The 64,707-nt window shown below is 32.8% G+C and overlaps 9 protein-coding genes, 2 long non-coding RNA genes and 2 pseudogenes across 14 annotated transcripts; 9 read left to right on the top strand and 4 right to left on the bottom strand.

The window, feature by feature from the left end:
* The first annotated feature begins 8,073 nt into the window (after nt 1–8,073).
* On the top strand, nt 8,074–11,107 carry LOC146940016 (protein FAR1-RELATED SEQUENCE 5-like). The gene is made up of 3 exons (XM_085749839.1): nt 8,074–8,280; nt 8,408–10,702; nt 10,792–11,107. The coding sequence occupies exons 1-3, from the start codon at nt 8,074–8,076 to the stop codon at nt 10,804–10,806; spliced, it is 2,517 nt and encodes an 838-aa protein (XP_085605965.1). The 3' UTR covers nt 10,807–11,107.
* A 7,724-nt stretch (nt 11,108–18,831) lies between these two features.
* LOC146940015 (uncharacterized) lies at nt 18,832–21,174 on the bottom strand. Of its 2 annotated transcripts, none has more exons than XR_015031869.1 (2): nt 20,470–21,174; nt 18,832–20,335 (listed from the first exon to the last, which is right to left on the bottom strand). It is a non-coding gene; the product is annotated as an uncharacterized LOC146940015 (long non-coding RNA). The 2 variants fall into 2 exon arrangements; XR_015031868.1 differs by having other exon boundaries at nt 21,011–21,174.
* A 264-nt stretch (nt 21,175–21,438) lies between these two features.
* On the bottom strand, nt 21,439–22,378 carry LOC146940014 (uncharacterized; annotated as a pseudogene).
* Nucleotides 22,379–29,512: 7,134 nt separating this feature from the next.
* Nucleotides 29,513–30,252, bottom strand: LOC146940013 (uncharacterized). Its single transcript, XR_015031867.1, has 2 exons — nt 30,063–30,252; nt 29,513–29,901 (listed from the first exon to the last, which is right to left on the bottom strand). It is a non-coding gene; the product is annotated as an uncharacterized LOC146940013 (long non-coding RNA).
* Nucleotides 30,253–31,701: 1,449 nt separating this feature from the next.
* LOC146940012 (peroxidase P7-like) lies at nt 31,702–33,710 on the top strand. Its single transcript, XM_085753590.1, has 4 exons — nt 31,702–31,982; nt 32,076–32,267; nt 32,800–32,965; nt 33,109–33,710. The coding sequence occupies exons 1-4, from the start codon at nt 31,770–31,772 to the stop codon at nt 33,495–33,497; spliced, it is 960 nt and encodes a 319-aa protein (XP_085609716.1). The 5' UTR covers nt 31,702–31,769; the 3' UTR covers nt 33,498–33,710.
* Nucleotides 33,711–35,016: 1,306 nt separating this feature from the next.
* LOC146940011 (peroxidase P7-like) lies at nt 35,017–37,114 on the top strand. Its single transcript, XM_085753591.1, has 4 exons — nt 35,017–35,249; nt 35,349–35,540; nt 36,013–36,178; nt 36,319–37,114. Exons 1-4 carry the CDS (start codon nt 35,037–35,039, stop codon nt 36,702–36,704), a joined length of 957 nt encoding a protein of 318 aa, XP_085609717.1. The 5' UTR covers nt 35,017–35,036; the 3' UTR covers nt 36,705–37,114.
* Nucleotides 36,918–37,843, bottom strand: LOC146940010 (uncharacterized). Its single transcript, XM_085753592.1, has 4 exons — nt 37,571–37,843; nt 37,426–37,483; nt 37,291–37,344; nt 36,918–37,220 (listed from the first exon to the last, which is right to left on the bottom strand). Exons 1-4 carry the CDS (start codon nt 37,681–37,683, stop codon nt 37,095–37,097), a joined length of 351 nt encoding a protein of 116 aa, XP_085609718.1. The 5' UTR covers nt 37,684–37,843; the 3' UTR covers nt 36,918–37,094.
* A 4,495-nt stretch (nt 37,844–42,338) lies between these two features.
* LOC146940009 (uncharacterized) lies at nt 42,339–43,098 on the top strand. The gene is made up of 3 exons (XM_085753589.1): nt 42,339–42,440; nt 42,524–42,617; nt 42,726–43,098. The coding sequence occupies exons 1-3, from the start codon at nt 42,392–42,394 to the stop codon at nt 42,877–42,879; spliced, it is 297 nt and encodes a 98-aa protein (XP_085609715.1). The 5' UTR covers nt 42,339–42,391; the 3' UTR covers nt 42,880–43,098.
* Nucleotides 43,099–44,670: 1,572 nt separating this feature from the next.
* On the top strand, nt 44,671–46,649 carry LOC146940008 (BTB/POZ domain-containing protein). Of its 2 annotated transcripts, none has more exons than XM_085753587.1 (3): nt 44,671–45,315; nt 45,430–45,606; nt 46,032–46,649. In XM_085753587.1, the coding sequence occupies exons 1-3, from the start codon at nt 45,286–45,288 to the stop codon at nt 46,491–46,493; spliced, it is 669 nt and encodes a 222-aa protein (XP_085609713.1). In that variant the 5' UTR covers nt 44,671–45,285; the 3' UTR covers nt 46,494–46,649. The 2 variants fall into 2 exon arrangements, with proteins under 2 accessions (XP_085609713.1, XP_085609712.1); XM_085753586.1 differs by having other exon boundaries at nt 44,901–45,320.
* A 1,854-nt stretch (nt 46,650–48,503) lies between these two features.
* On the top strand, nt 48,504–52,367 carry LOC146940007 (uncharacterized; annotated as a pseudogene). Its single transcript, XR_015030013.1, has 6 exons — nt 48,504–48,511; nt 48,625–49,343; nt 49,494–49,516; nt 49,737–50,012; nt 50,115–50,882; nt 51,590–52,367. The product of XR_015030013.1 is annotated as an uncharacterized LOC146940007 (transcript).
* A 987-nt stretch (nt 52,368–53,354) lies between these two features.
* On the top strand, nt 53,355–56,176 carry LOC146940006 (elongation factor Tu, mitochondrial-like). The gene is made up of 9 exons (XM_085753585.1): nt 53,355–53,533; nt 54,251–54,326; nt 54,417–54,509; nt 54,594–54,752; nt 54,867–54,950; nt 55,030–55,095; nt 55,193–55,255; nt 55,365–55,560; nt 55,807–56,176. The coding sequence occupies exons 1-9, from the start codon at nt 53,400–53,402 to the stop codon at nt 55,875–55,877; spliced, it is 942 nt and encodes a 313-aa protein (XP_085609711.1). The 5' UTR covers nt 53,355–53,399; the 3' UTR covers nt 55,878–56,176.
* A 214-nt stretch (nt 56,177–56,390) lies between these two features.
* On the top strand, nt 56,391–57,360 carry LOC146940005 (uncharacterized). Its single transcript, XM_085753588.1, has one exon. The coding sequence runs from the start codon at nt 56,507–56,509 to the stop codon at nt 57,233–57,235; it is 729 nt and encodes a 242-aa protein (XP_085609714.1). The 5' UTR covers nt 56,391–56,506; the 3' UTR covers nt 57,236–57,360.
* Nucleotides 57,361–59,116: 1,756 nt separating this feature from the next.
* On the top strand, nt 59,117–62,139 carry LOC146940004 (ARM repeat superfamily protein). Its single transcript, XM_085753584.1, has 6 exons — nt 59,117–59,199; nt 59,307–59,373; nt 59,826–59,936; nt 60,049–60,147; nt 61,019–61,144; nt 61,821–62,139. The coding sequence occupies exons 1-6, from the start codon at nt 59,170–59,172 to the stop codon at nt 61,964–61,966; spliced, it is 579 nt and encodes a 192-aa protein (XP_085609710.1). The 5' UTR covers nt 59,117–59,169; the 3' UTR covers nt 61,967–62,139.
* Nucleotides 62,140–64,707: the final 2,568 nt, after the last annotated feature.

Raw genomic sequence — 64,707 nt, 5'->3', positions numbered from 1 at the left:
TCCTTTTTCACTCATTATATGTTGCATTTGATTATTTTCCTCATGATCTTTTGGCTTTACCACCAGGTTTGTTGTTGATGTCAATGACACAAAGTAAGCTATTTTCTACGTTTTTTTTAACCATGTTATTCAAGTGTTCTAATCTTATTGTATAATCTTTAATTTCACAGGCTGGGAGTAGTTAAAAACAAAGGTACGCATACCATTGTGGATGATTTCTCTAATATGCTAATTGATGAGAAGGTATTGGTTGTTCCTCTTAAATTGACCATATGGTTAGGTTATGTAATTATCTATACTTATCCTCTTTCATTTGTATTGCTCAGTTTATTCTCTTATATGAATATAATGTTGTTTAAGAAATTAAGAAATTTCTTAGTTGTTTCAAGTGTTTATTTCTAATATTTTTCTCTATGATTCTAAGAACTCCAACTCAATACACATGAAGGCCACAAAGGAAATAAATAGGAAATCAAAGTAGAATGCATTTAGATTTGTACCAAAATAATCTCATGGTCAAGTAATGTAATTTCCTACTTCTTATGAATTGAATTGAGCGATGACAACTTATGTTAGTCTTAACATAATTCGTTGCAAGTGGATTTATCATGTAACATAATTTTCTACTTATTCTGAAGTTAATTGAGTGATGACAACTTATATTAGTCTAACATAAATCGTTACATGCAGATTTCTTTATTTATATATATTGCGCCTTCTACAAGAGGAATCACATTTTGTATTTTTTTAAAAATTGGCAAAGATGTATTTAAAGAACTCCGATCCAAGCACAAGATGTTCCCAAATAATAGTGACGACAACTTATATTAATCTAACATAAATTTTTGCATGTGGATTTCTCTCTCTCTCTCTCTCTCTCTCTCTCTCTCTCTCTCTCTATATATATATATATATATATATATATATATATATATATATATATTGACTACTCACAAGTTGTTTTTTAATCATCAAATATATTTTAAAAAACTCAAATCCAAACACAAGATGTGCTCGATTAAGAGATAAAGATATACAAAAATATACTCTAGCAGGAAAAATAAAAAAACCCATATAATCAAAATAAGAAAGCTACTAAGTAACAAAAATAGGGAGATGGTGTGACGACAAAAAAAAAAACAGCCGAATAAAATGACTGAGAATATATTGACTTTTTTTACATTCCTAATTTTAATTATATGACATAGGTAATTGAACAATTGTAGTTTTTTTCTTTTTGGAAATTTTCAGGTGTGAATCACATATTCTATTATAAAAAAGAAAGATGTCAAACCACATTTGATTATAAGTTAAGTTTTTGAATAACAAAGCCAGTCATAAGCATAGTTCATATGATCCGAGAGAAAGACAAAGAAAAATTGACAAAGTTGCCTCACGGTGGAGTGGCTGTCGTCCGAGAATACGTTAGTCATGCTATTATTGGCCATTGAACAATACATTCATTATATGCAACTTCTTGGAAGCTTCATTTTTTCTCTGGGGAATTAGTCACTTTAGTCCCTGAATGGGAGAGGATTCGTCACTTTAGTCCCTGAATGAAGAGAAATTGTAAAACAGTCCCTGCATGGTCAATTTCAGGGACTAAAGTGACTAACGGAGTCTACATTCAGGGACTAAATTGACTAACGAAGTTTGCATTCAGGGACTAAATTGACTAACAAAGTCTACATTCAGGGACTATTTTGCAATTTATCTGCATTCAGGGACTAAAGTGACGAATCCCTTCCGATTCAGGGACTAAAGTGACTAATTCCCCTTTTTTCTCTATTGATGTTATGGTGTAACAAATTTGTGAAACTAATGTTTTAATTTGTCACAAGTGAATCTAAACTTATTTCACAAGACCGGTCCTAATATTTTTTTCTTCAAGGGAGACTGATCCTAATATATGTGACTATCTTTTATGTTTGGTCATGTATGTATTGGTAAAATATTTCTGAAACAACTATTATCGCAAAACTCAAACTATTTTTTTTTCTTGCAAGCTTCATTTTTTCTCTATTGATGTTAATAGGTAACTCCATGAAGTCCATCACATTTATTTTCATATATTATTTTTCAATGTAAATGACCACCGCACGGGTAAACGGTCTAGTATGTTCAAAATAATGCTATCATTACCGGTTAATGATTCGTCATATGAATCACATGGTGAGAAACTTAGTTGATTATCCACCTTTAAAGGCAAAAAATATGTGATGAAATTAATTAAGCTAATGTAAACAAAAACAAAAAATTAAGCAAGTTGTTGCGTAACATCGAGGGCAATTACCTTAATCGACATTAACCCACTCCAAGTCCAACCCGTAAGACAGCTATAATGGTCCATATATAACCTATGTTTGTGTCCTAGAAATGGACACGAAGAAAGAGACTGAAAATTGACTATAATCTAAGAGTACAAGACAAACTTTGGATACACTCTTTAATTTGCCCCCACCTTTTACATTGGCTTAGAGGTCATCTACAATAATTCACATTTTAGCATTTACTCATGAATGATGATTCCCCTAAGAAAACACACATGTCAATGGTTTGTAATTTTGTATTGAATGCCTTAAAAATGCGTCTTACTAGTAACAGTCTCCTTCACTGCCAGGAGTTTTGGTTGTACATAAATAAATTCACTTCTAATCGGAATTCATTATATTGATATTGATTTATTTACTTCTATGTGTAGACGAAGTGACAAACACCGTTTATTTTACGGTTTATTTTAAATGACAATTACGACTTATATAATAGTATCATGAGTTTTTATTAAATCTCTGTATAAAAACTATTTTACATTTGTAATGCATCTTAATCTATTAAATTAATCCGATTAAATTAATGCCCATCTTTTTTTTAAAACATATATTCATATGCGTAATGCATCTTTCTCCCTTTCCCTTAACAAAGTCGGAATTGGAGCTTGTATTTGAGACGCATGAGGAAGCTTTGTTATAGCCAAAACTGAATGGCTCACCCCCATAATCGATGGTGACATGGGTGAAGCCTTATGCCTTCTATCTGCAATGCAATGGATGAAATAACTCAACCTGGTGAACATGGATTTCAAAACGGACTCTAAAGTTGTGGCAGATAGCATATATGGGAAGGACGGTGTCTCTGATTTCATAGCAATAATCAATGATTGTAGGAAATTGATTTAACGAATTGTGATGTGAAGTTCATTAGAAAACAAGTCAATGGTGTTGCCCATAGTCTAGCTAGGGAAGCACCACATAATGCTAATTTCTAGATTTATCTTAACACTCCTCGTTGTTTTTCTACTTTGATCAATAATGAAAGCTATAAGCTTATTTCCTTCACACAAAAAATGCGTAATGTAGAGACCTCAGAGTTGGATAAAATCACTTATTGCTCAAGAGTTTTAACACAACTTGTATTTAAGGATTGGATTATTTTTTTTTAGCACAATTTTAGGACCGAATTTAAAGCCAAAATTGCCAATTAAGTTGAAAGAATTGATGCTTGAACTAACTCATTCAAGTGATATATTGATGCCACTTTCTAATTTCTAATAACAATTTAACCATCCACATCAACACTAATTTTCCCTCAGTAAATAGAATACATGTACATGTACTAATAACTAATCAAAAGAGTCAAATCAAAAAGGCTGTACTAGTACATGTTTTTGTATATCCCATTTCATTTGCTGCCAATCATATATATTGGATGCGTGTGAATACTGTTAGCTTCTTGGCATTAATTGGTAAGCAAATCAAATCACCATTTTTAAGAAACGTTGTACTAATTTAATTAGTAGACTTATAAACAACAACTAACTGTCAATCATGGGTGTCCTGGTGACATCAAATTGAGCAGCATCTTCAACTTGAATCGTAAGATGTGAGGTCACAACAATTAGAGATAAGAAATATGAAGTAGACACACTTGTTTTGGCGGTGAAATAATCACAAGTATAACCTTTGACATTTAGAATTCTAATCATTCTATTGGTCCCCTAACTATGAGAGAGATTGAATCCTGCAAGTCAGGGCACAGTGTTGGAATAAAAAGAGCTCATATTCATTGAGAAGGATTGTGAGGAATGGTCCGAATCTTAATGGTCCTAAGGTCACACATGCGACTAATTTAAATCGAGTCGGGCTAACAAATATTTTAAATGTATTGTTTAGGAGAAATTTTTTGTCTTAAAAATATAAGTTAAACAATCGACAAGATAATAAATACACATATTTTAAATAAAAGTTTAAATGGAAAATTACATTTACATGTACTAATAAATACACATTTTTTAAGACAATATTTATATATAAATAGAAAATCTTAACAACTGTCTTTAAGAACTTATTTAAAGATTCAAAAGTCCTCGTGAACTTAGCTCAGTTGGTAGGGACAATGCATAATATATGCAAGGTCCGGGGTTCAAACCCCAACCACCACCAAAAAAAAGATTCAAAAGAAAAATCAGCAATAAGGCTCCATTATCAAAAGAAAAATCAGCAATAAGGCTCCATTATCAAGTTGTGGAATTTGAATGGTGAAAAACAAAGGATTTTCAAACACAATATCGTAGAGGGAGGTTTCATACAACCACCAAGAAGCCAAAATGATATGTGGGACGAGATGGTACAAGGGATTATAAAAGTATCAAAAAAAATATGTTGGAAGAATCAAGAGGTTTTGGACCTAAAGGTAAAAAAAATATGTGATGGAACGAAAGTGTTCAAAGTAGTTAAAATAAAAAATATATATTTTAAGGCTTCATCTAGGCTTATAATTTTTAAAAATGGGAAAATTATAAGAAAGTTAAGGAAAAGACTAAAAAGGTGGTGAACGAAGTAAGAACTCAAGTTTTATTTTTATTTTTTATGGTTGTACCAATCCTTAGGCATCAATAAGGTAGAAAAATCTTCCCTCAAAAAAAAAAAAATAAGGTAGAAAAATCTATAGACAAAGAAAAGATTGATAGATTAGAGACTAAGAAAAGAAACTGAAAATAATGATAATCAATTTAGTTTTACGCTTTGGACGGTGATAAGGGAAGTGATATACCGACGTCTGAACGAGCGATATCAGGTGGACAAAAAAGACTTGTACTTAGTTTTTTATTGATATAGAGAAGGCATGTGATAGAGTTAAGTGAGATTTTATGAAAACCCCCCAAAAAATGGATTAAGATTGTCTATATTCGAGGATATGTTTGATGGAGTCTAATAATATACTTTTACAACGACAAATACGAAATTACTGGTTAAGAAAGTAAGCGAATATGATAAAATAAATTATTGGTTTATCCTTATAAAATTCAATTACAATTTAAAAATTGAAATCTAGAAAAATTTGAATATAACTAAAAAACTTTAAGAAGAATTTGACATTAAATTAAAAAATAATGATAATTAATTTATTGGAATCTAAAAAATTGAAAATAAAAATATTATTAAAAATAAAAAATAAAATATTAATTTAATTTTGTAATAAAATAAATAATTCTAGTCATCTTCAATGATTCATATCTAATGAAAATTGAAAATAAAAATATTATCCGATTTTTTTTAAAGAATATTATCCGATTTATATAATATAGCTATTTATTTCTCATAATTTATTTTTAAAAAATGGAAAATTTTATTTATTAGTGTCAATGATACATATCTAATGTCAAAAATGGTTATGTCAGATTTTGCTTACCTCTTTCTTTAAAATCCAAAAGGTTAACACCAAAAAAATACATAAATTAATATATTTAAACCTAAAACTGTAATAGATAATAGTATCATGTTTCTTTATCATATGTGAATCAAACAAACGATATACTCCCTCCGTCTCACAGTAATTGTCTCTTTACAATTTTTTCTTTTTCTCAAAATAATTGTCACTTTAGAATACCAATGCAACATTTATTATTTTTTTCCATTAATATACCCTTATTTATTGAATTTCATCCAACTTAACTACTCCACTAACTACAATTAATAAGGGTGTTTTAGTAAATGATACTAATTTTACCATCAAAATCAACCAAATTAATCATTTTCTTAATAACCGTGCACAAACCTTAAACAACTATAATTTAGAGACGGATGGAGTAGTAAGTATCTATTAAGACAATATCTCATTCATAACTTACTCTTTATTCTACCATCATGTTATGATATCCACCAATTAGAGACATTTCTAGCTCCACTAGAATCATTCTTGCATATCAATTGGTCCATAAGTTATGATATCCACCAATTAGAGACATTTCTAGCTCCACTAGAATCATTCTTGCATATCAATTGGTCCATAAATTGTATACTATGCACCAACTGCAACACTTCAAATCGTGTCCTCCCATTCCCAATGGTCAACTCTTTTGTTCAATTAAACTGAGGATTTGAGATTGCAATTAAACAATATAAAGGGATAAAATAAATTAGCCGAACAGCAGCTAAATTCATTCAAATGGTTATTAGAAGTATATTCGAGTCATTCGACGTATTTGGACTAGAGCTTGTCCAGGCACATTAATTTGATTTCTTCCCCTTCCACTCAATTACTTCCGGAGAAAATAATATTTGGGACAGTCTTTTTAGTTTGCGGAGGCTAAAAATAGCCACAAATAGTTTGAAGAGAACAAAAAATCGAATTTTTTGTCACTAAAATAGCCACAAATTATTTTACGGGAATTTTCAATTAAGTCGACATTTGAAGAAAGGAAGATCTACTCTTTGAGGAATCTCCATTTCTTCTATTATTTTCAGTATGCCACGTCTTTCAAATTTTATTGGGGAATTAGTCACTTTAGTCCCTGAATGGGGAACGATTCGTCAATTTAGTCCCTGAATGCAGATAAATTGCAAAATAGTCCCTGAATGTAGACTTTGTTAGTCAATTTAGTCCTTGAATGCAGACTCCGTTAGTCAATTTAGTCCCTGAATGTAGACTTCGTTAGTCACTTTAGTCCCTGAAATTGACCATGCAGGGACTGTTTTGCATATTATCTGCATTCAGGGACTAAATTGACGAATTGTTCCCCATTCAGGGACTAAAGTGACTAATTCCCCATTTTATTTAGTAACATCCTCAACACATCGTTCATTCTTTCGGATGCACAAGCTAGTTGTGTACTCATCTATCATATTACACATGTCAAGTTGGGTCCCATTTAGAATGGACAAATGCAATACTTGTGCACACAACACAAGTTGTGCATTTACCTGCAGCAGCAGGTTTTGGTGGGGTCAGGTGACCTGCTAAAAATAAATAATTAATAAAAAAAAACATATTATATTAGGAAATATTGGTTTTATTGTTTTTTCTGTATACACCCCCAAAACTTGAACATTGAGAGTAGTAATTTCACACCAACACATCAGCAAATTAGTTTCTCACATTTGTTATTTGTTTTTTTTTTTACGGTTCCTTCTTGATTCTCTTGTCCTTCATCTTGTTCTTCATTTCTTCATAGTATCCATCATTTCTTCAACCTACCCATTAACGTAAAATTTTCACTCACCATCAACCAACCTACCCATCAACAATATTGTTCAATATCAGTTCATTTTTCCATTGAAGTTTGGAGATTGGATATATGTTTGGTTTGTAGATCTGGATTCATTGAAGGTGTTGGTAGAATTCTGAAATCTTTAAACTTGAAGGTATGTATAAGCTTGGTAGATATGATGAAGTATGTTTGTTGAATACTAGTACTAGTTTTTATACCAGAAATGCATTTTGAACAAGATGGTCACCATTGAAGTTGTTGTTCTTGTGTGTTCTTCATTTTCGAATTGTAGATTTACTTTTATGCAGTAATGCACGGTCGTGCGGATTAAACACACGGTCGTGTGTAAACTCACTGGAAACTAGTAGGATCTGTACTGAAGCAAACACACGACCGTGTAGATTTGTGGCACGGTCGTGTGTGAGTTAATGTCATTGAATAAGTTTTTGTAGATTTACTTTTATGCAGTAATGCACGGTCGTGCGGACTGAACACACGGTCGTGTGTAAACTCACTGGAAATAGTAGGATCTGTACTGAAGCAAACACACGACCGTGTAGATTTGTGGCACGGTCGTGTGTGAGTTAATGTCATTGAATAAGTTTTTTTTTTCTTCTACTACTATACCCAACCTAGTTTTCCTGCCGTTGGCTATAAAAGTGATTGTGTCTAATTCAATTTATGTATGCATTAGGAACTTCAAAATGGATATGAGTGAAATTCTTGAAATTTTTCAAGTTTCAAATGTGAGCAACATAACGGGGGAAGGCAATGTAGGTGTGGAAGGTCCAGAGGTATGTTCAAGTGATTACATTGTTGTCTAAAATATTATAGAAGTTGCATATATTAGCGAAAACCGTACGGTAATTACGCTTGTAGGTTTTGCAATTACTGAGCTATTTAGCATGTTATATTCTACAGGACTTGGACAGTGGCTCTTCTTCGGAAAGTGTCGTGCGTTCCTCGGATGATGATATGGAAGACACGTACAATTCGACGTATGGGTGTAGTTTTGATGATGAATTTGCGGTTGATTGCATGACTGACCTTGAGAAAATTAATTTCAAGGAATTAAGTTATGATGACTTTATGATGTACCATTTTTCGGATCGTCTAGTTGCATTCAAGTTTTACAATAGGTACGGTTGTGTGCACGGATTTGCCGGTAGAAGATCCCGTGTTGTTAAGAACAAGCATGGCGATGCTATTCAACAAACATTTGTTTGTCATAGAGAAGGTTTTCGGGATGCAAGGAATGACAATAATCCATCTAGAAAAAGAGAGCAGAAGCCAGCTAGTAGGTGTGGGTGTATGGCAAGAATTCAAGTTCACGTTGACTACGGTAGTGAACGGTGGTACATAAAAATGTTTGACGATGTTCATAATCACTCATTTTTGGATAATAAGTATGAGGGGATGCTACCTGCACATAGAAAGATGAGTGATTATGACAAATACCAAATGAAAGCAATGAGGAAAGCTGGCATTCCTACGTCACGTATCTATGGTATTTTTGCTTCACAAGCTGGTGGATTCAGACATCTAGGATATTCAAGAAGGACCATGTACAATGAGCAATTCAAGGATAGGGAGACGAAGAGTTCTGATGCAGAGGAAGCAATTGAATTTCTGAAGGGGTTGTCTAGTACGGACGATATGATGTACTGGAAGCACACTGTTAAGGAAGATGGATCACTTCAACATTTATTTTGGTGCGATGGTGTTAGCCGAATGGACTACACGGTGTTTGGAGATGTTTTGGCTTTTGATGCTACTTATAAAAAAATTAAATATAACACACCGTTGGTTATTTTTTCTGGAGTAAATCATCACAATCAAAGTGTAATATTCGGCAGTGCAATTGTTAGTGATGAAACCGAGGAAACTTACGTGTGGCTCTTGCAACAATTTCTTGAGGCAATGGACGGAAAGGCACCTGTGTCGGTTATAACTGACGGAGATTTATCCATGAGAAATGCTATTAGAACAGTATTTCCAAATGCTCATCATCGTTTGTGTGCCTGGCACTTGGCAAGAAATGCTGCAAGCAATATCAAAAATCCACAATTTGTCCCGAAGTTCAAACGATGTATGTTCGGTGATATTGATATCGAAGAGTTTGAAAGTAGGTGGGAGAATTTGGTCGGTGAATTTGGGTTAGAAAATAACAAGTGGATTCATGAGCTGTATGAGAAGCGGAATCAATGGTCAACTGCCCACATTCGGGGTACATTCTATGCTGGTTTTAGAACAACCTCAAGATGTGAAGGTCTTCATTCTGAATTTGGAAAATATGTTAGTGTGTTGTCAAATCTGGTGGATTTTTTAAATCATTTTATCCGGTGGCTCAATTATGTGAGATACAGAGAAATAGAGGCGGATTATGCATCTTCCTTTGGTGAAATCATTTTGCAAACTCAACTTAAATGTTTAGAGAAGTCAGCTGCAAAAATCTACACAAGGTCAGTTTTCAAGATTTTTAGGCCTGTATTGGAGAGAGCTTGTCGTTGTAAAATCGAAGAAACTGTGTGCAATGGTTCGATTTATAATTATAATGTTTTCAAATACCCGAGACATGACATTCATTGGACAGTTTCATATTGCCAAGAACAATTAAAATTTGAATGCTCGTGCAAGAGATTGGAGACATTTGGTATTCCTTGTGAACATGTCGTAGGTGTTTTAGTGCATATGAACATAAGAAAATTGCCGGAAACTGTTGTGATGGAACGATGGACCAAAAGTGCTAAAGATGCAATCAATGCACAAAATGCTAATAGTTCAAGTCACCGGGATCCTGCTTTTGTAACTACGTATGTTATGTTTGTGGAGCGTTGCAAGAGGATGGCAAACGCCGTGTTAAAGTGTGGCAATCCAGATTATATACACAAAACCATTGAAATGGTTGAAAAACACACCGAGACATTGGAATCATTCAACATGGGTCAAGTTGATGAGGTGTTTGGTGTGGGTCCAGCGACGGGGAGAAGTTTAGGTAATCCTCAGCGGCGTAGGAAAAGAGGCGGAGCAGCAGCCGATTCTTCAACTCGAAATGCAAATGCGAACAAAAAACGGAACACGCCTAAATGTGGAGTATGTGGAGGAAAGGGTCACAACCGCGTGTCATGTCGGTTCCGTCACGGAGCAACTATAGACTCAGAAACTGATTATGAACAGGAATTTTATGATGACAATGACGATTGGAACGTTCCTATGGTATGTATGAAGTTGTTATTGTATTATCTTAGAAATGTCCATATTCTTATCAAAGTTTTAAACTAATTAAATATTTTTTGACAATGTAGGAGGACTTGAATTAAGTGTGATAAGTGATGGAGGAGATTGAACTTTGAACAATGTTGTTAAAGTGGAGATGTTCGTGGATCGAAGAATTTGGTTGTTTTATGTAGTTTGTTAAAACCGTGTTTGTATGTTTGTGTGTGCTGAGACTTCAGGTTTAGAATTTGTATTAAATTTAAAGTTATGCGTTGTGTGTTTTGTTGTTTGAGTTTCCTGAAACTCAAAAGTAGTTATCTTGAAGTTATGAATATTCTGTATGTGGCTTGGTATGTACTGAGACCAAAACTTAACAATTTGAATTAACTGTTTGTTTTACGATTACTTCGATGTCAATATTATGTCGATGTTTTTAAGCATTATAAATCTACAAATATGGAACATCATCTTATAATAATTAAGCAGTACCAGCATTTGCATAACAAAATCAGGAAAATGTGCGGAAAAAATTGAAAAAGGTGCATAAAAAGAAAGTAAAAAATGGTTTTTTTTTAATATGGGAACCCACACGACCGTGTGTGCAGTTGGCACGGTCGTGCATACACTCACTGGTTGTTTCATTAATTTTGTAATGGCAGGTGCGCACGACCGCGCACACATTTGACACGGTCGTGTGTGACAGTCTGATAGTATGTAGTGTGTCTGCATTAAACACACGACCGTGTGTGAATTTGGCACGGTCGTGTGTGACAATCTGGTATTTGAGCATGTCTATATTGAACTTTTTTTGGACTAACAAGTGCACATATCCAATTGAACCAACCATCATTAAAATTAAATATTTAGACAACATACGAGAGTATCCATCATGGATGTCTACGAGGTAAATAAGTTAAGAGCTAAATAAATTACAACAAATTACAACAACATGATAATTTTTCAAAGAAGTTCAGAGCTAAATAAGGTACAATAGGTGCAAGTCGATTATTGTGGACCGGCTGGAGGATATCGCATGTTGAGTTGTTGCATCTGTGCTGCAACCATTTGTCTGATGAGTGTAACCTCCTCATAAGTCCTGTCAGCCTTATCCTCCATCCTTCGACGCCAATCATCGTCATTTTCCCTTCCTTCCATAGGTTGTTGCCCCTCACCCATTTCTTCATCTTGCGCAGGCTGCCCTGGAGGTACCTGTTGATCTACAACATTATAAAGCCAGTTTGCAAGATTTGTTGTGTCAGTTCTCAATGGATCCGGCAACAAAATTGAATCTTCGTCGGATACCAACAATCTAAAATTCTTGCCTTCACCATCTATGTCCCTAACCATATGTATAGTTTTACAAAAATCAATATCAATGGTGTATTTCCCCTCAATGCCAATTTCATCAGTTGCCAATTTCGCTCCCAACTTCCAACCGATGAAACTAATCAATCCCCCCGCCATCATCTTACCTTTGGATTGAGCCGCCACATATGCCAAATGGTTAAGAAGGTAGTAGCCAGTGTTTACAGCACGGTTGTTAACCATAGCCCATAGAATGAATAGCTCATCAGCCCTCACCGTTGCCGTTTCTGGCCTACCGAATATGGTGCAGGCCATAACTCTATGTAAATAGCGGAAAACAGGGTTTTGGATCATACTAGCCTTGGCAGTTCTAGATTCAAAATGGCCCCGCCCAGTTATTTGTGACCAAAACTCGTGTTGGTCATAATTTTGAGGCCTATTAACGCGGTTACGAGAGACATGAATGAGCCCCGCGCTTGCGAAACCCATTTTGTCACAGAATTGAGAAAGTGACATGTTGTACTCTACGTTACCGAAGCTAAATGAAACGGTGGAATTTTCTCTATCCGGAACAAAACAAATGGTACTCATAAATTCAAGTGTAGATGTTACAAAGGTGTAATGCGGTTCTCCTACAAAATCAGCCCAACCTATGTTATTAAGGAGTGTCATAACATTGGATTTTATCCCGAATGCCTCTAAAGCACGTGGATCGGGATACCTATTCACACAAATTTCTCTGTTGGAAAGCATGTTGTACCTTTCCCTTTCAGATTCGGAGGTCAGAATAATTCCCCTCTCATTACGTATACCCTTTTTCTTGGTGCCGTAAGAAGTGCCACCAACATCAACTCCCTTTCCCTTTCCCTTAGAAGCCATTTTTCAACACTTTTGTTCCTGTCGCAAAGTAAAAAACCAGTTATAAATCAATCTTAAAGAGAAACCACTACCACATTACCACTACCACATTTAGTAACAACAATCAAAAGGGTCCTTATATTTTGATTAGGGTTAGGGTTATGATTAAATTTATATAGAAACACAAACACAAGATTCATAACCAAATACAACCACCAAATAGTAGTATTCAAAGCTTGATCAACTAGTGCACCATCTAATTCATCATCAAAATCCATCATGTTAATGTCCAACTGCTGTGTAGTTTCTGTTTCACATCCAATGGGTTCACACCATTGCCAATATCCACATCTTTTTTCTGGCTCCTCGTGCTTGCAACGGTAAAACAACCGATTAGGATTCTCCACAGTCATTGCGACCTTAATCGCAGCTACATTGTGACAGAAGCAATACTTCTTAGCATATCTGATCCAACCTCCTTTTTTGCTTGATGAGGCCTTTGATACATTCATGGTTCACTGATAAAATCACATTATCACTTATCAGCATAACAAACCAACTCAATTTCAACTTATAGGTTTCAAAACAACTTAAATTAATTACAAAACCCCATGACCAAATTTTAGGTTTCAAAACAACTTAAATTAATTACCAACTCAAAAAATAATTCAATTTCACAAATTATAAAACAACACAATTTCAAAAAAATAATTCAATTTCAAAAAAATAATTAAATTAAAGAACTTCATGACCAAACCGACCCCAAACCCCACGTTCATTACAAAACAACACAATAGTCAAAATCCCAATTCAAAATCCAAATTATAAAACAAGAACATACAAATTGAAGAAGAAGATAGAAACAGTGAAGAAGAAGTTCGAAGAGTTTGAAAATCCCAATTACAAAACCATAATCAAAGGAATTGAAAATCCTAAAGGAATTGAAAGGAAATTAAAGGGAAAATCCTAATCAAAGGGACCATAATCAAAATCGAAATTATAAGGAAATCCTAAAGGAATTGAAGATAGAAACGGTGATGAAACAAGGTAAATGAAACATACCGATGTGAAGCAAAAGTTTGGATGAAGAGAAGAAAATTGTGAACCTCGCGTGGAAGATGGTGAAGCTCGCGTGCCAGATGAATTTTATGGAAGATGGTAGCTCAAAAACGTAACTGAAATGGAAGGATTGAGAGATCTGCAATTCTTATATCAACCACTAATGACAACCCTTCTCATCTGTTTGGATTGGAAAGTCATTAGGAATGGAAAGAAATTTCTCTAAAAGAGTGAAACAAAATCATTAAATACTTGTTTGGTAGTACCAAAAGTTAGATGGAAATAAGATTTATATGGTATGTTTGTTTATAAAAATTGTTTGGTTGAATAGAAATTGGATAGAAGTAATTATATTTATATACTAAAAATATTAATATTCCCACTAATCAAACCCTTTTATCGACTAAACAACCTTAAAACTACAACCCTAATGACGACTATAAACCTAATGACAACATTCTTTGAACTAAACTAATACAAAAATCTCATCACGACTGATCAAATTCATAACTCTTGCCCTAACTGAAAGAATCTTGGGGTCAAAGCACTTGAATGGACGTTCCCTGAGTAATCAAACCCTTTTATCGACTAAACAACCTTAAAACTACAACCCTAATGACGACTATAAACCTAACGACAACATTCTTTGAACTAAACTAATACAAAAATCTCATCACGACTGATCAAACTCACAACTCTTGCCCCAACTGAAAGAATCTTGCGGTCAAAGCACTTGAATGGACGTTCCCTGACTAATCAAACCCCTTTATCGACTAAACAAGCTTACAACCACAACCCTAATGACGACTATAAACCTAATGACAACATTCTTTGAACTAAACTAATACAAAAATCTCATCACGACTGATCAAATTCATAACTCTTGCCCTAACTGAAAGAATCTTGGGGTCAAAGCACTTGAATGGACGTTCCCTGAGTAATCAAACCCTTTTATCGACTAAACAACCTTAAAACTACAACCCTAATGACGACTATAAACCTAATGACAACATTCTTTGAACTAAACTAATACAAAAATCTCATCACGACTGATCAAATTCATAACTCTTGCCCTAACTGAAAGAATCTTGGGGTCAAAGCACTTGAATGGACGTTCCCTGAGTAATCAAACCCTTTTATCGACTAAACAACCTTAAAACTACAACCCTAATGACGACTATAAACCTAATGACAACATTCTTTGAACTAAACTAATACAAAAATCTCATCACGACTGATCAAACTCACAACTCTTGCCCCAACTGAAAGAATCTTGCGGTCAAAGCACTTGAATGGACGTTCCCTGACTAATCAAACCCTTTTATCGACTAAACAAGCTTACAACCACAACCCTAATGACGACTATAAACCTAATGACAACATTCTTTGAACTAAACTAATACAAAAATCTCATCACGACTGATCAAATTCATAACTCTTGCCCTAACTGAAAGAATCTTGGGGTCAAAGCACTTGAATGGACGTTCCCTGAGTAATCAAACCCTTTTATCGACTAAACAACCTTAAAACTACAACCCTAATGACGACTATAAACCTAATGACAACATTCTTTGAACTAAACTAATACAAAAATCTCATCACGACTGATCAAATTCATAACTCTTGCCCTAACTGAAAGAATCTTGGGGTCAAAGCACTTGAATGGACGTTCCCTATGTAATCAAACCCTTTTATCGACTAAACAACCTTAAAACTACAACCCTAATGACGACTATAAACCTAATGACAACATTCTTTGAACTAAACTAATACAAAAATCTCATCACGACTGATCAAATTCATAACTCTTGCCCTAACTGAAAGAATCTTGGGGTCAAAGCACTTGAATGGACGTTCCCTGAGTAATCAAACCCTTTTATCGACTAAACAACCTTAAAACTACAACCCTAATGACGACTATAAACCTAACGACAACATTCTTTGAACTAAACTAATACAAAAATCTCATCACGACTGATCAAACTCACAACTCTTGCCCCAACTGAAAGAATCTTGCGGTCAAAGCACTTGAATGGACGTTCCCTGACTAATCAAACCCTTTTATCGACTAAACAAGCTTACAACCACAACCCTAATGACGACTATAAACCTAATGACAACATTCTTTGAACTAAACTAATACAAAAATCTCATCACGACTGATCAAATTCATAACTCTTGCCCTAACTGAAAGAATCTTGGGGTCAAAGCACTTGAATGGACGTTCCCTGAGTAATCAAACCCTTTTATCGACTAAACAACCTTAAAACTACAACCCTAATGACGACTATAAACCTAATGACAACATTCTTTGAACTAAACTAATACAAAAATCTCATCACGACTGATCAAATTCATAACTCTTGCCCTAACTGAAAGAATCTTGGGGTCAAAGCACTTGAATGGACGTTCCCTGAGTAATCAAACCCTTTTATCGACTAAACAACCTTAAAACTACAACCCTAATGACGACTATAAACCTAATGACAACATTCTTTGAACTAAACTAATACAAAAATCTCATCACGACTGATCAAACTCACAACTCTTGCCCCAACTGAAAGAATCTTGCGGTCAAAGCACTTGAATGGACGTTCCCTGAGTAATCAAACCCTTTTATCGACTAAACAAGCTTACAACCACAACCCTAATGACGACTATAAACCTAATGACAACATTCTTTGAACTAAACTAATACAAAAATCTCATCACGACTGATCAAATTCATAACTCTTGCCCTAACTGAAAGAATCTTGGGGTCAAAGCACTTGAATGGACGTTCCCTATGTAATCAAACCCTTTTATCGACTAAACAACCTTAAAACTACAACCCTAATGACGACTATAAACCTAATGACAACATTCTTTGAACTAAACTAATACAAAAATCTCATCACGACTGATCAAACTCACAACTCTTGCCCCAACTGAAAGAATCTTGCGGTCAAAGCACTTGAATGGACGTTCCCTGACTAATCAAACTCTTTTATCGACTAAACAAGCTTACAACCACAACCCTAGTGACAACATTCTTCAACCTAACCTAATACAAATATTCCCCTTTCGAATGATCAAACTCACAACTCTTGCCCTAACTAAAAGAATCTTAAGTACTTGAATGAACGTTCACTTATTATTCAAACTCTTTATTGACTGATTAAGCTCACAACTCTCACCCCAATGACAAGATTCTTTGACCTAACCTACTTCAAAGATTTCAAAACTACTAATCAAACTCACACCTCCTACCCTAACTGAAAGAATTTTTGAGTCAAAGTACTTCGATGAACGTTAACTGACTAATCAAACTCATGTTATCGACTAACCAAACTTACAACTCTAACCCTAATGGCAACTATAACCCTATTGACAACATTCTTGGACCTAAACTTATACAAAGGTTTCATGACGAATGATCAAACTCACAACTCTTACCCTAACCGAAAGAATCTTGGAGTCAAAGTACTTGGATGAGCGTTCGCTGACTAATAGTCTTCGACCTAAACTGCTCTAATAGTTAGATCAAGAGGTCACAACGACTATTCAAACCCACAACTCTTACCCTAACAACAAGAATCTTATACGGAAAGTACTTGGATAAATGTTGATTGATTAATCAAGATATTCATTACGTGGTTTGTGTTTAATTAATTTTATCGTTATTGTTATAAAACTAATTTATAAATTCAATATACATAACAAATTACAACTATTTTTTAAACAAATTGAAATGAAAATAACACAATAATACATTAGTTAAATAAACTCAAGAATAAAAAATGCAAAAACAAATTCTTAAAAATACAAAAACTCAAACTTGCTAATGAATAAATGTTTTGCGTATTTTAATGTCCATTTACCTTTACCCATTCAACAATAAAATACGCAAAACATTAAAAATACGCAAAACAATAAATGGACATTAAAATACGCAAAACATTTATTCATTAGCAAGTTTGAGTTTTTGCATTTTTTAATGGACAAATGCAATACTTGTGATATTTTGTTTTGCAACTTTTTTAGATTTTGTTAATTAAGTGTTTTCATTTAAAATGCTGTTTTAAACATGCTTCTAGCTGTGCTGAATTCTTAAAAACGTTTTGTTAATTAAGTGTATTATATTTTCATTTAAAATATATTAAGTGTTTTCATTTAAAAACATTTTCTTAAAAACTGAATTACTAGATGTGTGGAGTGTAGAAAACGTTTTTCCTATGGGCCTCATTTGCAATAATAGCCCAATACAGGTGGGACCCGCGTTTGCATGTTAAAGCCCAATACAAACATTTGGGCAGGTGGGACCCGCGTTTTCAAAAAAAAGCAATTAAAGTATTCCATTATATTCTGCAGGTGGGACCGCGTGGGACCCGCGTGTAATGGCTTCAGCAGGTCACAAGTTGCTTTCTCTCTCCAGATCTCAACCGTTGGAATATAATACTAATATATCAATGGCTCATAATGGCTGTCAGGCACCCATGCACAAGTTGTGTTTTGTGCACAAAAACATGAATTTGTGCATTCTAAACTGGGCCGTCAAGTTGTTTATTCTTTCATTGATTCTTTGCATGTTTATCATGGACTATTACATGAACCAGTTCAAAACATCTTCTATATTTGACGTAGTGTATGTGACTGTAAACCTAGATATATGTCTGGCAACTAGCATTCACAGATGAATATTTTTAGATCCCTTAGATAAAAAGTGGATGCCTCGCACTTTCTTAATCAAAATATCATTTTTGAATATCAGAAAAAACATTAAGAACATAAATAAATCATCATTATAATGATATAGATATGATATATAACAAGGCTGATCAAGTACCTACATAAAAATCCTTCAAAAAAAAAAAAAGTACCTACATAAAAAATGTAGCAGCTAGAACTAATCCCAACAATAGAGAAGATTAATTATAAATAACCTTACCATACATAACAAGAAGAAAAGAGATTTGACGTTGAATTTGATGTCTCGATCTCCTTGTGGTTCTGAGTTTGAGAAATATAAAAGACCTAAGATCGTTAATATGTGATGAAGACCCATAGAAGAAATAACGACATATACTTATAGAATTCTAATAAGTGGAAATTTGCCTAGCAGATTTATTTTGCCTAGGAATTTGAGGTTTCTCCATATGGAGAGAAATGACAGCTCATCCAATAGCTCACGAAAACCGCCTTAATTTACTAGGTGGATTGTTGCTCGGTGGCATTTCACATGGGAAAGGGTGATTCCTTTCCCACCATGGGAAAGTTAATTTTGGCCATTAGATGAAATGATGAACATACTTTTATCATAGACATATAACACTATAACGCTGGAAAAAAATGCTACGTCCCCAATCTTCTTTCCTCTTTCCAGTTTCGTTCGTTCAACAAGAAAAACAAGCATTATCATCAGATCTGCAAAATAATCCATATCACTTCCATCTTCTTAATTAACTATTTTGAAAAATGCCATTATGTATAAAGTTTCTTCATCAAGCAAAGAAAACTAATTCTTAACATCCCGTAAGTGTAGTTTCTTCCGATAATCTCAATCAACATATCTTGTTTGGATCTGCAATTCATATCAACAAGAGTTTCATAATTTTCTTCTCCAAGTGCTAAGATCTAAAGCATGTCAATAGCTTTTGTACCGTCTATTCTATAGTTGCTAAGTCAGAAAATTAAATTATTCTTCCATCTCTTCTACTTTGTCATTTTTGGTTGTGGGTTTAGATTTAAGTTTTCTTTTATGATTTACACAATTAGAAACCATGAACGGAAGTTAAAGATGGAAAACAAGCTGTGACAATAAACAAATCGGCAGTTAAGAACTAATTAGGAATATAGATCTGTCTTTCAACAATTATGGGAGTAAATTACAGTTTCTCTCATTTTGGTTCAAATGTAAAATTTAACTAAGATAAAAAAAATAGTGATTTTTGGATCCGCAATTCATGTCAACTAGCAAAAAAAAAATAGTGATTTTTGTGCTTTTATATGGATTGTAAACAAAGATGGAAGATGAATACATTGTGGTGGTGGTGGTGGTGGAAGAGTACTTGTGAGGGAATGGAGGAGAGAAAATGTTGATGAATATGATGTAGTGTGGGCAAACCATCATAAAATCTATATTCCTCTTTAATCCAATGGTCAAAAAAAACTTTCCCATGGTGGGAAAGGATTTACCTTTCCCATGTGAAATGCCACCTTGTTGCTCACCTAGCGAACCTGCTCTTGCATCGCATTAAAATTTCACATGAGTCCCTTGCTTTGGGCTCGCTCTTGCTCGCCTAACGAATCCATATCTTGCAAAACTGGAACATTTTGTTTTGATTCGCGTCCAATTCACTTTGGCTCACCTAGCAAATTTTCGGAGTTAGAATCCTTGCTCTTTAGCATTTCTTGGTCATTAAATTCAAATATCTACAAAATCAAAGGAAAATAGGTAAATAATAGTTTCATTGACATTATAAATATAATAAGGAGTTTTCTAACCTGTGCAATGTTGCACAGCTTAAGCCTTAATTAATGCAAAAAAATTTCTCTCTCTTAATAACCTTTCAAACCTATTCTCTATCCTATTAATTAGCATTTCTTCTGGAAAATAGATAACAGAGAACGTTTTCATTTTCTTCCCCAGCAAAAGAAAAAGAAGAAAGAAACGCTGATTGAAAATAAGACGATGGAGAATCAATCCTTTCTGATTCTTTCTTCTTTCAAAAATAAAACTTTGATAAGTCTTGTTGGTGGTGGTGATTTAATCCAATTCAGCGTTAAACATGAAGGTTCTCAGGAATAAATCATGTTGGTGGTGGTTATTCAATCTTCATGTGGTGTTAAACATGAAGGTTCTCTTAAAAAAAATGAAGGTTCTCCCATAAAAGCCCAACATCACTATCCAATTTGTAATCGACGCCGGTAATACTTCATCGTTGGCAAAGGCTTTAGTAGGAATCTCCAGAAATTCTTCGACATGGCGGAGGAGGAGGCGCAACGTTGAAGATGGTAAAAGTTATTTTGTTAACACGATTAGACTAGTCAGTTGTAAACAAGGCAAGTTATGAACAACATCAATCAAAATATGTGGGGAAGTGGTACCTGTGGTGTGGTGGGTGGGTTAATCTCTCTTAATTTCTATCGTATACTCCCTCTCTGTCAGACACATTTGCTGCCCTTAAATGAAATTGTTTCGGTAACCAATTAAAAAAGAATGTTAATTAATATGATAGAAAAAACATTAGAAAGGTTAACAAGAGAGAGAGAAAAAAAGGTGCATTAATTAAGGCTTAAACTGTGCAACATTGCATTGGTTAGAAAACTCCATATAATAATAACTTTATACTAGACCAATGACCCGTGCGGAAGGTAATCGAATTCTTTATGAAAATAACGTAACCATACAATGCCGATAGAAGTTTTATAGCATACATAACAAAATGAAATGGTAGCATACATAACAAAAAAGTTTGAACATTAACCATCAAGATACATTAGAATTGTCGTGACTATTGATCAAAATCTATTATTTACCCCTTTTTATAATCTTCAACTTCAGGAAGATCACCATCCATGATAACCTTTGACCCGAAAAACAAATTCGCCACGCCCATTGCACCTGTTTATTCGTTAAATATTAGTTAATTTAGTAATAAAGTCATAAGTACGGTGAGTACACTGAACTTTCCATAAGACATAACTAAAAAATTTACCCATATACTTCCTCAATCTGCCAAACTGTACAATCAGCACAACATGCTTAGTGTTGTCATGGGTTGAAAAGTAGTTTTCAATATCAGTTGCAAATTCACCCCAAAGAGAGCAACGGATCCTTGTGTTCCTGACACACCAAATAACTCAATTAACTCGATCATGAGAATAAAGTCATTAGTTGAAATAAAGTTATCTCAATATTGTTAATGGCATAGCTTACTCTAAATCCTCGAGTGTAAGATCCATTCTTTGCCGGAGAGATCAAAATGTCTTTGAAAGACATGAATTCAAACACGTTCCGAGGTAAATTGCCTGCATTCACCTTAGGAAATCTCGCATTTGCCGACATGTTAAGTTTGTGCTTGTATGGCAAGAGTTTGTAAGGCCCCTCATTAAATCCTACCATGACATTCTATAGCTTATATGTTCCTCCTTCTTCAACCATTCCTTGAATTGTTGGCACCAGGAACTTACGAACAGTGGCATGGATCCGTCCTTGCTAAACAAAAAATAACATGTCATCAAATATAAACCATAGTATATGTTATCATAGTGGCAACTTGAAAAAAGGATCATTTATTTATACAATCGATTTATATAATATACCTACTCATCAACCAATATCATGTTCATGAAGATAATATCGTCTGGATTTTCCTTATCACGGATCAGCCATATGTGGGCCACACGGACAATCAACTTCAAATCCTTCCTTCCGCCTGTCACAGCTGAAATTGGGGTGAAAATGTTTGCCATATTAGCAAGTGCAAGAAAGAGTTATATTTGCTTAAATTTGCTTAAAGTCGAGAATGGCTGTATTAGCACAACTAAGTGGTATTTAAATAGGTAATTGGCAATTATCTTCGTTAGTTTCAAATGTGAATGATCATAGTCTTCTATTGGTAATAATTACTATTCAAAAGTTTTTAATTGTCATTAACGACGTTTTCAAGCCATTAACTACGTTCTTAATTGCCATTAACACTACGTCATAATTACGATTGAAAATCGAATCAACCTTGATACGTGTTAATTTTTGAAATAAGTACGTCATAATTGCTTTTAATAGGTAGTCATTGGTAGAGTGGTTAGTGCATAATGCATAAAAGCAATTAAAAGTAATTCCCATACGAAAATATGCGACTTAAAAGTTTTTAATTCTCATTAACGACGTTTTCAAGCCATTAACTACGTTCTTAATTGCCATTAACAGTACGTCATAATTAATATTCAAAATCGAATCAACCTTGATACGTGTTAAATTTTGAAATAAGTACGTCATAATTGCTTTTAATAGGTAGTAATTGGTAGAGTGGTTAGTGCATAATGCATAAAAGAAATTAAAAGTAATTCCTATACGAAAATATGCGACTTAAAAGTTTTTAATTCTCATTAACGACGTTTTCAAGCCATTAACTACGTTCTTAATTGCCATTAACAGTGCGTCATAATTAATATTCAAAATCGAATCAACCTTGATACGTGTTAATATTTGAAATAAGTACGTCATAATTGCTTTTAATAGGTAGTAATTGGTAGAGTGATTAGTGCATAATGCATAAAAGCAATTAAAAGTAATTCCTATACGAAAATATGCGACTTAAAAGTAATTCCTATGAAGAACGAACATTTAACTTTAGTGGTAAAATTCGATGGAAATTTCACCTTGAAACGCATATCTTCCTATCACTCTATATCGGATATCACAATATAGTGTAAAAAATGCATGCGTGAAACATTGAAATGTCAGTAGAATAATGTGATAGGAATTAGTGTATGCGTGAAACAGTATAGTGTAAAAAATGTATGCTTGAAACATTTTCAATTGCCACTTTCTAAGGGATGTTTATGTTATTTCTGATTAGCAATTAGTGTAGGGGAATTAGCAATTATTGTAGGGGATTGTTGACCGACTTGATTAGGCTTTAGTACGTATTCAATTGCATTAACGAAGTGAGAGAACTTTTTTCAAGTTTGAATAAACGGATGTGATCAAGTGCTTGAACGGATGAGATTACTCGAGCAATTAGTACATGTTTAGGAGGGAAAAAAGCTAGGGAATTAGGGCAAAGTAGGGAGGATTAGGGCAAACATGATAGCCAAACAAATCTAGCTTTTATAATAATAAAGGATTTGCAAGAACTCTGGAATTTTTCTTAATATTACTAGTAAAACAAGTTAATAAATTTCGTGAATAAATATGTGAAATAATATGTCACTTATCGCATATGCAAATTATACAACACCCACTTCAATATCATGTACTTTTTTTTTTTTTTTTTACCTTTTCTGTCGCCGTATTAATATTCCTGAGCTGTAGGGAGGATTAGGGCAAACATGATAGCCAAACAAATCTAGCTTTTATAATAATAAAGGATTTGCAAGAACTCTGGAATTTTTCTTAATATTACTAGTAAAACAAGTTAATAAATTTCGTGAATAAATATGTGAAATAATATGTCACTTATCGCATATGCAAATTATACAACACCCACTTCAATATCATGTACTTTTTTTTTTTTTTTTTACCTTTTCTGTCGCCGTATTAATATTCCTGAGCTGTTTAATTTGTTAAAGTTTAATTGAAAGCATACATGCGTTTTATATTTATTTTCTTTCCCAGTTTCTTGATATTAAGGAGTCATGTATTTGTTGATGATTTAGTGTCAACCCAAGACTAAGCCAAAGAAAATTGTATTTTCTATAAAATAACAAATGTAATAAAAAAAAAACGCCAAAGTTATGCTTATGATGTATTTTTCCCCAAAGACTTGCCATATTTTGATATGTCTACTTGGTTAGCCTTGCCATATTTTCATGTGTCTACTTTCTTAGATATTGGATTGCTATTTAGTAGTTTTTTTTTATAGACATCTTAATCTTAATATTAGACCTTTTTAAGAAACATTTTTAATATCAAATCACACATGTCAAATTTTAAGGCTATCCACCTAGTAATCATGCAAATTTAAAGGTACAAGTTCTTAGCCTAATTTAGCTTTCATTTCGCCTATCACTTTCATTTTTTTTCTTCTTTTTTTGATAAAAAATGAAAAATTGATATACTAGAAAAAGCATATCCATTAAGGATTGGGCTTGAATTACAAAAGTAGTCTCCTCAACCCAAATTTTGTCAAGAGTTGCTCTTTAGGCACCCTCAAATTGCTCAAAAATCCAACTACTATTGGTTAAACGGTAGTTAGCTGTCGTTCGCCACAAAATGTTAGTTAAGTATGGTTTATAACTTTTTAGATCGATCAATTTAAAACATCCCTCAAATGATAGTTAATTGTGGTTGAGGGTGTTTTCATTTGAGAGCAAATCATGGGGGCCTAAATAGCAATTTACAATTTTGTGTGGGTTACTTAAAATATATTGAGCCATTCTATGTGCAGCCCAATTACAAGTTTTACTAACATAAGTAACTTTAGTAGGGAAATTGCTTTTTAGGCACCTTGCAATTGCTCACGGGTACCTAAAACACCCCACAGTTAACTGTCGTTTAAACGCTTTTAAATTGATTAAATTGATTTAAAGAGTGATTTAACCGATTTTAAAAGTGTCAAACGGTAGTGAACTACTGTTTTGGAGTGATTGGTTGTTAACTACCATTTAGGGGTGTTTTTTAGGTGCATGTGAGCAACTGCTAGGTGCCTAAAGAACAAACCCCCCTTTAGAAGATGATTGCTCAGTAAACCTTTTAAATTGCTCATATTTTCTAAAAAAGTTGATCGGGGGTTATAACCCGATATGAGATTTACACACAAAAAAAGTTTTATGGAGTGAAGACCTAATCGTTGGGGGGACTGTGAGCAATCCACGGGGCCAATTGAGCACCCTAACTTTAGCATTCCTAAATAGACCCAAATCAATACCTTTCAGAATCTCAACCCAATATGTACGAGGAACCGCTTCATCTTCAAAGGGGATACACGTTTTTTTACAATTTGTCTCAAACACAGTCGATTGTATGCACGATTCGCACGTGAGGGAAATTAACCTACCACTTTTCACACATTTCACACGCGTGAAGGAAATTAACAAAGCCTAACACACAAAATTTATTCAACAAAAAAATAAACAGAGAATACTTTGTCCTTCTTCCATATCTTTCTTTGACTTTCCATGTCATTTTTCCCATCATCGCAAAAGACACTCATTTTAATGAATAAAGATGTTTCTACTTTCCAATTTTGCAAGACATGAGCTTTGACTCAAGTTTGAAATTCAAATTTCAAAATCCCCCAAAATTTCTTTCTCATTTCTCTATTTGCAACCTCTTATACTCTCTTCTGTCACGACTTTGTTTCTCATCTTCTTCCTCCTCTTCCGCGGTAAATCATTTTCCATCCTCCACGGGTTGTTTTTCTTCTCCCTCCTTCACGTTTATTCACTAATGTTTTTCGTTCCTTTGTTTTTCTTTAGTTTCCTTTTGGTCCATGCTTCGATAGAATCACCGTGTTGGGTCCTTTTTATCTCCATCATGATATTCTCATCTAAGGCGAGTCTTCTTCTTCAATTATTTGCTTAGTTTTTACATATGTTCTTATTTTCGTGTTATTTGTCCTTCCTTACCTCATTGGTCTTCCGCAAGACCTATTCCCCTTCTTTAAAACTTTGAGGTTTAACCATAAAATTGGTCGTATAAAGCTTGATGATAGTGGCCATATGTGTGACATTATGGGCATTAGAGATGTTACAGAAATAGTGAGGATACAAGTGTTCCTTGAAGGGATAAAAAAAAGACTTTTCTTGCATCTCACTTGACGAGAAGAAATGAAGAATCAAGAAAGTAGAGAAAAGGAGATGAAAGAAAAGGCCAAAAAGCGGTTGTGGTGGAATGAAAAGAAAAGTACATGAAGCGGTTATGGTGGAAGAAGTTTCATGCCTTTTGAAGTTGTAGTTTTAGGGTTGCACTTTTCACATTGGGTAGACTCAATATTATCTACATTGTATCGGGAGGTGGAGTCGTGTGCATCATTGTGGCGAAGTAATTAGCAGGAAAGGTTCCTCCAACTCCAATGCGGTTGACAATAATCAAAATCGATGAATTGTGGTGGTTATGTGACACAGATGGATCGCTTGAGTTTGACTTAGAGGGCTTTTTGTGCCCTCATTTCATGATTTTGTTGAACATCTTTTTGAAACACCAAGAAACCCTAACCCTAGAATCTGATTCAGAATAAGTGATTAATTGTTAAGTTAGTGATTTTGTGAGATGCATGGGGAAAAGCAATTCACCAGTTTTGTTAATCCATGAATGATTCTCGATTTTCAAATTGAATTGAGTCATATCTGGAGGAGAAAACTAAGAAATGAGAGAAGAATGAGAAGATGAGGAAAAAGGTGAAGGACAAAAGGAGTAAAAAAAAGGTTGTGAGTGAGTAGAATATATGTATGATTTTTATGGTTTTTTTTTAAAGTAATATGCCAACGTACCATACTTTTAAAATAAAGTTTCAAAACCCTATTTTTTTGCTTAGAGAGAACACATCATTCTCCTAAAGGAGCTATTTTTGGGCCTCTTCAAGGCCACGCCATATGAAATGGCGAGTTTTTTTTTTAAACGTAAATATATATTAATTTTTTATTAATTAGAGCATTATTTATTATTAAAAATAGAAGAATGTTAACGAGTGTCTTTGTGTCATTGGTTAAAGTTCTAAAATAAGTAAATTTGCGTTAAAATGTGATATAATTATTGATAAAAACAAAAGTAAAAACTTGTATTTTTACGACAAAGTTTCTATCGAGGGTTGCTTAACCAATGTAATTAGGACACATAAGACCCTTAAAAATATATATAAAAAAATAATTGGCTTAATTGCAGTTTTAACCCCCTAACTTTCTCAAAGTTGCCATTTTGACCCCTAAGAAAAATCACTTTTTTTTTTTAACTTTTTGATGGTTATTGTGTAACAAAAAAAATCGACCCCACCAAAAAATTAGGTAATAATTTAGCATTTTTTTTTGATTTATTGTTCTTTTTATCAATTACAACTCATTCATCGTCATTCTCATTCCTTCCAAAATTCATCATCATCTCCCTCATCAAACCTCTTCAGATTTTTTTTAATAACAAACCTCTTCAGATTTGTCCCTTTCCTTCTCCATAAATTCATATCTCTTTTGCCACATATAAATCGACCACACTCTTTTTTTGCATCTGCAACAAATAACAAGCATTTCTCTTTTGCTAAAAACAAAGAAAGAATGTTGAAATATTATGAACACTCCAGATTTAGAAACCTTGTTTCTTTCAAGTGAAACAAACCCAGATGAAGAAGATAAACAAAAGGTGATTTTTCTTTGTGAGTCGATTGAATTGAAAAACTGAAAAAGAAGTTCTAGATCTACCCAATCCAAAAATTCCTTTAGCATCATTAGATAACCCATTCAACAAAAGGGTATTTTAACAAGTGAAGAAAAATTCATGGGCTGGTTCAAAAATTGAATCTTTCATTGATTTCAGTGCTACAACATCTTCAACAAGCTTCCGATGCAGAGGAAGAAGGAGTACAGTGAGAGAAAATAATATCTGTTTTTGACTAATACCTCAAATTCGTCCTTGAATTTTGACAAATCGGCCAAATTCGTCCCTGAATTATTCGAAATAGCTATTTAGTCCCTGAATTTACAAAATGTCAATCAAATTGGTCCCTCCGTTAAGTTGGTCTGTTAATGGAGGTGACGTGTAACGTTAATCTCATACAAGGCTTACCACGTCAGATTCCACGCAAGCAGGGACCAAATTGATGGATTTTCAGAAAATTTCCAAGGACCAAATTGATGGATTTTAAGGACCAAATTGATGGATTTTCAGAAAATTCCCAAGGACCAAATTGATGGATTTTCAGAAAATTGGCAACGGCTCTTTCTCCTTGTACACAGTAACGACTTCTTCTCCCCTTCAAAATTAACGACTCTTTCTTCCCCAAATATATAAATATGGAACCCTAATGTTATTATTTGTCACCTATAGTTCAAAATCCCCCAAAGTTCTTCCATGAATTGGGTAGGTGTTCTTCCCCAATTCAAAAAACGTAAAACCCAAATTTTGTTGATTCAATTCGAAATTAAAAATCATTGGTCATTGTTGAAGAGAGGTGTTCAGATATGATGGGTGGTGGGCATATGGGCAAAAACAACTACAACAGCTGGTCTTCATCTTCAAGCTCTATGTACAATGATGATGTGAGAGAGCTTCATTGTTGGTGTCCTAGAATTTGTGTTGTAAGAAAAGCAAACACTGTCCAAAACCCAGGAAAGGCCTTTCTATGCATGCCATCTGCCTAAGGTTTGTTTAACAATGGTTATGTGATGTGTGAATGGTTTGTTTAAATAGTACTGATTTTGTTTTTTGATTGTATAGGATGATGATGAAAATTGTAAATTTTTTGTGTGGGTTGATGAAGCTGAAGAACTAGACTATTTTAAAAACAATGGTGCTGGTCATGGAAGAAATGCAAGGTTGATGGAGAAGCCAAATGATAGGGGTAGAGAAGAGGTTTGGATGGCAAGGTTGATGGATAAAATTGATTGTGTAGGAAGTGAGCTTAGGTTGATTAAGATATTGATAGGAGTATTATGTTTGATTGAGTTGTTTAGAATGCTATTGTATTGTGCCAAGTCCATGTAATGTTGCAAAGCTGTAATGAAAAGAGGTTGTCAATGAATGAATCAAACCCTTCTGTCAAATAATTTCAATCAAAATGGTCCTTGAATTATATGCATATCCATCATATCGATCCTCAAATTAGTAAAAATACCATCAAATAGGTCCTTGAATTTTTACAACAGATATCACTGTGATTCTTGGTGTATACTTTTGCTAAATAAAGTAAAAAGTAAAAGACAGACACTTTGATTATAAAAAAGCATACATTTGCATACCATCATAAGTCATATATTTGATGTTCATAAGTCATTACATAGCCAAAAAATGCAAATTACATATCCATCAAGTCATCAAATCATTTGATGTTCTTAAGTGATTACATATCCAAAAAACCATAAACTAAACAAGTCCAAAAAGCAATAATTAAACCAGTCTAAAAGCATAATTTAAACAAGCATCAATGCTTTGGAAATCCTGGAGTTGGGATAAACTCCATGTATTGGGATTAAGTAGAAGCAGATGGCCCGTAAGTTGGATTTGGAACTCTAATAATTCCAGGAGCAGTTGGATTTTGTGGAGCAGGACCCCTCAGTGGTGTTTGTTTATGCATGTCATTTGAAATCACTGGTCCTCGCATGCCATATCTCCTTGTACTCATTCCCTGCAAATAAAATCAATCATATAAGCCCTTAAATTATAGAAAAATCCATCAAATTAGTCCTTAAATTATGACAATAAGTCTCAAATCGATCCTTATCATAGAGGGGTATAATTGAAAACACAGGAAAAATTACACTGAAAAGTTAAATCTCGAATTTTTACCATTTCCATCAATTTAGTCCTTGTACACGTGACTGCCTTGTTGACACGTGTACAGGACAACACAGCATGCAAGAGGACATGTCATCACCACTAACGGAGCAATTTGACGGAGGGACCAATTTGATGGACGTTTGTAAAATTCAGGGACTAAATAGCTATTTCGAATAATTCAGGGACGAATTTGGCCGATTTATCAAAATTCAAGGACGAAATTGAGGTATTAGTCATCTGTTTTTAGTAAATGGAGGAGGTAAACTAGAAAATAGAAAAAGCATTAAAAAATTCATTTAATTTTTATTTTTTTAATTCATGAACCGGTTGCACACCGCCACCTGTCCTGGGAAATGAAACTTTCCCATGGTGGGAAATAACTTTCCATTCCCAGGCTAAATGCCACCTAATTATATTAATATAAAAATTCTATGACTATATGAGTCTCCTTGAAGGACAAATTCATTGTCTACATCTAGAGTGTTCAAATACCTTCACCATTTTACCAAAGAATTCCTCCAGAATAAAAGCAAAAGTTAATTTTTATTATTATTATTATATATATTTTTTTTTACAAAAGAGAGCCTAATTAACTCCAATGTTTAAAAATGTTAATAGTCCCAAACTAGAACATGTACAGTTACTATATTAACACACTCCTATTCTTTTTAAATATTTATGTGCTTGAGACACTAAAATTCATGTAATTCAATTTTTTTTAAATAGTCTTAGATTTTTCTTGCGATGTAATCCCTCCGGTCATATTTATAAGCAAAAAACAACTTTTTAGGTACATTGAATAACTAATGTATCTAACCACGTTTATAAACTAGATACATTAGTTATTCAATGTACTTAAAAAGTTGTTTTTTGCTTATAAATGTGACCGGAGGGAGTAAACCAAAACAATTTTTGAAGTTTCCTAATCCACACATGACGCCTTTCTATTTTTTAGGGACCCTTCCTATCACAAAATGACATTGATTGTGCCCCTATCGAGCAATCCATGCAAAAGGAACTCAATTGTACGCACTACTTTTTAGCCGTAAAAACAAAATGCTAAAAATGACATTTCAACAAACCAGTCAATAATTGTTCCTTTAGTTTATTATTATACGGGTTAAATATAGTTTTAGTCGCTACAAAATCATGAGTTTTTAAGTTTAGTCCTTATTAAATTTTAATGATAATTTTAGTCCTCCATAATATTGAAGTTTATAAGAATAGTCCCTTTTTTAAAATCTTTTTACAAAAAATAGATACTTTTAGTCCTTCAAAATAATCTCTATAAAATGGAAATAGGAAACTAAAAGTGAGTAAAAATTTTATAGGAACTAAACTTAAAATCTTGTAATTTTGTAGGGACTAAATACATATTTAACCCTTATATATTCATAACTAATCCTACACACTTTTTTTGATTCAATAATGCGACACATATAGCGACATTGTTTTTTGTCTGGTAATTGAATATGCCACAAGTTTTTCTTTGGTGATTAATACACCACATAACTTTTATCATTTGACAAGACTAGCATGGATTTTACTTTTACGTAAAAGCAATTCAAATTGGTATTGATTCGAATAGACCTAAGAATTTTTAATGTTTACTAGTACTATATAACCAATTTCATCCTTCATGTTTATTAATTAGTACTACATATATAAGAGAAGGCACCAATTTTTTTCATTCTAGTGTTCTCTATAGCTTCTTACATGGCAGCTTACTACTTCCTCTTAATTGTTCTTGTTGCTTCTTCTGCAATATCTGAAGCAGATGGCAAAAATGAGTTAGGTACAGACTTCTACTGCAGCAGCTGCCCGGAACTGTTGTCTATAGTGAACCAAGGAGTTGTAAATGCTCTTAAAAAAGAAACTCGAATAGGAGCTTCTTTACTTCGATTGCATTTCCACGACTGCTTTGTAAATGTGAGTTGTATATGATATGATAATACATTATTGACTTTATTTTAATCCTTTGCTTCACTTAACTTGGCTTCATTTAACGCAATGATCATTAAGGGCTGTGACGCATCGATTCTGTTGGATGATACAAGCAGTTTCATAGGAGAAAAAACAGCAGCAGCTAACAATAATTCAGCTAGAGGATTCAACGTGATTGATGACATCAAAGCCAGTGTGGAGAAAGCATGCCCCAAGGTTGTGTCCTGTGCTGATATTCTTGCTCTGGCTGCTCGAGACTCGGTTGTTCATGTGAGTTATGTTATAAATTTGACCTCAAAAGTTCACATCAATATAGTAGATGGTTAACACATTTTAAATATTTATGTGGTTAATTATGTTCAGTATAGTTAATAAATATAACAAGGTGTTGCGACTCATTAATTATCCATAAAACAAAATTAACTACGACTGTGATTGTCGTTAGCCACGACTTTCCAGTGTTCAAATAAACAATTTTTAGCTATGTAATGAAATTGTGCTTAATGATACTAGTATTCTAAGCACAACTTGTATTCAAAAATACACTTGAAATTCGTGGTTAATTGTGTTGAATGAGAGGTTAGTGAATTGCAACACCTTGTTATATTCATTAAACATCTCATTAAACGCATTTAACCACTGCAGTAACCATTTAAATTATTATTGAATTTTGTTGTAAATTTGTGTATCAGAGAGTATTATTTCTGTCATATGTAATTTCATATCCCAATATGATACTATGCCCTTAATTAGAGAGATTTAATTAATCTATAAAGGGTTAAATGGTTGTTGGAATTTACAGCTAGGAGGCCCTTCATGGGATGTAGGCTTGGGAAGAAGGGATTCAATCACAGCTAGTAGGGCTGATGCCAATAACTCAATTCCTGCACCCTTTCTCAATCTAGGTGCTCTCAAAACAAATTTTGATAACCAAGGGCTCTCAGTTGAGGACTTGGTGGCTCTTTCAGGTAGCATAGTATTCCTATTAATGCTTTATCATGATTCATGACCACAACTTTATTCAAGAATTCTCTGGAAGAAGAATTTGACATTCAATTAATGTTCAATATTAGTACTGTTTCAATTCAATTGAGTATATCTTCAATATCAGGTGCACATACAATTGGTCTCGCTCGATGTGTACAATTTCGAGCACACATCTACAATGACTCCAACGTTGACCCCTTGTTTAGAAAGTCTCTACAAAACAAGTGCCCCAGAAGTGGAAATGACAATGTGCTCGAACCCCTCGACTATCAAACACCGACTCATTTCGATAACCTATACTTCAAGAATTTACTAGCTAAAAAGGCTCTTCTCCATTCAGACCAAGAGTTGTTCAATATTGGAAGTTCTACTAATAATCTGGTAAGGAAGTATGCTACTAATAATGCTGAATTTTTTAAAGCCTTTGCCGAGGGCATGGTCAAAATGAGTAGCATCAAACCCCTTACAGGAAGCAATGGACAGATCAGAATCAATTGCAGAAAAACCAACTGAAAATTAGTGAGTAATGTGTACGTATGCGTATACATACATGTGTGTGTAATTATTCATATATCTTTTCAAAATTATGCCTAATGATATTGTATCATTTTTCATTAGGCAAATAAATGCAAAACATGGCAAGATATTCATTTATAGCGAGGTTTGAATTGTAAGCAATATATATACTAAAAGTCTCAAGCTACAAATTTATCACATGTGAAACAAGATAGTGTAATTAATTGCCAGGGTTAAACAACTTTTCCCTTGATTACAACCTAATTAGGAAATTGAGAATTTTGAAGAGTATGGAATGCATGGGAAATACACAATCAATTAATGCATGTATGGAAGATGTAAAAGTTTAACAAAGGGTGGTTAGTTAAAGACAATTTGGGGGGAAATTTGAATTTGAAATGTGTATTGTAACGTTTGCAAATCATTAGCCATTGAAATCAACGGATGAGATGCATTGGCACCCAAAGTAAGTAGGTTTAGGGATTGCAATCAAGGTTTTAATGCTTCTCGTCATGTGTGCTGATCAATTTGCATTGAAATCAACAGTCCAAATGCTTTTACGCTCAAAATCTAGGGTTAGTGTTATGGAATTAGGGTAGCAATGTTAAGAAGGATTAGACAATAAGGATAAGGATGACAAACAAGGCCAACTTTCTCCTCCATATAATATAATCATATTCATATAAAAAAATCTATAATTATATGGGCTCCTTCAAGTATAAACTCATCCTCTACGCTTAGATTGTTCAAATACCTTCACCACTCTACTAAGAGATTGTTCAAATACCTTCACCACTCTACTAAGAATTCCTATAGGATAATAAAAGCAAAAGTTAAATGTTTATCGATCTTTTATTCTTCTTCTTCTTATTTTTTTTTCCCTTACAAAAGAGAGCCTAATTAACTCCAATGTTCCTATCACAATATGATATTGATTGAGCCCTTGTCGAGGAATCCATGCAAAAGGAACCCAATGATAGGCACTAATAGGTGTACTTTTTAGCGGTAAAAACAAAATGCTAAAAATGACATTTCAACCAACCAGTCAATAATTGTTCCTTTAGTTTATTATTATATTCATAACTAATGCTACACACTTTTTTTTACTCAATAATGCTACACATACAAACAATATAGCGACATTATTTTTTTGTCGGGTAATTGAATATGCCACAAGTCTTTTTTTTTGGTGATTATTATACGACACAACTTTTATCATTTGATAAGACCAGCATTGTTTTTTTTCCTTAAAAAAAGACTAGCATAGTTTTTACATTAAAAAAAATAGATAGTAGCAGCATTTTTTTGTCGGGTAATTGAATATACCACAAGTTTTTTTTGGTGATTAATATACCACACAACTTTAATCATTTGATATAAGACTAGCATGGTCTTTACTTTTACGTAAAAGTAATTCAAATTGGATATTGGTTCGATTAAGTAATAATTATAACCAACTCTATCCTTCATGTATACTAGTACTATAAAAGAGAAGGCACCAATATTGTTCATTTTTGTGTTCTCTATATAGCTTACATGGCTTCTTACTACTTCCTCTTATTTGTTCTTGTTGCTGCTTCTGCAATATCTGAAGCAGATGCCAAAAAGAAGTTACCTACAGACTTCTACTGCAGCAGCTGTCCGGAACTGTTGTCTATAGTGAACCAAGGAGTCATAAATGCCATTAAGAAAGAAACTCGCATAGGAGCTTCTTTACTTCGATTGCATTTCCATGACTGCTTTGTAAACGTGAGTATATACTATATATGAACTGTATATATTAATTTATCTTGATTTTAGTGCCCTCCTTCACTTAATTTGGTCCCATTTAACGCAATGATCATTAAGGGGTGTGATGCATCAATACTTTTGGATGATACAAGCAGTTTCATAGGAGAAAAAACAGCAGCAGCTAACAATAATTCAGCTAGAGGGTTCAACGTGATTGATGACATCAAAGCCAATGTGGAAAAAGCATGCCCAGGAGTTGTGTCCTGTGCTGATATTCTTACCCTGGCTGCCCGGGACTCTGTTGTTCATGTGAGTTATGTTATAAATTTGACAACAAAATTCAACAACAACTTGGTTAATTAAATTTAGTATATAGTTAACAAATATAACAGAAGGTATCACAACTCATTGATTATCTATAAAACACAATAAACATGTCATTCACCATAACTTTTAAGTGTTCAAATTTAATGACATTCATTAACCACAATTTGTATTCAAATATACATCTGGAAATCGTCGTTAATTGTGTTAAGTGGATGGTTAATGAACTGGAACACATTATTATATTCATTAACCATCCACTAAACTCAATTAACCACGTATGTGAACCATGTTAGCCATCTAGATTATTGTGGAACTTTGATGTAAATTTGTGTATCAAAATATAATTTTTATTATGTAACATCATATCCCAATAGAATAATGATACCATACTATCCTCTTCATTAGAGTGGTTTATTTTATTTATAAAGGGTTATATGGTTGTTGGAATTTACAGCTAGGAGGCCCTTCATGGAATGTAGGCTTGGGAAGAAGGGATTCAATCACAGCTAGTAGGGCTGATGCCAATAACTCAATTCCTGCACCCTTTATGAATCTAAGCACTCTCAAAACAAATTTTGCTAACCAAGGCCTCTCAGCTAAGGACTTGGTGGCTCTTTCAGGTACCATAGTATTCCTATTAATGCTTTATCATGATTCATGAGACCACAACTTTATTCAAAAATTCTCAGAATATGGTATTCAATTAATGTTAAATATTAGTACTATGTTTCAATTCAATTGACTATATCTTGAATAACAGGTGCACATACAATTGGTCTAGCTAGATGTGTACAATTTCGAGCACACATCTACAATGACTCCAACGTTGACTCCTCATTTAGAAAGTCTCTACAAAACAAGTGCCCCAGAAGTGGAAACGACAATGTTCTCGAACCCCTCGACCATCAAACACCGACTCATTTTGATAACCTATACTTCAAGAATTTACTAGCTAAAAAGGTTCTTCTCCATTCAGATCAGGAGCTATTCAATGGAAGCTCTACTGATAATCTGGTAAAGAAATATGCTACTGATAATGCTAAATTTTTTAAAGCCTTTGCCAAGGGTATGGTCAAAATGAGTAGCATCAAACCCCTCACAGGAAGCAATGGACAAATCAGAACCAATTGCAGAAAAATCAACTGAAAATTAGTAATGTGTATCTATAATAACACATATATGTATGAGTGTGTAATTATCCATCTACATTTTCAAAATTATGCCTAATGATATTGTATCTTTTTTCATTAGGTAAATAAATGTAAAAACATATGGCAAGGTAATCAACTATTCATTTATAGCAATGTTTGAATTGTAAGCATATATACTAAAAAAGTCTCAAGCTACAAATTTATCACATGAGAAACAAGATAGTGTAATTAATTGTGAGGGTTAAACAACTTTTTCCCTTGATTACAACCTAGTAATTAGGAAATTGAGAATTTTGAAGGGTACTATACTATATATCAAGTTATCAACAATTAATTGACTACATTTATGTATTAGTCTCAATTAAGTACTCAAATATTATACCAATCACTCATCGACAGATTCAACCTCCTCTTCCTCGAGTTCAAACTCATCAATCTCCTTAAAGTATGCCTTCTGTTTCTCAATGAAATCTTCAAACTCAACTTGTTCATTAGGCATAACACGCTGCTTCTGAAAAACAAATTAAACCAAATGGGTTCAAACGGAATATATAAGAAAAACACTGTTAAAAGGAATATACCTTTTTGCATCGAACAGTTAATGGAGTGCGGAGTGCTAGTTCCTTCTTTGGATTCTAAAAACATAAAAAACAAATTAAACGAAATTATTAAGAAATTTAGAATTGGGGAAAATTATTAAGACGAGGAGGTTATACCTTTGTGGAAGGAAGTGTTAATGGCTTAACTGCATCAGGTGGATTCAAACGGGTTTTCCTGAGTAATAATTAAGAAGAGAAGATGAGAAATTAAGGTAATTAATTGTTGGATAAATAGATAAGGAAAAGTAGTAATTAATGTTACCTGATGATGGAGGTGTTGTTAATGGTAGCAGATGAAGAAACAGATGAAGATGAAAAATGGGTTGAAGAATTATTAGTGAGATCTGAAAGTGGGTTTCGTTTTCCATTCTTCATTTTCTGTAATTTGTGATAACAATCTCACTCACTCACTCACACTTGACATGCCTTGTGTTTGTTTTATTTATAGCAGCGCTTTTTGTTGGCGGGAAATTTTAGTTATGTTGTTGCCAACCAACTTGCTATGCGTGTGAAGAGTTGAGTTCGTTAGTCGTGAACTAATCTTATCTTACTGTGAATATATATGTAATTAAACAATAATAATTATTTATTAGGAAGAAGATTATTTTGGGTACTGAACTTTAGAGGAACTGTGGGGCACACTCAGCACAGCACAGTCATAGTGTACTTGCAGTTTTGAAGATATTTTTTTTGTTATGATATCATATCATATCATATATTCAAACTCAAATGGTTGGATAAATTTCAACACAATTTCATTGCTTAAAATAACATAGAATATTAGCATATTAGCATGTACTATAAAGTTTTTTATTCACTCGTCTTTAAAATTTAAAGGGTTAATTATGTTTTTGGTCCCTACAAAATTGCGACCTTGTAAGTTTAGTCCTTACTTAATTTTAAGGGTTAATTAAGTAAATGGTCCCTATAAATATTCCGAATTTTGTTTTTAGTCCCTACAAAATAAAATCACACTTTTTAGTCCCTATAAAATTTTCCATCAACATTTTTAGTCCCTATAAAAGTTTCCATCAGCATTTTTAGTCCCTATAAAATTTTTCCATCAACATTTTTAGTCCCTAAAATGCTTAAGGAAAATTTCACAGGGACTAAAAAGTGTGATTTTATTTTATAGGGAGTAAAAACAAAACTGTGAATATTTATAGGGACTAAAAACTTTATTAACCCTAATTTTAATAGCTTTTTTAATCCCTACAAAAAATTTCTGCACTCAATATTAGTCCTTACTCAATCCAAATTTGTTTAATTTATGCTTAAACTCTTAAGTTTTTCAACAATTTTTTACAAGTGTGTTGAGAACGTTATTAAAAGGTCCTCCAAAAAAAATATCGCAAAAATTTGATTTCTACGTCCATATTTTTGTTACTTATATCTTAAACTTTTGTCGTTTTAAAAAATTCATATTTAATTTGTTTCATGTTAAAAAATTATAGATTTTAGTAAATGAACCTTTCATAGTGTTCTAAACTTCTATAAAAAGAATCGTTAAAAAATTTTAAAGTTTAAGGATAATTAAACAAAATTTATTTTAGCAGGGACTAAAATTATAAGTAATTTTTTTTTTAGGGATTAAAAAAGCTATTAAAATTAAGTAAGGACTAAACTTAGAAGGTCGCAATTTTATAGGGACCAAAAACATATTTAACCCAAATTTAAAACTGCGAAAGTACGAAGAAAGAAAACCACTAGCTTACCAAAAGCAGTTTCATGGCCTAATTTATCTACATATTACAAGTTCATTGTATCTTAAGCTGATGTAAAATAGGGCAAAGGCTATGGGGCACGACCTTCATGGGTCTCCCACCGGTGTATGACCCTTTTTTTTTTTTTTGCAAAAGTGATGTGAACCATTAGATATAATCTTAAGATTTTTAATGGTTGAGATTAGTAGGTTAACTCACCCACTAATTTTCAAATTTTTTATAATATATATTAATTTAATAAATGCAATTGATTTTGGAATAAATTATAAGAAAGTTTCTTGATAGTATGTATGATAGATTAACAGTGGACACCTGTCTTTGAAAATTCTCCGTATACAATAATTTTAAGAGCTTATTTGATATTAAAAAAAATGCGAGTTAAATTGAGATTAGACTATTTTGTGACATTTCAATTTTACCCATGATGTATGTTTAAGAGTATTTGTGACATTTCAATTTTACCCATGATGTATGTTTAAGAGTATAAGTGTTTATGCAACGTAAAAAAATAACTTCAAAATACATGGTGTGCCTGAATAAATAGTAAATAACAATTTTTATAGTAAATAGAATATCATCATTGTTTGCTCAAAAAAAAGAAGAATATCATCATTGTTACATCTAATATGATAATTTATTTAGTGGATCCATAAGTTTAAAACAAACGGAAATATTATCTAATGATATATATATTTTTTGAATAAATTATCTAATGAGAGTATAAGACACCAATTTAAATTATTATGTATTGTCATACTTGTATTGTATTTAATGGTCATATCTAAATAAATATTATCTATTATGTAAACAATACTTTGTTCTTGTACCAAAAATAAAAAACAATACTTTGTTCTTCGGTTTTTTTTATAAACAAAGAAACTATTGTTAATCCCAAATGACATTGTAACCAAAAAAAATCCCAAATGTCATTCTTTATAAATTACTCCATCCGTTCCTTTTTACGTGTTTTTTTAGAAAATTAACACCAAATTAGCGTTGTTTATTTTTACACTTTTTCTACCTATTATACCCTCATTTTAATCCACCAATAAATTCCTATTTGTTTGCACACACTTTATCTTTCGAATAAATTTAATATGTTATCGTTCTCTCGTAACAAACAATTGTCAGTTATTATCTTTTTCTCCAACAAATTTCTATTTTTTTTCGCACTCTCTCTCAAATTAAATTCATAAGCTGCATCTTCATTTAAATCAAAATTCATTAGTACTCTTGATGAAACTTCTTCTTCTTCATTTTCTTCTTGTTCTTGTATCTTGTCAAATGAGTATTCAACTATTTCTCCCTCTTCACCTCTCATCAGCAGTTCAAATGAGTCTTCCACTTTTTCTTCGTTTTGAACATTCATGGAGTCTTTTATTTTCCTTCTCTCAAATTTGTTCTTTTACTTTGCACTTGAAATTTTTAACAATTGATACTCATCTTATATATAGAATTTTAACCCTTCTTGAAACCATTATTTGTAACAAAATTTTGTTTAAATTTGAAAATAACAAGAAACAAACTTTATTTAAAAAAAACAAAATTTGTTTAAAAAAAACAAACTTTAGTTTTCCAAATAGAAAACATTAATTAATTTTATTGAAAAAGATAAGAAAATTGACAAAGGGTATAATTGATAAATCGTACCCTTAAAATACCAAAAAGACAGTTAAATAGGAACGGAAAATTCACCCTAAAAAGACACTTACAAAGGAACAGAGGGAGTATAAGCTATTCACAACTTATACATGTTAACCGTATTAATGTTAATTACCTATCCACTATTATTTTTTAAATTAATCCGCTTTTTTAACATATTAATCATGTTGCACCTGTGCATGACCCATTCTGATCTTGCACCGTAGACGGCACCGTAAAATAGATACAGATTGGGATTCCCTCAATCCGCAAATCCACATTTATGCAGTCAGGTCATCTGATCTTAAACAGATGGTTCTGATTCAATCTTAGTATTTAAATTATAAAATGAAAAATCAAATATGTATTTTCTTTAAACCGTCCAATCAAAATCGAATGTCTCACGTTAACATGACTATGTGAATGCGAGTTCCTATTGAAAGTAGGGAATTCCGATCTAATAGCTATATAGTTAGAATTTGGAAAAATTTGTACCAAAAAAAAAAAAAGAATTCGGAAAAGTTGATCATAACATAAACTTTAAAATAAAACTATTAAAGGAATCCTAAAATCTAATGTCATCATAATGCGTAGTTTAGCACAACAATACAATATATTCGTACTTATATTGTATTGTTGGTTGGTCATACTCATATTGTTAATATATTTATAAGTGGGAGCAACCCCCATCTTACAAGCTGATTTTGTAAGATCGTGAAGCATAACTCAAATGGTAAGACATGCCTCCGACATCATTCATGAACCACCACTCTTGACATTTTGCTTAAATACTTGACATGTTCATTAAATTATCACTTATGAAATATATTTACATTTTGGCAGTTCACTCTTATATCTCCTTGGCCATGAATATAATAATAAAATAAATTTGATTCTTTCCTCAAAAAACAAATAAATTTGATTCTGAAAAATATAAATAAATCTTAACAAATAGGAGCATCACCTTAACGATATATAATTACTGAAAAAAATCAATTAATTTGTAATTAAGATTTTATAATCCAATTTATTTCTGTGAAATATAGGTTCTAACTTCTAATGAATGGAAATATGTAAACTGCAATAACATTTTTTATTTTGCTAAAAAAAACTAACTTAATTTGTTCACATATATTCAAGATGACTTTATTATTCCCTCTGCTTTTTTAAAGTGTCTCTGTGATCACTTTTGTTGCAGTAAGGATGTGCGGTGCACTGAATGAATTATGATGATACTTATGAAAAAGGACGATCCAGTAGTTCTTATATTATAATATCACCATCTCAAATGATTTCCAAAATGAAACTAGCATTTCTTTTGAATCCTGGCAAAACATTTTACCCTACTTTTTTTGATTAAAGTATTTCTTAATTTAATCCCTTCTAGAAACACACACCTCTAGTTTAATTAAATCCGTTGTCTTGTCTCCACTACATGTAACTTTCCACATGAGGTAAAGCAAAACAATAGAAAGACCAAAGTAGACACACACTCACGTAGAGAACAAAACCAGTGTAAGTAGGCCTCTGGTTTAAATTTTCCCGTGTTCCAAATTCGATTAAACACATTAACCCCGCTAAACCTAGGGGCCAATTCAAGTACCAATAAGTCACAATTTTCAACTTCAACCATCTATAAATATTCCCCATCAAAACTTAGCAAATAACAATTCCTCAAAAAGAAAAAATTAAGAGAATCACAAAAACAAAACATCAACATGGAAGCAATTCAATCATGGGTTTCAAAAAACAAACTCGCCAGTATTGGTAAGTTACTTATTATGTGTAACATAATATATTGGATATGAACTTATAACAAAATGGTGCTAACTAACTAAATTTGAATGCAGGGGCACTTTGGGCATCTGGAATTGGAGCATCACTTATAGCTCATTCACGAGCTAAATCTCCAATGAAGCCAAGTCTAAGGCTTATCCATGCTAGGTAAAATCGTCACTACAATCTTCAATAACGATTTTATTTTGTTTTCCATTATAACTGTTGAAATGTGTGTTGTATCGAATAAAGTGTAACGAATGTTTTGGTTTGAAGGATGCACGCACAGGCGCTAACTCTAGCAGTGCTATCGGGTGCAGCTGCTTATCACTATTATGAGAATCGTGATGTTCCTCAAATTACAGTGGTAGATGGTTCTGCTCCAAATGTGACTGAGCTAGTTGAATGGGAGCTCCACGGTCCTTTTTAAGATTACAAGAAGAATTTAATTCCTATCTATGATTAATTTATCAATGTTATCATTATGTTATTTCGATCCTTGTGTTTTTTATGTATGATATGAGTATGATCAGAGTTCAGAAGTCTAAGGTGTTATATGGCTGTTGGGTGTGCATTAGTGCATACGTATGTTGTGTTGAAAGACTTTCTAATTTTCTAACACGTACATACAAGTTCTTTCATAGTTTCAGTTTTGATCATCTCTAAACTAGAAGTTAAAAGAAGTTTCAGTTTGAAATTTCTTATCAAAAATAAAATACAAAGGGAAAAAAATAGTGAATCAGGTGCAACATTTGGACTTTATCTATTTTATAATCAGATCTTCTACATTTGTTTCATTTGGTTTGAGCCAACGGATAAGGAGTTCAAGGTCATTGGTTTAAACTCGAACAAAAAAGAAAAAATTAATCTAAACTAAAATTATTAGCATTTGTCATTAAAAGAAAAAGGATAAATAGTCACTTTGGTCCCTGAATGTGTAGCAAGTAGTCACAATAGTCCTTCAATGTATCAAAATTCCAAAATAGTCCCTAGTTGTCCACTTTGTTAGTCAAAATAGTCCCTAAAGCTTAAATAACTCCTTAATACTCACAAGAACTCTTTTGATATAAGGACTAAAATGACAATAAGTAAGTACGTATAAGGACTAATATGACAATAAGTAAGTCTATTAAAGGACTAATATGACAATATTAACGAAATATTTTAATATCAAGGACTATTTTGACTAACAAAGTGCACAATCAGGGACTATTTTGCTATTTCGATACATTGAGGGACTATTATGACTACTCGTCACTCATTCAAGGAGCAAAGTGACTATTTCCCCAAAGAAAAATGATACCTAAGATGGTATGAGAGCCCAAAAAGACTTAACCCCGTGATTGATTTATTGGGCTGCTAAGACTTAAAAAGAAGCACGGTGATTGCTCTATAGGCCCCTCTAATTGCTTGACCTATGAAATAAGCTGACCGAGAGTTATGTTTTGATAAAAAAAAAAAAACGATTGGATGATAACTCCTAATAAATTTTAATTTTGTGCTACTGAAAATAATGATTCGTTAAATCTGAGTGGGCTTTTGAGTCACGGGGCTATCAATCAATTACCAAGATGCATAAGCCTAGACCCGAAAGATAGTAGTAATGCAATTTGGCAAGAAATTAAATATTTGACGATTAGTTGTATATATAGCCGCTTTAGCTAATTTATAGGCGACAATATTGGTTTGTCTCCTAGAAAATTCATCCAACAAATGTGAACATAAACTTGAAAAATAAAGAAATAATCTTTGATGATGAATCAAAATGAGACAAATTCGGACATAAATTGTTGAAACCATCGGCCACTAATTTTGCCTCAAGATCATATATAACATTGTTAAGACCCAATTGATCAATCCATTTGATAGCTTGTAGTAGACCAAATTACTCCCCCTCCTTCAAGCTCACATAATTTAGGACAGAGTAGTAGTTGACGCGCGTTAGGTTCAATCCTTCTTGCTGTTGTATTACCAAATAACAACAAGTGAACATGATTGAACAATTAATCATACATCAAAATGTCATTGCAGCTTATCCAGGCTGGCCTAAAATACACGATCACACTATTTATATTAAATTAATCTTGATATATTGATAATTAATAGTGGTTACGGCTTTCCAAGAAATGTATGAAGGGAATGATAAATACAAAAGTGGTTACAACTTACAAGGATGGGGAATTTGCTATACTCATTTTTGATAATGTATGGTTGGAAAGTCGTCTTCTTTCCTAACTGCTTGATTCTTTTTGTTAAGTATTTCACTAACAACTACTCTAAAGAGATACCCTACCAAACCACTTCCTAATTTACCAATCTCATTCTCAAATTCACTTTCCTCTACTATTTAATTTCCTATTAAAGATTCAACAAAAAGATAATGATTGGACATCTACATTTTGTTATGTGGTTACATCCAGCCTACTATTCTCTTTTAATTATATAAAATATGTGTAAGCTATTAATAAAGGATAATGTTATAATTAATTTTCACTAAATTAATTGGGGATGAGACTGAAATCATTTCTAATAGGGTCAAATGAACATATATTATGTAATATAAAGGTAGATGACAACTATTTATATATATACCAAATTCAGAAAACTTATATACATATTATCTCCTTCATTTCCCTCTTCATTGTTGTGTAATAAGAAAGCAAAGGAGGGAAATTCTAAGAAGCAAAAATGGATTGTTGTGTGTGTACAACTATGCCATTAATATTAAGACCTCCAAGGAATACAATATGTGGGGCATGTTATGAAGGAGTTAGGAGCATGATCAACATGATGAACGGTCTTGAAAGTGAGAAAGCAAAAACAATCACTACTCCAAATGGTTCTCCTATTTCGCGGCGAAATTCGAGTAAGGCAAGCTCTAATTCTTTTCATAATTCTTCTATGGTTGATTTGAAAATAAGTTTATAATCAAGTGTATAATCTAAAAGAGGCAATGAATGATATTATTTTTCCTCTGCAGACACTTGATGATTGCATAAGATGGTGTTCTGAGCAAATAGACCAATTTAATCAACAAAAACAAGATTTGGCTTATCTCAGAGGTTTTGCTGCTGCCTTCAAAGAACAAATTCACACAGATATATTGATAAGTCCAGGCAATCTTGGTCCACCTATACCTGCTCATAAATCCGTTTTGGTGAGTTCTTGTTTTTCCCATTAAATAATTTTCATTAACCATTCTTTAATATTTAAAATTTACATATAAATGCTTATCATATAAGTGTTCATGCATAAGATAATTATTCTATAACAAAAGATAAAATAAAGTATTTTTTGGCGGTTTCTGTCTCACGATTGATCTCGGTGTAGTTTTTTTTTTGGGCGTTCAGCCCTCTTTGTAAACAAAAAAATAAAACAAAATAAAGAAATATTGTTATTAAAGTATAAATTGTTTTAACAAGATATGCTAAAAAGCTTAAAAAAAATAAGCTGGAACAACTTATGAACATATGATAAGTTGTTTTCATAAATTATCTCAAACAATGTATAAATAGTTGTGTTAAGTAGATAAACAAATAAATACTTATGTTAACATGTGATATTTATGTTATTGTAATGTAGGCTGCAAGATCAGAAATTTTCAAGAATATGCTAGAGATTGATGAATGTAAAGCTGCACCAACTTGTAACACAATAACTCTACCTGACCTGAACCATGAAGAATTAGAATCTCTCTTAGAATTTCTCTACAGTGGGACATTGCCTTTGGAAAAATTGGAGAAACATGTGTATGCCTTGTCACAAGCAGCTGATAAGTATATTATCCCACATTTGCTGAAATACTGTGAAAGATATTTGTTCAGCTCACTTAGCACCTCTAATGCATTTGAGACACTAGAAATTGCTGATACTTGTTCAAACCAAGATTTGAAGGAGACATCCTTTAATTTCTTAGTTAAAAATATTGAGCATATGGTTACTTCTCCTAAATTTGAAGCATTTGTGCATAGGAGTCCGCATTTAACTGTGCAATTAGTTTCAAGAGCATTTGTGAATGGTTCCAAATTATCAATTTCTCTATAAGTGGAAAAGGCACAGCTGTTTTTATTTTGAATTTAATTTTTTGATTATGTATCTATTGAAATGATATATTGTGAAACAGAATAACAAAATTCATGCATTGTTCTCACCAAAGCCATTCCTTTAATGTTGGTCTCTGGTTTGTAAACATGTTATCTATCTCCCTGCTTCTTCTTTTTTCTTGTTCTCTTAATTCTGAAATGTCATTTTTTTTTAATTGAATAAATCAATAAAAAAAAGACTTGTAAATGATACAAATGATTTGAATTCGGCCTACTCATTCATAAACCATAACACAATTCAAACATGGGTAAGGACTTTTTTGACTCCATGTTTATTTTTTAATTTTTTTTGTTAAGTTGTCTGATGGTTAGAAATTTACTTTTGTGAGTAAGTAGAAAATTTGAGGTTCAAACTTTAACCCATGTATATATATTGCAATGTCTTACAAGAAGGATGCCGATTTAGTTGCTTATTTCGTGATGAAAATATTTTGGTCTCCCTATTGAATGATTTAGTCGCTAAATAAGTTTGTGACCATTTAGATATAGATTTATTTGAAAACAAAATTGTTTAACCACTAATCGCTAATGTTCGAGACTTCTCTAACATTTTGTCTTTAAATTGGTTGTTAAATCCTATTTGTTTTCATAGATATTTTGCTCAAATGAAACTTTTACTATGTAATGGAGGTAAAGTTCCTTTTCACCTTTCTTTATTCACAAGATTAAATAAAAAATAAAAGGTAATTAGTTCTCTTTGGATGGAATTGAATGACTCTCTCCATCACCTTTCTTTTTTTATAATTAGTCCTCAACGATGATATCATTAGATTTGACGTTCAAATCCAAAACCTTGCGGTTAGTGTGAGTTTAAGGTGGTTTGTCACTTCATCTTTTTTTTTTTTGGAAGGATTGTCACTTCATCTATATACCGAAAGAAAACCCGTGAACTAATTTTATTTTTCTTCCAAATTGGAAAGATTTAAAGCTCGTAGAATATTTGTTTATAATTTGGACATTTTCTTACACAATTTATAATTTGAACTTATATATCATTTTTTAAAATTTGACTAAATACTATGATGGTAAAAATAAAATTTTGTACTTTCTCTCTATTAAAATTTCTGTCCAAGGTCGAACCAAATACAAAACATTTAAAATTCATTTCCTTTCTCATTCTCTCTCTTTCCCTCCTTTTGATTAAAATTTCTCTTCTCCCCTATCATCTGTTGAACATAACATACCCTTCTTATTTGGATCAACGAGTGTTAGACCAATTTGTATGTACTTAAATAAAATAATAATGAAAATATCTTTCTTTTTTGTTTCGGCACATATGAGTGTGTGGGATGGTAGACCAAGTCGTCTCTATTTTTTTCAAACAAAAAAAAAAAACAGCAAAGACTTTTAAACAACTTATGTTGTTGGAGATTAATCGATAAATAGATACTTCCATGTAGTAGATGTTATGACTGTCCTGCAATCTACTTTTTGTTAGTAATTTTATGGAATAAATTGATCAAGATTGGACCGGCTAACAAAAGATACATTAGAGACCAACATGACTAACTAATTTAGAGATGTGTATGCAAATTAGGATAAGGAGGAGATTATTAAAATGACAAAGTTGTATCTACCACCGTTGCAATCATAGAGAATCCTCTTTTGAAATCTGAAATCACCATATTTCTAAGTTGGAGAAATTCTTACTTTTAGTATTACCATCAATGTCTGCATACTCACCACCAGATTACAATCAACGATGGATATACGACGTTTTCATCAATTTTAGAGGCGAGGACACTCGTAAATTTGGAGGAGTGTGCTCAACCAAGCTGCAAATTTGTCTGGTTGGGATGCTAACAATTTCAGGTAAATAAATCAATACTTTCTGCCTTATACAGTTCAATTAAGTTGCTATTCATAACCTAGTTTAGATAGTTTATTCAAATTAGTGGAATTAACCCGTGCTTAGATTAATTATTATATCCGTGAAATTGACATGTGGTAGATGCAGAGGTTACTTAATTATTTATAGTATGATTTCCTATAAACATGTTACAGTAGTTTAGTTAAGCTACTAATCTTTCATAATTTATGCTCATTCTATCTGTTTGTAATGATTATTGAAGGAGTGAAGCTGAACTAGTGAAGAAAAGACTTTGGGGGAAAACTGTCCTACTGGATGATGTGAGTAAGTTTGAGCAAATAAAAGCCCTATGTGGAAATCGTAAGTAAATGGTTTGGTCCGGGAAGTGTATTAATCGTTACAACCAGAGATGTACACCTACTTAAATTGCTTAAAGTTGCACATGTTTGTACAATGAAGGAAATGGATGAAGATGAGTCCCTTGAACTTTTCAGTTGGCATGCTTTTAGAGAACCAAGTCCAACAAAATACTTAGTAAACTCTCTAGAAATGTTGTTGCTTATTGTGGAGGATTGCCACTTGCTCTTGAAATCCTTGGATCTTACTTATATGGAAGGACAGAAGGAGAATGGACAAGTGTATTGTCAAAACTAGAGAGAATTCCTAATGACCAAGTACAAAAGAAACTAAGAATAAGCTATGACGGTTTAAAGGATGATATGGAAACGGATATATTTCTTGACATATGTTGTTTCTTTATCGGTAAGGACAGGGCCTATGTTACCAAGATACTAAATGGGTGTGGACTTTATGCTGACATTGGAATAACGGTTCTCGTAGAACGAAGCCTTGTAAAAATTGAAAAGAATAACGAGCTTGCAATCCATGATCTGCTAAGAGACATGGGAAGAGAAATTGTCCGTCAGAGTTCAGCTAAAAATCCAGGGAACCGTAGTCGATTATGGTTTCATGAGGACGTACATGTAGCCTGTTTGGATTTGATTTTTAAATCACGTTAGGATGAAATATCGCTTCCAAGACAAGAAAAAAGTGAAAATAAAGAAGCTAACTTTTGTAGCTTCTGATAAAACGTGGTTTTTTTTCATTTTCACTGCTGTAGCAAACATGCTAATGATGTTTTGACAAAAAATATGGTAAGATATTCCTCTGTATAACTATTGGCTGAAATTTTATGGATAGATGATATGAGTGTGTTTGCATATTCATAATCATTATAGGCGTGCTTTGTTTGTACTGCTACAACTTTATGCATATTCATATTCATATTTATGTATCACTTTCTTGTTCTAGCAAGGAAATGAGAAAGGTTTCTTTTTCCCCTTACTTTTATGTATTTTTGCTCTTCAAATGCAGGGAACAAAAAGTGTGGAGGGATTTACGTTTAAGTTGCAAAGAACTGACAGAGTTTGCTTCAGTACTAATTCTTTCGAGGAAATGAAGAAACTAAGACTTTTACAACTTGACTGTGTTAACCTCATTGGAGACTATGGATGTCTTTCCAATCAACTGAGATGGGTCAAATGGCAAGGATTTACTTTCAACAATATACCAAATGACTTTTATCAGGGAAATCTTGTTGCTATGGACTTAAAACGCAGCAATATTAGACAAGTTTGGAATGAAACAACGGTATAATGATAACATTCTCTTGTGAAACTAAAAAGTTGATGCCAATAGTAATTGTTGCCGCCATTTTTTTTTTAACTTTTATTTTAAACAATTATCTTGCAGTTGCTGGAGAAGCTTAAATTTCTTAATCTCAGTCATTCTAAGTTCTTGAAAAACAGCCCCGACTTTTCAAAAATTACCGAATCTAGAAAAGCTCATCATGAAGGATTGTTCAAACTTGTCTGATATACACCAGTCCATTGGAGATCTGAATAGTCTTCTTCTGATAAATTTGAAGGACTGTACAAGTCTTAACAATCTCCCAAAGAAGATATATCAGTTGAAATCGTTGAAAACTCTCATCATTTCTGGTTGTTCAAAGATTGAAAACTTGGAAGAAGAAATAGTGCAAATGGAATCATTGACAACACTGATTGCAAAAGATACAGGTGTAAAAGAGGTGCCATATTCAATAGTCAGATCGAAAAGCATCGCGTATATATCTCTATGTGGATATGAAGGATTATCACATGATGTATTTCCCTCTCTCATTTGGTCTTGGATGTCACCAACAATGAATTCTCTACCTCGCGTTTCCCCATTTGGAAACATGGCTTTGTCTCTAACTTCCATCAATATACATAATGTGGGGTTTCTATCACCTGTGATCAAGAGCCTTTCACAACTCAGAACTGTTTGGGTACAATGCCGCTCAAAGATTCAACTAACTCAAGAGTTACGAAGAATGCTTGGTGGTCAATATGATGTGAACTTTACCAAATTGGAAACATCACATGCATCACAATTCTCAAATCGTTCTTTGAGGTCACTTTTGATTAGAATGGGAAGTTGCCACACAGTTATTGATACTCTTGGCAAGAGTATATCACAGTTTCCTTCTCTGTCTTCTTGACTTCTCCACCCTTTATTTTATAGATATGTTAAATCTTAATTCCCATGCGAAGCATTTAGACATAATGGTTTATTTCTCAATAATTTTACCCTGCACTTGAAATACTGAAACCCAAATCAGCTTGATATTGCAATAAATGATTGATGATTGAGCTGGAGTGACTAAGGAAAACAGGCAAAATGTAATAGCAGAAAATGTAGCATATGGTTGCATGGTAGAACGGGTAGAAAATGAATGACACGGAACAAAGGATGCTCTGCAGCTATATTCGAGGATGCTCCCTTTTTGAGTCTTAAATTACAGAACCCTTAAATGAAATTGAATGATATAATTTGCTATATTTGTACAGTTTTTATTCCTTTGTTACATCATGTACACCCAATAGTGGGGCACTCCCATTCGCTCAACTCGGAATCAACATAGATCAACATTGCATACCGAGTAGTGAATATAGTTGTGTTGCATCATCATTGTGTCGTTATGCATACATTTAGATCTGTGTGCTTAACACCAACGTGTTATGTTTGTATAGTAACTTGTTGCATGGTTTGTTTGTGTGTCTATCTCTTAATTTCTTACTCGTGCAATTATTTCAGTTTTACTGTCACATGATTATATAATTAACAAAGCATATCCAACTTGAATAGCACAATCATGTTATTAACGAAGCACATATGCTTATGATACAGGAATCTACAACCAACAATTAAAGTGATTTGTTCCTTCCGGGTGGAAATTATCCTTCTTGGTTAGCCTATACAGGTGAAGGACCTTCGGCACAATTTCAAGTTCCTGAGGATATTGATTGTCGCATGAAGGGAATAATCCTATGCATTGTTTATTCATCAACATCTGAAAACATAGGACTAGTGTCTTGATCATTAATTACACAAAGTGCACCGTCCAGATATACAAGCGAGACACGATAATGTCCTTTAATGATGAAGATCAGAAGAATGTAACATCAAATCTCAGACCTGGCGACGAAGTGGAGATCTTTGTAGCTTTTGAGCATGGATTGATTGTTAAGGAGACGGCTGTTTATCTGGTATATGGCCAGTCAATTGCAATGGAAATTGGAGGTGAGTCATCAACTAACATGGAATTGGAACCGTTAGCCGAAGTGAACATGCAACCATCACCTAACATGAAAGTAGAAGCATCACTTGATGTTGAAATGGATCTGTCACCTGATGTGAAAGTGAGGTCATCACCTATCATACAAATGGAGCCATCACCAAAGTCCAATAAAAGGATGTGTACAATCCTTGCAAAAAGAATTAGGGCATGTTTATGCTTGAACCAACATGGAGATAAAGATTTGAACAATTTTTTATTGGACAAGGTTTTGTCATATAAACATATTTGAAGTCCATTTCAGCCTGTGTTCTGCGTGTTTCCAAATTAGAAAGACGTGGAATTGAAAGTTAAAATGCATAAGGTATTATGTTAGGTTTAACAAAGACTCATGAGTCATGACCAATTGTTTTTCATCTATTGTAATTAGCATGCACAAACATAAGCAATCTGGCATATGGATTGAATTATATTTACACTTGCAGATTCAAATTTGTGCATGCAGACTCACAGAGACAAAGATGTCGACACAACTTTTCATTCTCTTGATCTACCAAAGAGTAGTGATTTAGGGTCAATTTTGACCCAAAATCACCATCTGAATTGTTTTTATTTCTCTTTTAGAAAAATAAGTGACTTTCACATGTCTTTCAGTTTTCTTTCGTTTGTTTTGGTGATTTCATCATCTAGCACGACTTTATTTATTTTGATTTCTCGTCTTTGTGCGGTGTGTTTTTGATTTACTGTCTTTGATGTTTATTTGAAAGATTAGTTTTGATCAAGTGTATATTCAATTCAATCAATGACTTTTGCGTCAACGTTTTAGATCTGGAAATATGAGTATTTAAGTGGCTTCAGTACATTCATATTTGTAGGCATGTATTCCGCTGTCTTTACCGACTCTAGATTTGTATTGTATTAATGTACTCTATAAATTTAAATAAATAAATATCATTTATTTTTGTCAAAAAAAAATTTGATTTATTTTTGCAAAACTCATTTTCGTATCTTGCATAAACATCTCAACAAATAATCAATATCTACTTTGATTTTTATCGTCTAAATATCCTTATTTATTAATTTTGTTAAGTCTGCAGCAACTTAACCTAATTTTCTTTTATAATATTTTCAGATTTCATACATTTTATGAAGTGTTTGATTTTGTCTACTATAGATTATCACGTGTTATTTTTTTCACCGTTACCAATTATATGTTGCATTTTATTATTCGTATGTCAATTTCTTTACAATAAACCCGAGCGGAGCACGGGTTAAATATCTAGTTTTATTGTTTGTTTTTATTACTTTCTAATTTATTTTAACCTAATTTATTTCGCTAAATTACTATATTTTCATAAAAACAACTTCTTATATATAGCCGCTAGCTCATTCCTTCTCTTTCCAAGGTTCCAATTCCAATGGCTTCTCTTGCTTTCTTCAGAAAACCCTCTTTCCATTTCATATCTCGTGCAACTTCTTCCATCATTTCCATCAACAACAATGCATCTTCTTTTGTTTCTCTCCAGAGAACCATGGCCACTTTCACACCGACGTAATAATTTTAAAACCCTTACTTCATTTCTTGTTACCTACGTTACTTGTCATGGATGCTTATATAACTTGCCTGCATGCGATCATCATGCACATTAACAAATTAGGTTTATTTTATCTATGTTTTATTATACAGCATAATAAGCATTGACACTTTAAATTGAATGCATGCTTAGTGTTTGACATATGGTTTTAAATTGCGGTCGCGGATCCAGTCATTACGGCTACTGTGATGCGCATTTCAGTTGTTGCAGTGTGAAATAATTTTAAATTTTCACAAACTATATAAAGTGACATCACTATGCTACTACACTATTTATCCACTACTTAGAGTCTTAGTTTGGTCCGTAAATACTGATTGGGAAATGCTTGAAATACACACTTGGGAGACGGTTAAATGTATGTTTTTTCATTATATCTAAAGCATAGCATATTGGAATTGGGTTTTCGAAATTTTAATTTTTGGTGACAAGATTTGGAACATGGGACGAAATCATCTGATGTGGTTCATGATGTGCTAACGATGCAGCCGTACACATGGTTGAAGATCACACCGCAATTGTGGTGCGATGCGGTGGCTACCACATCATCAATATATGCTGGCCGCAATTTAAAACCATGGTTCGACACATGTATTTTGTGTCGGAGCATAGGGTATGGGAATATGCTATTATTAAGTGACAAATTGTTTCCTTTCTATTGTTGTTTTCGTTTGCAGAAAGCCCCATGTCAATGTTGGCACTATTGGTCATGTGGATCATGGAAAAACCACACTAACTGCTGCAACTACAAAGGTTTTGGCATTAAATTTGTGTGACTCGGTTTAGGTTTTTTTGCTGCACAATACTTATTATACAAGTGAATTGATTGATTTTGTGGAACAGGTACTAGCTGCTGAAGGTAATGCCAAGGCCATTTCTTTTGATGAAATCGACAAGGCTCCTGAGGAAAAGGAGAGAGGAATTACTATTGATAGGGTAAGACTTAGTTCATTTTCTCTATTTTTTTTAAATTCATACTCAAATCATGCATTTTGTAAAATTTCCTGATTGTTCTTGCAGTCTCATGTTAAGCTTCCAATTGTGAGAGGTTCAGGTCTGTATCTTGAAACTAATGAAGAACTAGGAGAGAAAGATATCTTGAAACTAATCGTTGCTGATCCTGTTCGACAGCTTGACAGACCTTTTTTAATGCCAATAGAAGATATTTTCTATATTCAAGTAAGTAGAAATATCATACAGTGAACAAAATTATTTTCTCTGTTCTGTATATACTCCTCCACATATGTTGTCAACTTCCTGATGTTCCTTCCACTATCTTCGGTTTATGGGAAGGGGCGTGGAACTGTTGCCACTGGTCATGTTGAACAAGGTACTATCAAAGTTGGTGAAGAGGTTGAAATACTAGGACTGACACAGGTACGCAGAAAATTAAATGTCTTATAATCTTTTTGCTTACTGGTTTATGTTTTTGTATTTATCAGTCTTCTGTGTGCAGGGTGAACCTTTGAAGACTACTGTAACTGGTGTGGAACTGTTTAAGAAACTTGTGGATAGAGGAGAAGTGAGTAAAATCATATAGCATTTACGACTATCCTCTACTCTTTTTTTCCTCGCAATTTGGACTAGTGGATAATTGAATATTATGTGTCCATTTTTAGGCTGGTGATAAAGTAGGACTTCTTTTACCAGGTCTTAAGCATGGTGATGTGCAGAGGGGAATGGTGAGTGAAACAGATTCTGATTCAAAATGCAATTTACCATTTCATTTTATGAAAATGAACCAATTTTTCCTTCTCCGTTTTTAAAACCTTCTTTTGACGAAAATTATAGGTTATCGCCAAGCCTGGTACATTGAAAACATATAAGAAGTTTGAAGCACAAATTTTTTCTGTCGACTCTAAATTTTACCTGAGGACGGCAGACATTACCGGAAAGGTACAATTACCTGATGATGTCAAGATGGTTATGCCTGGTGATAATGTGACTGCAATTTTTGAGCTGATGTTACCTTATCCTCTTGAACATGGTAAGCATTATCTATGATGGATCACAGAATATAGTTTTTTCATCTTTTGCTTACTTAGAATACTTGCTGAATAAGATCTACATTATCAATCAGATTAAAATTGATGTCGTATAAGAAAGTTGGAACTGTCTTTGCATTGTGTTTGTTTTCTTAGTTATTATCTATTTTGATGTCATATGTCCAACACTTTTGTGTGTGACCACAATCCACAATATAATCTTACAACAATCATTTAATTATCAACAGGACAAATATTTACTTTGAGAGAAGGAGACCGGACAGTTGCTGCAGGAGTTGTCTCCAAAGTCCTTTCCTAGAATGTTGATTTGGAGTCCACAAAGTTTCTGTCCAGTAATTTGTAATTAAGTCGCAAATAGGGATTGAAACCAGCATGCAGAGAGGAATCTATGATTCAACTATTTTTGACACTTGATGTGTTGGTTCCATTTGAATATGTTTGTTTTACCTGTCTGAGGAATCAGTGTTTCTTTCATTTGTTCATCTTAGATGTTTTTTTCTTATATATTAACAAAAAATTGTTGAAACTATTTTGAATGTCAAATAAACATTTATCAATTTTGACTCAATTATCGCAATGTTTGCATTATTCTTTGCATTCAATCAATACTTTTTTTTCTCTCTTTATACTTTGAGATTATTTCTTTTTAATTGAAGTGTTACTTTATTATTATTTTTTATTATTATAATAATGTATACATCGCACCACAATTGGGGTGTGATCTTCAACCACGTGTGGATCAACACCAGCGTGTTATGTTTGTATAGTAACTTGTTGCATGGTTTGTTTGTGTGTCTATTCTGCTCTTATATGGTTTGAACTTAATTTCTTACTCGTGCAACTATTTCAGTTTTACTGTCAGATGATTATATAATTAACAAAGTATAGGCAACTTGAATAGCACAATTGTGTTATTAATGAAGCCATATGCTTATGATACAGGAATTAACAACCTACAATTATAATGACTTGTTCCTTCCGGGTGGAAATTATCCTTCTTGGTTAGCCTATACAGGTGAAGAACCTTCAGCACAATTTCAAGTTCCTGAGGATATTGATTATCAGATGAAGGGAATAATCATATGTATTGTTTATTCATCATCTTCTGAAAACATGGGAATTGAATGTCTTACTGGTGTCTTGATCATTCATTACACAAAGTGCACCATCCAGATCATATACAAGCGAGACACGATAATGTCCTTTAATGATGAAGATTGGAAGAATGTAAGATCAAATCCCGGACCTGGTGACAAAGTAGAGATCTTTGTAGCTTTTGAGCATGGATTGATTGTTAAGGAGACGGCTGTTTATCTGGTATATGGCCAATCAATTACAATGGAAATTGAACCATCAATTACTATTGAAGTTGAGTCATCAACTGACATTGAATTGGAGCCATTAGCCGAAGTGAACATGCAACCATCACCTAACATGAAAGTAGACGCATCATTTGACGTTGAAATGGATCTGTCACCTGATATGAAGGTGCAGTCGTCACCTATCATGAAAATGGAGCCATCACCAAAGTCCAATAAAAGGATGTATGCTATCCTTGCAAAAGGAATTGGGGCATGTTTGTGCTTGAACCAACATGGAGATAAAGGTTTGAAAAATCTTTGCCTGGACATGTTTTTGTCATATAAACACTCATGAGTCATGGCCAATATTTGTTAGACTCGTGGATCATGGCCAATATTTGTTTATCTATTAATCAGAATACAGACATAGGATTGAATTATATGTATGTATAGATTAAAATGTGTACATGCAGACTCATAAGACACAGATCTCAATCATATCATAGTATATGTAATCTAACTAGAGAGCATGTATGTAACTGTTGTTTGAAATAGCATCACGACATACTCAGAAACACACAAATTATAGATTAAAATGTGTACATGCAGACTCATAAGACACAGATCTCAATCATATCATAGTATATTTGTATTTAGAGCTGTAACTTCTTGCTTCTAGTACTGTCACCATTCCACAAGGACAAAGCATGTACCTACCTCTATTCCCATGTGTGCTCGTAAATCATTCCAACAAAACAATGTCCTCAACACATATAGCCTGCTACTACCTTGTCTCTTGCCTTCCATCAAAGTACATGTATAATTTGTTCTGGAATCTCCTATAGTATTTCTTTTATAAGGTACTATAACTCATATACATAAATCTTGAAAACTCCTATCAAATGAAGCAAAAAGATATGCTAGCTAAGATAAGAAAAAGAGCAATCAGTTAACAGAAAATAAGAAAAAGAGCAATCAGTTAACAGAAAAGAAGCCAATGGAATACAGATAATTCTTGGTGGTCAAAACCACAAATATAAATCAGTTGGGGGCACACATATAAAACATATAGTACAACATTTAAATATTTTAATAAAAAGAAAAAATTGATTCCTCTCAACAAAAAATTGGTTATTCTCTTTTGACCTTTTTTTTATTTGTGGGCCTAAATGATTTTAATTTGGATTTGTGACCACATAAACCTTTTTATTTGTGGGCCTAAATGATTTTAATTTGGATTTGTGACCACATAAACCATACTCATGGAATACCGTGTAACGTTTTTTAGGGTTGCTGCGTAATTAACTCATGAAAAATACATTTTTGTACAAATCATTGAAAATATTAAAAGTTACAGATCACAATTTCACGAACGCAAGAAGAGTCAACATGTGTGACTAGTTATGAAGCCCGAATAATCCAAACATGATGATCGATTTGTCTTGGATACCGATACTTTGCGGATACTCATGAATACGTACCCACGAAGCATTGAAATTAATTTTTTAAAAATATTTTATCGGATACGTTACCAATACATGCATATATTTTTAAGATATTTCATTGATATGTATCATAGAAAAGATGAAGGGTAAAAAAAAAACATGAGACAATGTTGTGAGAATTCAATGAGGGTGTATATTATTTAATTTAATATGTGAATAGGTTGAATTGTCTTTCAATAAACCGTACTTAAAGTAATGTTTTTTTGTGGATGAATGTAACAAGAGAGAAGACTCAATTGATCATCGTTATACAAAATTGGTTTTAAGTTCTTTAGTGATACTTTAGTTTATGTATTTTATATGCATATAAGTTTTACTATAACAAATTTATTGATTTATCTTATTTGTATCGTATCTTAAATTTTAAAAAAATTATGTATCCGCGTATCTGTATTGTGCCCACACTTATAGTATATATCCGAGCTTTATAGTTAATTATTTTTTTGTACTTTCAAAAAAACATTTTTGGTGGAGGTGCGAGGAAACTTCATAGTTGATTAGATATAATTCAAAAAAAAGTTAATGACAAAGATATATAATATGTCCCTTCGGGGACATCCGATAAAATTGGAACGATACATGGACAAAGATATATAATATAAATTTATTGGAGAAAAAAAAATTAGTTTACTCATGGTCCGTCGGGTATGGATCATCAACCCGATCCAGATAGAAAACACGGATCCGGATCCTTCTTCTTAGTATCGTATCATTTTTGTTGAAGAAATCTCAACACAGAGAATACTGTCACTTGCAATTTTCCAGCTTCACCACCTTTCGCACAATGCGCGCCGTTGCAGCTCAATTCTCTAACGTAATATGCTCTTTGATCCTCCTCAATTTCAACCCTAATTTTACAACCCCTTTTTCATTCATTTACAAATTCAACTCAAATTTTGAATTTGATTTTTGTTTTTGCAGTATTTATGTAGAAGAAGAGTTCCAATCAATCAACAATCTCGTAATTTTTCATCTTCTAATAGCAAAGGTATCACCTTTTCTTTACCCATACTTTTGTTGAAAAATTGGTGCAGCTATGAAATCATTTTGTTGAGAACAAAAATGAATCCCTCAATTTGAAGAACTAACTAATCTACTGTGTAAAAAACTGTACTTGTAGTGGTAAATGATAGACACTACTACTTAATGCTGATTTTGGGGAATTTATGTGATTCAATCTCTTTACCACACTTGTGATCGAAGGCGTTTTTGGTGTCCGACATGTGCAATGTCCGGCATCGACACCGGCACATCGGTGCCATTACATTCATTTATGTCATTTTCTTAGATTACTACATGTGTCAGTGACGTGTCTCTGTCGGTGCTTCTCATTCATTATGTCAAAACATGGAACTATAAAACGCAAAGAAGTTGAACTCTAAATGATTTTGGTTTCATTGTGTTGTGTAAATGAACTGCTCTATTATGTTGCATGACCAGATGAGCACCTACTCTTGGAGCATGAAGTTGAGAGAAAATTTGGGTGGTTATTGAAGAGTATATTTTTCGGGTCTGCACTTTATGCGGGATACCAGTTCTTTCCTTATATGGGTATTGATCATCCAGCTTTCAAAAGTTTTGCTGCAACGATTTCTTGTTCGTGAAGCTTCTGTTTACTCTTGCTGGTTCAAACCTGACAGTGTTGTTGAAACAAAAATTTCAGGGGAAAATTTGATGCATCAGTCGGTATCTCTTTTGCGTGTCAAGGATCCCTTGTTTAAAAGGATGGGAGCTTCTAGATTGGCCCGTTTTGCGAAAGATGGTAATTTGAACTATCTATATTTTTCTTCACAAATCACTTGGTATCAGCATTTTAATTATTTATAACTATGACCCTGTCAGGAATTTGGATAAGCAGCTTAATTTGCAGCTTACGATATAAGTGCTTACAAGATAATTGATAAACGCTTATGTATAAGCTATTTTTGTAACAAATGATAAAATGAAGTTAAATTGTTTTTGTATAAACTAGAAGCTGTTTTCATAAGATATCTTGGAGAGCTTATGAAAATAAGTCTAAAACAGTTTATGAACATGTCATTAGCTGTCTTCATATGTTCTCCCAAACTGTCTCACTAGTGCTTATGCCAGTGGATAAGCTCAAATCAGCCAATCCAAACAGGCCTCATATATTGAAGCACGTTGTGGTGCATTGTTCATTTGAATGTTGAGGCATTTGTTCTGCTAAACAAGTTTTGTTCATTTTTCTTGTGCTTGATTTGAGTACTATAGAGTTTTAATCTCAGCTTGCTGATGTGATGACAAATTCTGGTTAAAGGGAAGAGTTTATGGGGGATTTTGAACTTCGATAAAAGATTTTGTGCTTGAATTGTTCCTGAAAGACTGAAACAGTTACTCAGATTTTGATTGATCAGGATATTGAAATAAGAGTTGCTTTGTTGTTACGACCTTTTTTTAATGACAAAGCACAGATGCAGCGATGATTGAAAATTGAATTCTGTTCCATAACCAGCAAATAGTCTTTTTTTTTTTGCTTTAGCTAATTTGAGTGTTCAATCATATTTTCTATGTTCACAATATTTTGTAATTTTATCCATAGTTTTTCAATGTAAGGTATAGCTGCAATGCTTGCATGTGTATATTCAAATTGTTCACGTTCCTTTTGCTCAAAGATGAAAGCAGGATGAAGATAGTTGAGTTGGGTGGAGATAAAGAGCTCATAAATATGTTAAGCACGGCAAAAGATGACCGTACGCGGAAAGCGGCGCTGAATGCTCTGGCTAAGCTGTCACACTCAGGTTGAACCTATGCATATTACTTGCCAGATTTTCGTTTCTAAGTAGACCATTTCTTTTTAATATGCTGGTGGATATTCAGACCAATAGTAGTAGTAGTAACTCCATGGTCCTAAATAGTAAACCAGAAATGTTCATCCATTGCAATTTATTTGTACAATATTCTAGCTAAAAATCAACTTTAAGATCAAAGCGTAATAAGAACTTCAGAAAACTATTGTTTCAAATGTTTGTCATCTTTATTCAATCAATATGGGCATATAAAATACACATATTGACTTAGCGGGAGTTCAACCCACAAGGCCACAACCCCTTATCTCTCCAACCCTTATGCACCTTATCAGTAGTCCTTGTACAATGATAAATTATCAACACCTGCATCTTGTCCTATGAGCATATTGGATAAGATTCCAGCTCTTACAATATTACAAGGTCGGAAGAATATGTAGTTGTAACAGGGCAGTGCTGCTAGCACTAGTTTTCTTCTCTTTGTTTAAACAAACAGAGCCTAACGGCAAAAATTCACACTCACTAAGTGCTGAAAAAGGAGGTATTGTTGATTTGATCCCGCACCCTAGCATATCAAATGTGTCTGCAGTCTTTTAACTGATGGGCGATACTTACGAGACTCTTTTCAGTTTTCTATCGACAATGACATAATCTTTTTTTCTTTTTATAGATGAAGTTCTTGCATCCTTGCATCGTGCTGGGGCCGTTTCAGTTATTAGGTCCGCTCCAAGTTCACTCGAGGATGCAGATATTGAGAAATTCAAGTTGAGCTTGATGAAAAGATTCCAAGATCTTAAGTATGATGTGTCTTCCTGACTTTTACTAGAGGTTCTTGCCTTTTTTACCCTTCTTGTTGGCTCGGAGCATGAAATATGATGATATTAGAGTAAACTAGCCATGAAGGCATTTTCAAGGTACACTGGAAATTGTTATGTATCTTTCGACTAAATCTAATAACAGATTAGAAATCGATGAGTCAATTTCTCATATGTACTACTAGAGATTCTTTTCTTTTGGTTTCTTGATTCCATGAAGTTTGTAATAGTGTCTGTTTTGATTAATGAAATATATCTCTATTTACCAAAAAATATAGTTTTTTTTTTTTTTGTCAAGAGACAAATTCAGTTGTTAATATGATATGTTAGTGATTTGAACTCTAATTATTTCCTTTTCGTACTCCTTTTAATGTCTCATCTCAATCACTTGAGCTGCACCTTGGGGATGACTTATCAATGCTCATATGATATTTACTCATTGTATAAATATTTGGGAAATGTTAACGAATGCTCCCGGGGCACTCTTTAAGCACCTTTAATAGCAGGTTTTTACGAAAATCTGTGTAATCATTGAAATTTGTAACATTTGACTTTTTTTAGGAATATTTTCTAAATTTGGGATCCTTAAAGAGTGTCGGGGCACTCGTTAACGAGACCCATAAAATTTAAAGAAATATATAACAAATTTATAACTAACCCTACTATATTAATTTTCAAACTCTTATCTAATTTCCAAAATATAATCTTGAATCAAATATTTTTGTAACTTAAAATATAATATATTTATAAAAAAATCTAAATCAAATTTCAAATAAAATATTAATCAAATATCAAAACTTAAAAGAAATCATATCAATCAAAACAAACAATTAATATTCAAACAATCCTTTCAAAAAAAAAATTAATATTCAAACAATTTTACTATGTGTACCTCTATATTATGAAATGTGCAAACATTTGGATAATCTATAATAGTGAAATATTTGATCAACCTCTTAACTATTTTTAAAAAATTCAGAAGAAAACATTTAGTCAAGTAGCACGGGTTATCACTTATAAATGCAGATGCTAAAATAAAATTAGAATGGGCATCTCTATTATATATATTTGCCTTAATTTTTTTAAAAGTACACTTGGCACTCTTCTATGTTAAACTTCATTTAATGTATTACACACCTAAGCATCACTAATACACATGTGGACCTCATCATCTAATTGTAGCTTGATTATTGGCTATTGATAAATCATTGTTACATATTAACACATGTTTGACCTTGCCATTTATTACAATTGATACTGATATGAATGCCAATACAAAAGTGGCATCCTATAAGAATATGCTCTCTATTGACCCTACAACCATTTCATTTTGTATGTGTATTTCCACTAATCAAACAATCACTCTTTAATGTCCATAAATGTCTTATAATTACGTGTGAAAAAAGTTCTAATTTAATATCTGCATCAACAATTGTATTGCTCAATTTTTCTCTATAAATATTGGTTCAACTTTCACCATTTCATATTCATTCAAAGAATTCAGAATTCTTTCCAAATATTGTAACGAAAGTTGTATATGATGGTGGTTCGGGTAAAAAGGTGTTTTCATTTATACTATTTTCAGTTAGTTTTCTCTCATTGTATTGTTTTTATTTGATAGTATTATCTACCATTTTTTTTTAATTCACTTATAAATTCTAGACTTCTTTATCAAAGTCAGAGATTATGGATCTAATATGTAACGTGGAGGCTAGACCTAGCAATTAGACATCTAAATTTTGAACTCACACCTTTCAAGCGATCATTTGATATCAGGATCAACACGTAGCAGCAGTACAATTTCGTCCAAGAATTTTTGAAGAATATTAAGATTGAGAAAGATTGATAAGGATCTATGAAACATGGTGATTTTTTTCTCTCTCTATGAAACATGGATATAAACACGTACTAATGTTCTTTTTAGTGTTTACTGGCATTATCATCAAATTGTTTGTTGATAATTTTTTTTTTTGGCTGAAATATATAATTTAGTTTTTTTAAGGAATAATTTAGTTGTTTCTCCTTAAAAAAAATAATTTGGCCGTTTCAAATTATAATTTTGCTACGTTAATGTTGTTGGTTTTTTTTTTGAAGGAATGTTGTTGGTTGGTTTTTTATTGTCTTTGTTTATTTTTTCATATTTTTTAATTATATTTTAAAACAAAGCAATTTGATTAGATGCACCAATAAAACAAAGTGATTTGATATATCAATAAAAAAATTGTTGGTATATACAATTTAACCCATTCACTATATACGAAATTACGAATCTATATTATTATAAAGATAAAAAAAAATAGTACACGTGACATTTTAATTTGCTTACAAGACTTAATTGCTCTTAATTCTTCATTTGTAAATTTCCTACAATAAACACGTTACTTCTTTTTTGTTATTATTACTTACTCATATTAATTTAGTAATTTTTATGATCATTCAAAGTTATTATTACTTACTCATATTAATTTAGTAATTTTTATGAACATTCATAATCAAATCAAGAAAGAGAAGATTTTCACGTGCCAAAGCAATTGTCCTTTTTATGGTGAAAATTTTATAATTTTTTGTCAATCATTTCTATACATGCTAACAATTCAAAAGGCATGCACAACAAAAATAAATCAAAATAGGCGAATAATTATTGATTTAAATTGTACTAAAAAAAACTGATTATGATTTTATTATATAGTTTCAACTCTATTTTATTACTCAATTATAACTTAATCGTTGTATTTTCTTCAT

Source organism: Medicago sativa, chromosome 3 (assembly GCF_051527215.1).
Source record: "Medicago sativa cultivar Bolivia chromosome 3, Bolivia_mono, whole genome shotgun sequence".
NCBI lineage: Eukaryota > Viridiplantae > Streptophyta > Magnoliopsida > Fabales > Fabaceae > Medicago > Medicago sativa.
This window is presented reverse-complemented; position numbering and strand designations above follow the sequence as displayed.

Coding starts and splice junctions, on each gene's coding strand:
- LOC146940016 (XM_085749839.1), top strand. CDS start 8,074: ATGTCATTGAATAAGTTTTTTTTTTCTTCTACTACTATACCCAACCTA. Junction 8,281..8,407: donor TAGGTGTGGAAGGTCCAGAG/GTATGTTCAAGT, acceptor TATATTCTACAG/GACTTGGACAGTGGCTCTTC.
- LOC146940012 (XM_085753590.1), top strand. CDS start 31,770: ATGGCAGCTTACTACTTCCTCTTAATTGTTCTTGTTGCTTCTTCTGCA. Junction 31,983..32,075: donor TCCACGACTGCTTTGTAAAT/GTGAGTTGTATA, acceptor ATGATCATTAAG/GGCTGTGACGCATCGATTCT. Junction 32,966..33,108: donor GGACTTGGTGGCTCTTTCAG/GTAGCATAGTAT, acceptor CTTCAATATCAG/GTGCACATACAATTGGTCTC.
- LOC146940011 (XM_085753591.1), top strand. CDS start 35,037: ATGGCTTCTTACTACTTCCTCTTATTTGTTCTTGTTGCTGCTTCTGCA. Junction 35,250..35,348: donor TCCATGACTGCTTTGTAAAC/GTGAGTATATAC, acceptor ATGATCATTAAG/GGGTGTGATGCATCAATACT. Junction 35,541..36,012: donor CCCGGGACTCTGTTGTTCAT/GTGAGTTATGTT, acceptor TGGAATTTACAG/CTAGGAGGCCCTTCATGGAA.
- LOC146940010 (XM_085753592.1), bottom strand. CDS start 37,683: ATGAAGAATGGAAAACGAAACCCACTTTCAGATCTCACTAATAATTCT. Junction 37,345..37,425: donor TAACACTTCCTTCCACAAAG/GTATAACCTCCT, acceptor TTATGTTTTTAG/AATCCAAAGAAGGAACTAGC. Junction 37,221..37,290: donor TAACTGTTCGATGCAAAAAG/GTATATTCCTTT, acceptor TTTGTTTTTCAG/AAGCAGCGTGTTATGCCTAA.
- LOC146940009 (XM_085753589.1), top strand. CDS start 42,392: ATGGAAGCAATTCAATCATGGGTTTCAAAAAACAAACTCGCCAGTATT. Junction 42,441..42,523: donor AAACAAACTCGCCAGTATTG/GTAAGTTACTTA, acceptor ATTTGAATGCAG/GGGCACTTTGGGCATCTGGA. Junction 42,618..42,725: donor CTAAGGCTTATCCATGCTAG/GTAAAATCGTCA, acceptor TTTGGTTTGAAG/GATGCACGCACAGGCGCTAA.
- LOC146940008 (XM_085753586.1), top strand. CDS start 45,138: ATGGATTGTTGTGTGTGTACAACTATGCCATTAATATTAAGACCTCCA. Junction 45,321..45,429: donor CGCGGCGAAATTCGAGTAAG/GCAAGCTCTAAT, acceptor TTTCCTCTGCAG/ACACTTGATGATTGCATAAG. Junction 45,607..46,031: donor CTGCTCATAAATCCGTTTTG/GTGAGTTCTTGT, acceptor ATTGTAATGTAG/GCTGCAAGATCAGAAATTTT.
- LOC146940006 (XM_085753585.1), top strand. CDS start 53,400: ATGGCTTCTCTTGCTTTCTTCAGAAAACCCTCTTTCCATTTCATATCT. Junction 54,327..54,416: donor TAACTGCTGCAACTACAAAG/GTTTTGGCATTA, acceptor TTTGTGGAACAG/GTACTAGCTGCTGAAGGTAA. Junction 54,951..55,029: donor AAATACTAGGACTGACACAG/GTACGCAGAAAA, acceptor TTCTGTGTGCAG/GGTGAACCTTTGAAGACTAC.
- LOC146940005 (XM_085753588.1), top strand. CDS start 56,507: ATGCTTATGATACAGGAATTAACAACCTACAATTATAATGACTTGTTC.
- LOC146940004 (XM_085753584.1), top strand. CDS start 59,170: ATGCGCGCCGTTGCAGCTCAATTCTCTAAC. Junction 60,148..61,018: donor GGCCCGTTTTGCGAAAGATG/GTAATTTGAACT, acceptor TTTTGCTCAAAG/ATGAAAGCAGGATGAAGATA. Junction 61,145..61,820: donor GGCTAAGCTGTCACACTCAG/GTTGAACCTATG, acceptor TTCTTTTTATAG/ATGAAGTTCTTGCATCCTTG.